This window comes from Hemibagrus wyckioides, unplaced genomic scaffold, assembly GCF_019097595.1.
Source record: "Hemibagrus wyckioides isolate EC202008001 unplaced genomic scaffold, SWU_Hwy_1.0 Contig1, whole genome shotgun sequence".
Lineage (NCBI taxonomy): Eukaryota > Metazoa > Chordata > Actinopteri > Siluriformes > Bagridae > Hemibagrus > Hemibagrus wyckioides.
Window position 1 is genome coordinate 537,429 of NW_026690769.1, and position 72,089 is coordinate 609,517.

The 72,089-nt window shown below is 39.3% G+C and overlaps 7 non-coding genes and 2 gene segments (V, D, J or C); 5 read left to right on the forward strand and 4 right to left on the reverse strand.

Moving 5' to 3' along the window:
* The first annotated feature begins 3,916 nt into the window (after positions 1-3,916).
* Positions 3,917-4,449, forward strand: LOC131349623 (T cell receptor alpha variable 14/delta variable 4-like). The segment is given in 2 exon segments: positions 3,917-3,956; positions 4,088-4,449. Coding segments are annotated over 2 exon segments (402 nt in total).
* Positions 4,450-11,232: 6,783 nt separating this feature from the next.
* trnap-cgg (transfer RNA proline (anticodon CGG)) lies at positions 11,233-11,304 on the forward strand. The gene has a single exon. It is a non-coding gene; the product is annotated as a tRNA-Pro (tRNA).
* A 3,609-nt stretch (positions 11,305-14,913) lies between these two features.
* On the reverse strand, positions 14,914-14,986 carry trnav-aac (transfer RNA valine (anticodon AAC)). The gene has a single exon. It is a non-coding gene; the product is annotated as a tRNA-Val (tRNA).
* A 254-nt stretch (positions 14,987-15,240) lies between these two features.
* trnav-uac (transfer RNA valine (anticodon UAC)) lies at positions 15,241-15,313 on the reverse strand. Its single transcript has one exon. It is a non-coding gene; the product is annotated as a tRNA-Val (tRNA).
* A 121-nt stretch (positions 15,314-15,434) lies between these two features.
* On the forward strand, positions 15,435-15,506 carry trnag-ucc (transfer RNA glycine (anticodon UCC)). Its single transcript has one exon. It is a non-coding gene; the product is annotated as a tRNA-Gly (tRNA).
* Positions 15,507-16,174: 668 nt separating this feature from the next.
* Positions 16,175-16,247, reverse strand: trnav-aac (transfer RNA valine (anticodon AAC)). The gene has a single exon. It is a non-coding gene; the product is annotated as a tRNA-Val (tRNA).
* Positions 16,248-16,501: 254 nt separating this feature from the next.
* trnav-cac (transfer RNA valine (anticodon CAC)) lies at positions 16,502-16,574 on the reverse strand. Its single transcript has one exon. It is a non-coding gene; the product is annotated as a tRNA-Val (tRNA).
* Positions 16,575-35,934: 19,360 nt separating this feature from the next.
* Positions 35,935-36,436, forward strand: LOC131349637 (T cell receptor alpha variable 38-1-like; the record flags this gene model as incomplete). The annotated part of the segment is given in 2 exon segments: positions 35,935-35,974; positions 36,141-36,436. Coding segments are annotated over 2 exon segments (336 nt in total), but the record flags the coding sequence as incomplete, so codon positions are not given.
* Positions 36,437-51,715: 15,279 nt separating this feature from the next.
* trnac-gca (transfer RNA cysteine (anticodon GCA)) lies at positions 51,716-51,787 on the forward strand. Its single transcript has one exon. It is a non-coding gene; the product is annotated as a tRNA-Cys (tRNA).
* Positions 51,788-72,089: the final 20,302 nt, after the last annotated feature.

Below are 72,089 nucleotides of genomic sequence, written 5' to 3' on the forward strand. Positions count from 1 at the left end.
CACTGCACTGGTACATACAATATCCAACATCTAACCCTGAGTTCCTTCTTTATATTGATACAAGTGGGTATAAAAGTGACCCAATCCCACCACGTCTGAACGCTCATGTTGATAAAAACATACAACGAGTGGATCTGATCATCTCCTCTGCTGCTGTATCAGACTCTGCTCTATACTACTGTGCTCTGAGGTCCACAGTGACAGGAAATCCAGCTGCACTGTACAAAAACTTTCACACAGTTTAACTACACTGAAGGCAAACATACTACTGTTTTTTCTTCTGTCGGCTGATCCTGTTAGGGTTTGCCACAGTGGATCATTGATCTGCATATTTTGATTTGATGCAGGTTTTACAGTGGATGCCCTTCTTGATGCAACCCTCTGTGGAAAATATTTTTCTGATACTATAACGCTCTATTTAATACTACTCAATTAATCCTTTGCTATTATCTGTCTCCAGCTCCACATTGACCTGACAGTTCAGTCAATCAAGGCTCTAACTAAAAAAATCCAAACTGCCCAGACTGGATGAATGCAGATACAAGGTTTATTTGCAATCAGCGCTGGTTACAAGAATTGAGCTGCTCACGAATGAACATCCCAACAACCTCCGAAATAATCATCACAAAACATAGTCTTTTAATTCTTTTCTCTTATCTTTTCATAATATTCAAACCAAACCTTCTTTGCTGAGAAAGTCACTCCTATTTACTTCCTGAAATATCAGGTTCTTTTTGGACACCATTATCTCTTACTTTTTAACTCTTTCACATTCCATTATAATCGGACTTCCGAGGTCAGTTATAAAAATAGTGGACATCTGTGCACTTATCAATAGGACTTTTCCAGCTTGTTTTCACCAAACAGTTCATTTTGACCTCCGAGGACAGCATGGGTAAGTTTCAGGGCCACTGCTCTGTCTTTGATTGCTTAGTTTTAATTCATTGCAAACAATGTTTTCTTTCACTTCTACACCTGCTGTAGTTTTAATCACAGTTTCCCTCCAATTATTCCTAGCTCTATCTCCTACTACCCTTGACTTCCTACGACGTGCTGCGCTTCTGCTCAGGAACTTGGGCACAGCTCCAACCCCAGCCATACCAAGATTGAAACTCCGTCCAAGTCTCATCTACTGTCAACAAAGTCTCGCACCCAAACTTCATAGTGGTAAACCCTTCATTGTTAAAACTGTAAATAGAGGTGACCAATAAATTAAGGTGGTGCCTGACAACCCAACCATGCTGTCCTCTGATTATTTTATACAAACACAAACAAGAATGCATTCATATACACTCTAAACACTCTAAAACATTCAAAACCACTTTAAACGCTCTAAACCACTTTAAACCATTAAAAATTACTCCCACACCTCCCAATTAATCTCAGCTTGAAAATGCACAGACTTGTGCAACCACCAGTGGCTGGGTTGGTTCTGTGCTTAGGCCACAGTGGGGAGAATGCAGGATCCTAGACATTAGTCTCTCTCTGTTTATATTACATATTCACACCAATTACCTGATGTATGCTATTGAATTGATGTTTATTGGCATCTTTTTTTATTCAACAATGGCAATGACATTCATTCATCTATCCATTTATCCATCCATTCATACATACATATACAGTAGCCATTTTGTTCTGGTTAAGGCAATAAAAACACATACAGTGATGGACATCAAGGAGAAGTTTAGAGAAGTTAGAGTCCAAATAATTTGCATGAGGAATCTAGGATAGTGTAATATATATAAAACAGAGGCTAGTGCATTTGTAGTATCAGGTGATATCAGGTTTGTGTTTACTGACTGCACATTATAAACTCTAGCTGAAGGAACAAAAATAATAAGTTAATGTCTCTGTGCTGTGTCTCCAGATTTAAACTCACACTCAGTAAAACTCTTCTTACTGGTTCCTCAATTCCCTTTTATTCGTCTACTTTAAACTAAAAATATAAATAAAACCTCCAAAATTCAAAAGAGATTCCTGTAAATGTAGCACAGACACACCACCTCAGACATTTCTCTCACACGCTTAACTTATTGTATGTTATGAACAATAATTAAATAATTTTGGTCTTTTAATTCTTACTATCAGCACCTTCAAAGTAGAATAGATATTTACTTCTCCTCCTAAACTGTGAACACACAGGTATATAAAGAGATTGTTTTGGATTTTTAGCAACTATGTCAATTTTGAGTACCAATATTTTATTACTTACCTTTGAAGAAAGGCTATATAAATTTAAAGATTAATTAATGATAGTAATTGTGAAAAAGCAATGACATGAAATTATTATTTAGATATAATTACACTAATCAGCTTTCCTATACTTACCTATTGGGCAAATGTATGTGTAAAAAGAGATTTTGTACGAATCTGGTTCTGTTGTTCTATGATCATTATTATAAAAAGTTTGCATTTATTTTTCATACAAATATCTTGATGTAGTGGCCAATGAGCCTATTTATCACATTTACAGATTAACAGCAAAATATCATAATTGTTTATAGTTTTCAAATAATGTAAACACCACAAAAACAAGTAAAGGCTTATAGTATTGTATAGATGATAAATCTTAAAATACAACACAGCTACATTAATGACTCTAGTTTTCTGTCACTGAAACTGTGTGAAGTAATAATCTGTACAAAGTTACACTACAACTGCATCACTTCCTGGGTGTGGCCTTCTAGAGACGTGTAAAGTTCAGCACATACAGCACTATTATACAGAATCCTCACAGAGCTGTGTTCAGAAATGGATCAACTATACAACTTACTGTACATAGTGAGATACATACCACTGATTCTCACTCTAGTTACAGGTCATTTATTTTTATCTGTTTATTCATTTTTGATGATATTATGATATTTAATCAGCTTTGTTAATAGTTTGCTCAACCTATTGCTGGTTATATATCGTCATATTGTGTAAGTTGAGTATGTACCTTGTTTTGTTTGTTTGTAATTGAAGCAAGAATTATTATTATTATTATTATTATTATTATTATTAATAATAATAATAATAATAATAATAATAATAACAACAACAACAACAACAATAATAATAATAATAATAATAATAATAATAATAATAATAATAATAATAATAATAATAATAATAATAATAATAATAATTGCTTTTCTCAATAAACAACAGTTTGTTGATTTGGGAAAAATATTGTTGTTTTAAAAGATACTGTATTTCCCTAGTTTACTCAGTTACATTAGATAGAAAGTTTTTCAGAAAAGTCCACAGAGCCAATTCTGAATTTAATGAAAGCAGATGAGGCTCTGTACAGAAGTTCAGAAATTACTATTTGTTGTTCTAATTTGTGAATTTTGATGAAAAAAGACTTGTTAGTTAAAGTTTTTCTCTTTTCTCCAGAAGATGGCGTAGTGAGTTATCTTATTGTGGGCCAAATACAAGGACCCTGCTCACATCCCCAAGAATGTAGACTTCTGTGATTATAAATACTTCTTTGCAAAATAATATCGACTCTATCTGTTGTTTAATCCACAATAAAGAATAATAGATAACAGAATGAAAAGAGGCTGGTTTGTTCCTCACATAATAAAATAACCCCTCATGAAAATGTAATCCTATTTAATAAACATGCTTTCAAATACCTTATTGTCCAGACACCACTTATAAAATACAAAAAATAATAAAATAAAATATTTACTCATTTTAATTATTAACATTATTTTTTCCTGCTGTCAGTTTTTGTTTGTTTATTATGTAAAGAGTTTCAGCACAGTTTCCCAAACAAGGCTTAATGTAAAGCCAGGATGTTTCACCGTCATCAACACTGGAGACACTGTCATGTGATGCTGGGGGGTGGAGCTTCCTGAACATTTATCATGGTAATATATTAGAGTACAGAAAGAGCTTTTTCATTCAGCTAAAACCAGTCATCATGTTCACTGTTATATTCATGTGTCTGTGGCTTTCACTAGGTGAGTTAACACCTTTTGTTAGTTTAGATATTATGTATTGTTTATTAATGTCTGGTGTTATAGAAAGCATGATTTCTGTGTGTAATTCTGGCTTGATTGTGTAAAACTTTATGTTCTCTTCTCTATGACAGGTGACTCCATGGCAGATTCAATAAAGCCACTTTCCACTCAGAAAGTTGTAGATGAAGGTGATGATGTTACTCTGTCCTGCGAATATGAAACAAGTGCTCCAGGATTCTCCCTGCACTGGTACAGGCAATATCCAAAATCTAAACCTGAGTTCCTTTTTTTCATTAGTCCAAGTGGATTTAAAACTGACCCTATGCCACCACGTCTGTCTGCTGAAGTTAATGATAAAACTAAACAAGTGGCTATGATCATCTCCTCTGCTGCTGTATCAGACTCTGCACTATATTACTGTGCTCTGGCGCCCACAGTGACAGGAAATCCAGCTGCACTGTACAAAAACCTTCACACAGTTTTGTTATACTGAAGGCAGTTCTGCTGGTGACAATCCTTTATTCTTGAGTGCAATTTGTAATTAAATTAGAAGTGCACTAAAGACTCCATGGCTCCACATTTATCACCTTGAACTGTATATATCATCTAACACCAATCACACAGACCAGCAACGAGGTAATGAGAAAAACCTCCAGAACTAAGGAATGAGTTTTAGGCTTCACAGGTAATAAGAATTAGACCTCACATGCTTTGTCACTTCTGCTGTGATGGAGTATATCTGAAATTTAACACTGCAATGTGTGTGATTTAAAGTTTTGTTGCTTCATTTTATGTGTGTACTTTAATCTGTTTGTGTTAAAGCATTACACAGGAAACCTGCTCTCCACATAGCATTATCTCTACAGATGGTATAACCACTACAGAACAATTCCTGGTATTTTTACACAAGTGACTAGAACTGCCTTATTTATTAGTGCATCATTAGTTTTCTGATCTTTTGCACAGTGTTCAGTGTGAGAAACATCAATTCAATTCAATCTGAACTCTGAACACTGTTCCAAACACAGAGACCACAGATTATCAGATATGCTCTTGTCATGTAATGGAGTGCAAGCAGAGACTCTGGTAAAAAGTGTGGAGTAAAGACAGAATTATCTTTTAAATGTTTTACATGGTTTAAAGTAATATAAGTTCTCAAAATAGACCTACACAAAGCAGAAAGAAAGAATAATAACATCAATAACATCAAATCCCCCAAACTGTTATTGTACAATAAAATAAAACTGAATTCTTAAAAAAGTTTTTCGTGTGCTAATGAGACGCAGAAAGTCACGTGACACTTCCGCATGTCCTAATTAGCATATCACAACAATGACGGATTCTTATAGAAGAAAAAAGTCAGTGAAAAAGAGTCTTTGTTACATGACAGTTGTCTTCAAGCTACTTTGTTTCTGCTCACTCCCAATTTAAACTCACATGACACTGCATAATTGTTCATTTACTGAAAGCTTAATGCAGGCTAATTTATTCCAAATCAGAGTAACTGGTATGCATTGCATGCTCTGGTGTCTGCAAACACGGGTAGCTGCAAACGAGACCATATCACACCAATGTTACGCTCCCTGCACTGGCTGCCAGTCTGATATCGAATTGATTACAAAATTCTGTTATTTGTCTATAAAGCTCTTAACAACTTAGCTCCAAGATATCTCTCCGATTTACTCACCACTTACAATCCTGCTCGGTCACTTAGATCCCAAGATGGTCATCTTTTGTGAATACCATGGTCTCGCCTGTAACGCAGGGGAGACAGAGCCTTCGCAGTAGCTGGTCCTAAGCTGTGGAACAGCCTGCCATCACCCATTAGAACTGCTTCCACGTTAGCTGAATTCAAATCGATGTTAAAAACGCATCTCTTTTCTTCTGCTGTTAATTGTTTGTAATGTGTATGTGTTTTCCTGCTTTCATCCTTTTTTATTTTTATTCCCTTTATTTTTGTACAGCATCTTTGGCAAACTAAGGTTGAATTGAAATGTGCTTTAGAAATAAAATTGAATTGAAAATTGAATTAAATTGATGTATACAGATGTCGGCGCTTTGGTATTTAAATGCATGTGTTGTACTTCACAGAATGTCCACCAGGTGGCACATGGTACACCTCTGGCCTGAGCACATTATACAGTATAATCACTCAAAGTTTGCTATGTAGTCTTCATACTCTTGTTAAATACGCTTGTAATTTATCAAGTTACATTAAAAAGTGTCCAGTAAATTTGTTAACTGCACATGTAATGTAGTGATTGTGAGAAAACATCCACAATAAATTCTGAAAGACATAAACACAGTTTCTAAAGTATATATTTTAATACTTTAATACATATATAATAATATTTACATTTTAAATGAATATATATAAATTTACCCGTGACTGTGTGAGTGTAAAGCTGCGAAGTATTTTATGTGCTTTGTAAATACTTAATTGCGCTGGTGTTGTCCTGCCATTTGCACATAACTTGTTTTTGTTCAACTTTAAAGATGCCTGTGCAAAGATAAAAATTAAAATGGAAAACCTCTTCAGATTAAAGTCATTATAATGCACAATTTAACTGGTAGTTATTCCAGAAAAAAAGTCAAACTAAATATAATTGTGACAAAGTAGTAATATTTCGCGAATAAAGTTAACACTATGAGAAAAACGTAAAAATCACGAGATTCGTAGCAATACGGGATTAAATTCGTGAAATTTTGAGAATAATGGCCTATTTGTGTATAGTGAAATTAAGGTATGAATAAAACGACTTATGCATATGCATAAAAGTGCTTAAAAATGAAACTTAATAATAAGGTAGGTATAACTTATCTGCTTTGAACATTACTCCAAACACGTTGATGTATATGGCCTTATAAATAAAACATTACAACTTAATCCCTACAGTATATTGCATGAGTTTAATACTGTTGCATGAAGTCAAACACATTAAATGACGTGCTTGGAAACGGAATTTCTCTCAGAAGCAGATTAAAACAAGCAACAAAGAAAGTAAACGTGTGGAATTCATATTTAACATTTTCAGCTGTGAGTTTTCAATGTCATAACTTCATGGTTAAAAAGTTTAAAAAGTTAGTATGAAAGGTTAAAGTATTGTAAGTTATTGTGTCTTTTGAGACACAGCCCTGACCTCTAACTCCAAAAGATATGTTTAAGAGGTGAAGTCAGATGCACTGATTCTCACTCTAGTTACAGGTAATTCATTTTAATCAGTTTACCAAAAGTTTTAATTCTTACAATCATATTTAATGAGTTAATTAGTTGCATTAATTAATAACCATGTTTTTTATTATTCATCCAGTCATTTCTTTATTTCTTAAGTCAATATTAATAAAACGTATAAACCAGTATAAATGAAGATTCTAAAACCACATCAAAGATCCTTCCTTTACCAACCTGTTATCAGAAAACCACAGACACAAACAATGTTTGTGGTAATTCTGTGGTATAAATCAATAAATAAAAAAAGTAGTAAAGTATATATATATATAGTTACTTAAATGGTTTGAGGAAATCGATGGCCTTAAATGGTTTGAGTTGACAGAACACAAACTGATAAAGTTAGTCTTGATTAATTTGAGTTCAGTCAACTCAAACCATTTAAGGCAATCGGTTTCCTCAAACCATTTGTGTAGCTAAAAAGTTATTTGGACTTAATTACATCTGTTACCTGAACACAAACAGATTTAAAGACTAAGCAAAATCGAACTTTCCTTGGTTCCAGGAACCAAAAAAAAAAAAGTCAGCTTCTTGGGGTAGCTGATATGAAGGGCATAAAGCAGCCCAAAAAGCAGCATCAGAGCACTGACCCAGGATTTTGAAGACATCACCACGTCATCTTCAAGGACAATCAAGACATACAAACAAAAAAACAAAGAGGCAAAACAAAATTAATACCAGTGGTTCCCATTAGAATGAACTAAACCTTATAATTACAACATAACAAGCCTCTGCAAATAGTGCAGATCATGTTCATGACTTTGGAGTATGAGCTTTACATATGACAATGATATAAACATACAGAAAACAATGCACATCAAATTTAGATATTATATTTAGATAATGTGTTTAATGTGTGTGTTGAACCATGTTAATATTTTAGTAAAGTCTAAATTAAAGTAATTTTTGAAGCTTGAAAATACAGATTGCCTTTAATTGGACAGACAAAAGGAGAGAAAAAGATTTAAACGTACCTTTAACAAAAATCTAATGGAATTACACGAGGGTGAGTAAATGAATTATATAATCATCATTTGAGTAAACCTTTCCTTTAAGATTACTGAAATGATCAACTGTACAGCTACTCTAGCTGTATTTTTTTCGATGTGAACAAAAAGATCAAAATGTTTCAGAAAGTAGTCCTGATGAGCCTTACCGTGTGTGTCTTGAAAACATCTGACGAGTCTTCCTTCAAGTAAAGCGGCAGTCCAGCCAGGACAAGAGTTCCAATGACACTGATGTCATCCTGATCCTTAAAGACAAAACAAAAAATGACCATACTTTTAATTCCCAACTAAGCAACATTTTGAATTTATTAACATGATTAATGATGAGACAACATTCTAACACTGCAAACCTAGCTACAACATGTAACAGCACTAGTTATTACCTGGCACTTTCTTACTAATCCACATAACAGGCAAATTCCTTTAGGCAATTTAATAACAGCACAAGCACATTTTAAGGATTAGTTCATCCACACACAAAAATTGTCATCATTCACTTACTTGCATGTTATTCTACACTACTTTGTGTAATTTATTTATTTTGTTTGTATAGACTACTGTTTTAGAATGCCTTCATGTTTTTGTCTTTTCTGGCAACTGAAAACATTCATCATTATTATATTTAACTGATTTTAATTATTGATAATGTTTTTAACCTGTACAGCCCTTGAGTATGTTCAATGGGAATTCCACTTACTTGTTCATGATAGTCTTTTAATATTTTAGCCATCTGGTTGCCAATGGTACCATCCTTCGATGCCTTAGCTCTGAAAAGTGTCAGGAGTTGTGGAGTGTGCTTGTCCAGGGAAATGTAAAAGGTTTGCTGCGAATTACAGGACTTGGTTACAGATGTATGTTATCTAGCTAGCGAACCTCGCTAATCATTTCATTTACACAATATCATATAGAGTGTAAAGCTTGCTGAACTCGGGTGAAGGTTTTAATAATTATTCCGTATAATATTTAGATTTCGGATGATGGACTGGGACAGGAGGTTTTTGAGACTTTAATCAGTCACCGTGTACGGTGAATTTACACAAGCTAATGCTAATGCTAGATACTGCTAACTAATGCTAATATTTGTCTGTTTATTCTCAGCTTAACTAGTTTACAAACTCATAGGTTCATTAACGTTTCGGCGTTAAAAAAGAAATTTTTGTATTTTTATGTCTCCCTTTTTTTTAAATATCCTCTATTTCTGGGTGTGGGTGAAAAAAACACTGGTTTATCTACACTGTTAGCAAGCCTGGATAATTAACTTGGTAGCATCATTAAGATAAATATCGTAATGAGTAATGCAAACCTTTTAACCCGTAAACAAACCTTTCCTTTATTTTACTCAAGCTGTTTTTACTGTAAGGAACGTGACAGAATGTTAGATGTGTTATTATGAAACTGCGATGAGAAGAAGCACTTATGATGGGGCGGCGGGAGGAAATGTACAGTACATCATCTTTTTTGGAGAACAGGACATGTTTAGGCTTACATCCTGCTTCGTGTTAAGGTGTAAATTAAGTAGCCATCTAGAACACCATAAGTGAATTACAGAGATTTTTTTGTTTTTTACGTTTTTAACAGGATGCAGTTGGCGTACAGCTGGCCTCCGTGGCTCCGATTCGGTTCCTGAGGACTCCTTCTCATCGGGACTCCATCAAAGCAGAGCTCTCTGGGTCCTATGTAAGCTTATGAATGCCTGTGTAACATGACAGCTGTTTAAATCTGAAAGACTTTGATAATAGAGAACTCCATTAGGACTCCATTATGTAAAGTTAATTTCTTTTTGTAACTTTTCTGCTCTCTGCAGGCCTACCACTACAAAAGAGTTATTGATCCAATAGAAATATATGTATATAACCATATATGAATACTTTATTTGAAGTGAATAGACAAAACATTCTAAGTGAATCCAAATACAGATAGAAAAGTTAGGTGTGTGTTTGAAGAAGCCACATGTTCACTCCCTCTGCAGTATTAAGTGCAGTTCTCATAAACAATAGTGGCAGGTTTGATGGTTTATTTACTTAATGACAGTGTAAAGATCACATGCTGGAAAATGTGGATATTGTAAACTCTTTTGACAAGCAGCTGATTTGTTTTATTTTTATTTATTTATTTGTTTGTTTGTTTGCTTGTTTGTTTGTTTATTTTACTGAGCATGAGATTTAATGTGTTCATCATGTGTGTCTTTGCAGGATCTTTAATATATTTTTGAGAATTACAGGATACCTGAAAGTATGTATAACTAAGAATAAGAACTCTGGAAAATAAAAACACAGTTTCCATCACACAATCAGGAAATAAATAAGCTCTACTGAAATAGTGCTCCATAATCAATTCTTGAGGTAGATGAGCTACAACAGCTAAAGACCACATGGGGTTTCATTCCTGTTCACCAAGAACAGAAATCTAAGACTACAGTAACAACCCTGTAAATGACATAAATCATACTAAAATATTTTTTTAAAATCCATAGCAACCACATGGGACTCCATTACAGCTTCCTAGTGTCACCCTATCGAACAGATGAGACCTTGTAACAGTTACCAAACCATACCCCACCAGCCACCTGAGTTTCTTTAGCAACCAGCTAATTCAATTTTATTACCAACTGGAATCATTTTTAAACTTACTGCAAATATCACAGAAACTACTTGAAGCCTCATAATATTCACCAAGCTATACTGGAGCAACAGTACAGTTTCCAGCAAAGAAGCTACAATCCTGTAAACTTGACCTATACTGAAACCTCCACCTGACACTAAAGCAAGCTTGTTCTACAAGAATTGATTTTGATCTTCATGTCCACCGAGATTAATGACATATTTGGCCCAATGGCAAGAGCTGCTTACTTGGTTCACACTTAGCGTCTGCATTCCAAAACGGTTCAAATCCCACAGGAGCCCTCGCTTTATTGTTAACTTGACTTTGTGTAACCGAGTTCCTTTTACTCGGACCCCAGTCCATATGAACTGGAAGGTCATACAGTTACAGAGTACAGTGAACCTCCATTGGCACACAGCAAGCTCAACAGGGACGACCTGGCTCGTTGGTCTAGGGGTATGATTCTTGCTTCGGGTGCGAGAGGTCCGGGGTTCAAATCCCGGATGAGCCCTGGTTTTACATGGAATAGAGTGGGTGGGACAAAACTAATGGAAACTTGCACTGCCGGCTTGGTTCTCGCTTGGAAGCTTGTTTCTCCAGAGGTCCAAGGAGGTTCAAATCCCACTGTAATTACCTCTGAAAATTAAAGCTCCAACCTGGAGCCTCTCTCTGGAATACAGGGAGTGGGATGTAGAATGTCACACTTTGTGGAGACATGAACCTCTGAAATATTAATATAATAGAGTACAGAAAGACCTCAGAATATTGTCATTTTACTAACACCATTCATCATGTTCACTGTTATATTCATGTGTCTGTGGCTTTCATTAGGTAAGTTAACATTGATCTTTTCAGAAAGGAGATAATAAATTAATGATTAATTAGCCTGTGTGATGTTAAGAAAAAATAGAATATGAGTTATATAACTCAAAACTAAAAAATTATTATGTTCTCTTCTCTATAACAGGTGACTCCATGGCAGATTTATTAGAACCACTTTTCACTCATAAAGTTGTAGATGAAGGTGATGATGTTACTCTGTCCTGCAGCAACAAAGACAGTGGTTCAGTAAACAGCCTACAACGGTACAAACAACATCCAAAATCTAAACCTGAGTTCCTTTTTTTCATCACTCCATGTGGAGGTAAATCCCTATGCCACCACGTCTGTCTGCTAAAGTTGATGATAAAACTAAACAAGTGGATCTGATCATCTCCTCTGCTGCTTTTAATGTTTGATAATATACAATTAGAAGGTAATTTATTCATAATCACACTCTCTGGTATCACCCAGATGAGGATGGGTTCACATTTGAGTCTTCCTCATATCGTCTCAGGGAGTTTTTTCTTGCCGCTGTTGCCTCAGAGTTGCTCATTAGGGGTAAAGTTAATTTTCAACTTTGTAATTTCTATTCTGAATTTCTGTATTTCTGTAAAGCTGCTTTGAGACAATGTCCATTGTTAAAAGTGCTGTACAAATAAAAATGAAGTGAACTGAATTGAATTGAACTGAATTTAATTACCTTTTGGTTATAGACACAGCAAATTTACTTATGAGAGATTTTGTTTAAATCTGGATCAGTTTCCTATGATTTTCCACAGCAAATTATCATAATTATTTATAAATGTACAAATAATTTAAAAACCACACAAACAGATAAAGGCTTATAGTATTGTATAGATGATGAATCTTGAAATACGACACCAGCCATAATGACTCTAGATTTCTGTCACTGACACTGTGTGAAGTGATCTGTACAAAATAACACTAAAACTGCATCACTTCCTGGGTGTGTCCTTCTAGAGACGTGTAAAGTTCAGCACATACAGCACTATTATACAGAATCCTCACAGAGCTGTGTTCAGAAATGGATCAACTATACAACTTACTGTACATAGTGAGATACATACCACTGATTCTCACTCTAGTTACAGGTAATTCATTTTCATCAGTTTATCAATAGTTTTAACTATCACAATCATATTTAATCAGTTAATTAATTACATTAATTAATAACCATGTTTTTTTTGGCGACGCTACCCATGCACTTGGAGGGTTGTGGGGCTGTGGTCAAGGGAGGCCTGCCAGGTCGGGAAAGAGAGGCACTCTGGCAGGCGGTCGCAATGGTTGTACCACGCATGCTTCCATTACCAGACGTGATTCAAAATCCAAACCCAGGAAAGGTTTGAAAGGCTTAAGCTCTTGTTGACAAGGTTTGCTGATATGAACTTGCATCCCAGTCTGTTGCAATAAATTCAATTCAATTCAATTTTATTTGTATAGCGCTTTTAACAAAGAGCATTGTCTCAAAGCAGCTTTACATGAGAAACCACATAAGAAAACAACAAACATATGAACAGACAAACAGACAAACAGTCCTAGATGTTATCCCAAGTGAGCAAGCCTGAGGTGACTGAGGCGACTGTGGCAAGGAAAACTCCCTTAGATGGTATGAGGAAGAAACCTTGAGAGGAACCAGACTCAAAAGGGAACCCATCCTCATTTGTGTGACAATTGTGTGATGTAGATACAGCATGTGTATAGTGTTATGTGAATCAATGAGGAGGTTGTTGTCCATGGCGCTGCTTGAATATCCCAATCCTCACAAGCAGAACCCGGCTGGAGCTGGTCCATCTCCGGATGCCACTGGAGCCGGCACAGTCTCTGGATGGGTAGAAGAAAGGAAACAATGGAACAGCATTAGCGTAGCTGCTGTTCATAATATTAGCAGTACTAGCTGAATGTGCATTTAATCAGATGTACTGGAGCACAAGGTTATGGGAAGTGTTAGATGTATGCCTGGCTAAAGAGATAAGTCTTTAGTCTATATTTAAACTGGGAGACTGTGTCTGAGCCCCGAACACAGTCAGGAAGACTATTCCAGAGTTTTGGAGCTAAATACGAAACGCTCTACCTCCTTTTGTGGATTTTGATATTTTGGGAACTACTAGAAGTCCAGAATTTTGTGATCTTAAAGAGCGTGGTGGATTGTAATGTGTTAGAAGACTGGATAGATAGGTGGGAGCTAAACCATTTAGAGCCTTGTATGTGAGTAGAGCTAGTTTATAGTCAATTCTAAACTTAACAGGTAGCCAGTGCAGGGATGATAATATTGGGGTTATATGATCATATTTTCTTGATCTGGTAAGAACTCTGGCGGCTGCATTCTGGACTAACTGTAGCTTGTTTATTGAAGATGCAGGACAACCACCTAGTAATGCATTACAGTAGTCCAGTCTGGAGGTCATGAATGCATGAACTAGCTTTTCTGCATCAGATACAGATAAAATGTTCCTAAGCTTGGCAATATTTCTAAGATGGAAGAAGGCTGTTTTTGTGATATTGTAAATATGGTTTTCAAAGGATAAGTTGCTGTCTAATATTACACCCAGGTCTTTCACTGTTGAGCTAGTAGTAAAAGTGCATCCTTCTAGGTGCAAGCTGAATTGTGAGAGCTTCTGTGTACTAGTTTTTGGGCCAATAAGTAATATCTCTGTTTTGTCAGAATTTAATAATAGGAAATTATCGGTCATCCAATCTCTAATATCTTTAACACACTCAGTTAATCTAGACCAATTAGATATTTCACCTGGTTTTGATGAGATATATAAAGGTGCACGATCCGGGCCGCTGTCTTCGGGACTGTGCACTGCATTGATCTGCATGGATCTCCAGTGGCGACCCGTCAGCCTTACAGCATCTGTGTCCAACCAACATGGAAATACAGCCCACGGTTGTGAAAAACATAGACCCAGGGCTAGCTTTTCTCGATCCCCTCTAGCACTCCGAAGCATTCCGCATGCAAGAGTTGTGGTAAAGAGGAGGTTTAAGGGCACACAAGCAATGAGGATGGGATTTGAACCCACACGTGCAGAGCACAATGGAATAGCAGTCCATCACCTTAACCTCTCAGCCACCTCGTCAGGCGCAAGTGTGGCACCCATGACCAAATGTCCACAGAGAGCGCTGCTTGATTTGAAGCATACGCTTGTTCATTTTCTATGCACTAAAGCGCATTTCAAACTAGGCATCTCATTGTGGAGAAACTGCTCCAGTCACCTTCAGGGTGCCGATTAGGACGAGTGGACGCATACTGAAGCAAAGCTCAAAAGCCTTGGGTTGTTTCTGCCCGGTTTCGAACCGGGGGCCTTTCGCGTGTTAGGCGAACGTGATAACCACTACACTACAGAAACTACAAAGAAGCTATTCGGGCTCTCATCTTCAAAATAAATCAATTAAACCAAAAAAGAAAACAAAAAAAAGACAATATCAAGACTTTTGTTCGCCAGTGCAAATGAGCAGACAACGTGAAAACAGTCACGCTACAGAAACTATGTGGGAGTGGGGCCGGATCTCAGTTTCAGCTTGTTCCCAAGGCACGGGTGCTACAGAGCGAAAAACTCGAGTCTTATTCGACGCAAAGCACAAGCCCCTGACCTCCAAAAGATGTTTCTGCCCGGTTTCGAACCGGGGACCTTTCGCGTGTAAGGCAAACGTGATAACCACTACACTACAGAAACAGAAGCGAAGGAAAGTGTTTCCTTTCGGCAGGGGAACCGCAAAGTAAGTAAATAAATAAATAATCGATCAACGCAAAGGCTTAAGCGTTCCTTCAACCGAGTAATGAGTGCGTGACCTCAGGTGTTGGTGGTATAGTGGTGAGCATAGCTGCCTTCCAAGCAGTTGACCCGGGTTCGATTCCCGGCCAACGCACTACATTTAAGCTGCATGTTGGAGCGTGGCAAATGTACGAGGGCCGCCCTTGAAAAGGCAAACGGAAAAGGAAAGTCCGCCAGCTGCGTTTAACAGGCTTTGGCAAGAGTGTGACGAAGGCTTCTCTGCTTGTGAGAGGTCTTTCCACAAGTGATTTCCACTTGTGTTCTAAGTGGTTGCTTGCTGCCTGAGGCCAAAAAAAAAACAGCCCTACTTGTTGCTCGACTCGAACAAGCAAACACTTGTTCATGCACTAAAGCCCATTTGAAGCTAGGCACCACATAGTGGAGAAACTGCTCTAGTCACCTTCAGGGTCCTGATTAGGACAAGTGGGCTCTTACTGGAGCAAAGCTCAAGGCTTGTTTCTGCCCGGTCTCGAAAGTCAAAACGGAACGGCAAAGTCCACCAGTTGCATTTGACAGGCTTTGGCCAGAGTTCTTTGGGGAGAGCTCTTTCCGATCTCCAATTGCGGTGTAAGTGATGGCTTGCGGCCTGCAGCAAAAGCCCCTAAGCGCTGCTTGATTTGAAGTATACACTTGTTCATTTTCTATGCTCTAAAGCGCATTTCAAACTAGGCATCACATTGTGGAGAAACTGCTCCAGTCACCTTCAGGGTGCCGATTAGGACGAGTGGATGCATACTGAAGCAAAGGTCAAAAGCCTTGGGTTGTTTCTGCCCGGTTTTGAACCGGGGGCCTTTCGCGTGTTAGGCGAACGTGATAACCACTACACTACAGAAACTACAAAGAAGCTATTCGGGCTCTCATATTCAAAATAAATCAATTAAACCAAAAAAGAAAACAAAAAAAAGACAATATCAAGACTTTTGTTCGCCAGTGCAAATGAGCAGAAAACGTGAGAACAGTCACGCTACAGACACTATGTGGGAGTGGGGCCGGATCTCAGTTTCAGCTTGTTCCCAAGGCACGGGTGCTACAGAGCGCAAAACTCGAGTCTAATTCGACGCAAAGCACAAGCCCCTGACCGCCAAAAGATGTTTCTGCCCGGTTTCGAACCGGGGACCTTTCGCGTGTGAGGCGAACGTGATAACCACTACACTACAGAAACAGAAGCGAAGGAAAGTGTTTCCTTTCGGCGGGGGAACCGCAAAGTAAGTAAATGAATAAATAATCGATCAACGCAAAGGCTTAAGCGTTCCTTCAACCGAGTAATGAGTGCGCAGCCTCAGGGGATCTTTCGCGTGTGAGGCGAACGTGATAACCACTACACTACAGAAAATATAAAGAAGCAACTTGGGCTCTCATCTTCAAAATAATTCAATTATTACAGCTGGCATTATTGATATTAGAGAAATACGCTGACCAGCTGCTGTTCAGAGCAGTTCTGTATCTAAGCAGGTGTTCAGTGTAATCTATAGAGTGTACAGATTTGCTGGGTTTCCTTTATAATTGCTAAAATGGTCACTCTGACATCTCTTGGTGGAGACATGTTTTTTAAAATGGTAAGGTTAAAGCTAGGTAGAACCTAGGGAAAGTTTAGTAGACTCAAGAATATAAAAAGCATAAATAGAGGAAAAGAAAGATATGTTTCTTGATGAACACAAGATGGCGAACTTGGTTATCTTATGGTCTGACAAGTACAAGAGGACCTTCTGTAATATAGGCTCTGCCTGTTCTTCTATCATTCATACTGCACAAATATTTAACCCTTGCCATTGTTAATCTCAGGAGCTAAACTAATTTCAGACATATAAAACAACTGTTCACTTTAGACTAAAGTGTTTTTTTTGATTCAACATTAAAGTCCATGGAGAAAAAAGGGGGATTTGTTCATCTCCTCTGCAACTGTATCAGACTCTGCACTATGCTACTCTGCTCTAACCCTAACCCACAGTGACAGGAAATCCAGCTGCACTGTACAAAAATTTTGACAGTTCTGTTATATTGAAAGTTTTACTGAATTGAAGATACATGTTTTAAGGTTTTTCTTCTTGATAAAAAACCTGAACAGGCTGTGCTGGTTCAGCACCATCACTGTTTTGGATAGCAGAGGAGCACATGGCTGCGGTGTGGAGCGAGTGAAGCATGGCAAAGCTGTTGGAGACCGAAGAAGACATCCCTAAGCCATTGCACTCGTCACTGCTCCACCGTACCTGGACCCCTTTCAGCCCCTTTCAGCCATCAACCAAGGCTGTGTAACCATGTTTTCCCTATTTTGCTCCTTTTTCTATTTTCACTGAATTTTGTACTCAAAGATTCTTTTTTTCCCTATGTGCACCAAATAAATACACTGTGAATTTTAACCTTCGCTGTCTCATGTATGTCTGTTAAGCCCTCACTGCCTGAGTAGTGTGGGAGATAATTTTGTAAATGAGGATATATGTATGCGGTGTGTGTTTGATGTAGTGTGAAATAATCGGGGGACAGCAGGAGTGAGTTCTCAGGTAAGGTTTACTCGTTAGGTCGTTTGAGCTTAAGAACAATATAAGGTTTAACACGGCATGTTGGCCTGTCACGGGCCTTGCACACAGGCTGCAAGGGCTTTGAAGAACAAATAGTTGTATGAATGATGTCAGTCTGGCAGGCCTTCTCTGCGGTACCAGGCTTTCCAAACTTGGACCAATCAATGGCAGAGATGCACCCTAGATTATTATGGTCAATCTTCGCTCCGCTGGTACCTGGAGCGGCAGTGATCTCATCATGAAGTAAACGCAGCGCGTGCTGGATGGCAATGGTGGTACCAGGCGAAATATCTAGAGTACATACGTAGAAGACAGTGGATAAATCAGAAAAGCCGTGAAGTGTAGAGTGTAATAAAAGAAGGGTGTTGGCCCCTGAAGGACTGAGAACTTACCCATGCTGTCTCCTGAAGAAGAATGAGGTGTTGGCAAGAGTGAGGCCGAAGACAATCCCACTGGTGGGGGCGGAAACACCCAATTTTTAATATAATGATGTAGGGAAGTTTTAATTATAATGGTATTTGAAAAGTTGTAAGTTCAAAGATAATGGTGTAAAAAAGAGTCTAAATAGTCTAAAAAAGAAAGATGGGTGGGATTGTCTAGGCAAAGAACCAGTGACGTGTTGCATTGGGAAGATAAGGGAAATGTATATAAAGGCTGTAGTTGGAGTTTCCCGAAGAGAGGTTGTTGGGACGTTCATGCGTGAGCATCTCAATTCTTGTGTCAGCGCTGATTACAAAATAAAATCTCTTATCTGCATTCATCTAGTCTGCTTGATTGGCTTATTTAGTTTTGAGGCCTTACTAACTATGAGTCTCACTTAGACTGAGCTGTCAGGTCAGTGTGGAGCTGGAGTCAGATTTTAGTAGTGAGTACAGTAGAATTTTTATTCCACATTGTTTTGGTGACCCCGACGTGATTTCAAAGAAAACGAGAGAACAGCAGAGCCCCAGACCTGGGACCTGAGGCTGCGGCCGCCGCCCACAGACCAGACACGGGATCCAACTAGGACAGAGGTAAGGCAGAAGCCTGTTTAACCGAATTTCTGCATTAGTTGTGTGTGGTCTGGGGAGGCGGAGGCGCTCGGCCCAGGGTCGGATCAGCTCTGCTCCAACCTATTGAGGCAGAGAGGCAGAGTGAGTGTAAGTTAAAACCACATAGAGTGACATGATAAATTGCATGTTTTGTATTGAAAAGACTAGATGATGTCAAATATGTGAATGTGTAAAGGCCTGTATGATCGAAAGTCCTGGTGGGTTCCAGGTGGTATGAGAGAAATTCCCGTGAAAAAGACCTTATTTGGACACAAACGGGGCTTTTAGTAGCAGAATAGTAAGTTCTGTGAATGTGAACACCGTCACTGGAAAAAGAAAAATAAGTGTCAAGTAGCAGGTGATAAAAGAGAAGAGTAAAATTCCTGGATCCGGGTGGTAGTGAAAGGAAAATAAGAGAAGAAAAGAGAAATATAGTGAAAAATCCCGGATCTAGGTGTAAGAGAAATAAGAGATAAAGAGAATATAAAGAGAAAAAGCGCTGAATAGAAAAGTCCTGGATCCAGGTGGTAGAAAATAAAGAAAAGATTAAGAAATAAGGACGGGCCTGCTGTTGGCCTTTGTCTGTTGTCTGTCCTGATTGTATTGCATGCAGTGTGTGGGTGTGTTGAGTGCGAGGGGCTGTGTGAGTGTGAGTGCATGAGGAAAATAAATGGTGATTGGATGTGCGCACTGTAAATAGCACTGTATTAACCTTTTGTCTACTAACACTATTACTGTGAGAGTATAGGAAAACCAGTGTGTACATGCACGCACATTGATATGGACTGTGATATATGAAACAGGTGGGGATGATAGGGCTGAAGTTGAAAAGGAACTGCAACAGAGTGGGAAAATAAGCCAGAAGTCTTTGTGAGAGTAAAGGAATCACCGTGCATGGATGTAATCATACTAAGGTTTGATATATATGTTTTAGAGGTACATTACATGAGAAGTGAAGGGAAAGTAAGGGTAGTGATGGTGTGGACCAGAATAGCCTTTAGAATAAATCTTATAGTGAAGCGGGCGTCCACATACCGTAAGTGAGGACCTAGTGCCAAGTGTGAGCTGATGTTTCATCTCAATTTGTTGTGCACTCATTGAATTGGATGAATACGTGTATCTGTCGCTCGTATAATTGTTCCACCCTCTACTGACGTGAAAGTGTGGTTTGACATCCATGGGGTCCATGTGAAGATGTAGCACATCGAAGGACACTATTGATCCTGAATGGTGGAAGTGTTTGTATCCGCCTACACGGGACGACACCGTGTGAGTGCTTACTTTACCGTTCTGGAGGAACTAAGTGAGGAAGTTCCCAATATCATCACAGAAAGAGCAAAAACTCGCGGATTAGAGCTAAGTCTTAGCAGTCCACTACCATTCAAGCGAATTGGCTATAGGTTTCCAAATAGGTTTGAAAGGGAGTTCGCGGAGGCAGCACTAGAGTTGTTGAGAAAGGAAGCTGGGAAACTCATGGTTAGGGTCAATTTAATGTGGCCTATGACCCCAAGAGGTCCTCAATACACGGAAGTTTGGATTAGCATGTGGAAGTTGGGGCAGGATCGTACGTTGTGGAAGTGTTTCATTGCAGGAAGTTTAACAGTAGACCCTCAGGTGATGATGAGGAATTAAAAAGAGCAAGGGTGTGTGTGTGTGTGGAAAAAGATTGAGTGCTTTCTGGAGTGGTGGAGAGGTGTGTGTGTGTGTGCGGGGGCATTGTGCCAAGAAAGAGTGAGTAAGAGCGGAGACATCCCCCTAGAAGGAGGAATTTCATACAGAATAAGTGAGGGAAAAGAGTTGTACATATGAATAGGCTGAGGAGTTCAACGGCTAGAGACACGGTTTGTGGACCTGGGACGAAATCAAAAGTGGCTGAAAGCAGGCTTAGCGAGGGAGGGATATTGTGCAATCAGCAGAAGAGAATACTCAGGAAAAATCCACCTAAAACTTGGGTCTGCATTCTATTGGGCCACTCAGTGAATTGTAAAAAGTGTGACCCAGATAATACAACATTACCCTTATTGAAGTATTGAGCTATTATATTGACACCATATACTGCATGCGCACTACTGTTTTCTTCAGCTGTATGGCCTTTCACCAAGACTTGGAGATAGAAACAAGGGGAATACGCACACACTTTTGGGATGAGCAGACATATAAAGATAGAGAAGGAGTAGAGCACTGGCAGCCAGAAGATTTGATTAGAGATAAATTGTGGGCCCTGACAAAGTTTGACGGACTGTACACCTTACAAAGAACGTTCCCTGACTTAGACTGGTACGAAGCCTTGAGGAAGATTTGGCGCCCCAAGTTGTTGAGTCCTATATTGAGAGCACTAGTTGACGCTCCTGAGCCCAGCAGTGTAGCCATCCCAATATTTGATTTCATCAGTGACCCATATAAGGAGGACGACGAACCCCTGGCAGAGTTATTCCAGCCCAGACCAGGCTAGTACAACTATTGTTCGGGATTGACAGCAACTGTGACAGTAGAACCGCGACTTGTACATTGGGAAAGAGGTTTTGCAACGTCAGTGCTGATTGATAAGATCAATGCGCTCGGTGAGAAGATAAGAAAGAATCCAGTAAGGCCGAGCTTGACAGTGAAACGAATCAGCGTCGCACTGACGTGGTCAGAAGGCAACAGGAATCCAGGAGAGAGAAGTAGCGCATACAGGGCACAACAGGGGTGCATCATGAGTGAAGGGAGAAGACAGCCTACACCAGTTGACATTATAATAGCGCAACACAAACCTGACAAGAAGTATGTCAGGAAGTGTATGAGAAAATGGCATGACAGGACTCAGGGGACATGGCAGTGGCCGGTGGAAGGAACATTTGATGAAAAGGCCTGCTCAGAAGTGAGAGAAATGCTGAGACACTGGAAGCCAAGCAAAGATGATGATAAATGCAGAGGAAAGAAGTATAGGCAATTAGAGATTCTGGAATGGTTCATGAGAGAAGGAAAGAAGGTCAGAGAAGTGGAAGAAGCGGTGAAGCGAGCGATAAAGAAGGAAGAAGAGCGGAGTAGAGAGGAGAAAGAAATAGAAAGACCACCGCCAATCTACTGTCCACCACCTAACTACAACGAGCCAATGGTGGGCAGGGAACAAGTGGGAGTGTATCCAACCCTAACGGACTGCTATGCCGACTGGACAGGATGGGAAGACATGGAGATATCAGTTGAAAACCCAATTAAAGGAAAAATTAGAAGGAGCAAAGAAACAGGGGGAAATCACAGTGAAAATGAGGAAGAAGGGGAGGCAGAGGAGATACTGCAAAGAGCAAAGAAAGAGAGTGAAGAGTATTTGCAAAAGGGAAAAGAGTTCACACACTCAACACCAGTGGGGGACAGTGCTGAGAGATATATCTCAACGTGTGCGAGTGGGCCTACAGCGCCCCCCACGCTCCCGGAAGAATGGGAAAGAGATGAACCAATGAGTGAGGAACAGGGTGCGTATAATCAATCCCGAACAGAAAAGACAACAGGGCCACCGGAAAAACAACCATGTGCTGAATACTGGCGAGAAGATCCAGAGAGACAGGTTAGAGGAGTGCTGTACATAGAGCCAAGGGAAGATGCAATAAAGAGACAGAGGGACACCAGAGAGCAGAAGGTGAGGGATAGTGTTCGTAATTTCGCGCAGCAGCTGGAAGATTTAGAAGAGCGCTTACAAAATTCAGTTACAGCGTTGGAGGAGCAGCTGGAACGGGAGCGCACGCGACCAAGAACCTTAAGGGACAAGAAGTCATTAAAAGCACCACAGAGATATGGGTTTGATGACGAGGAAGAGGTTCGAATGAATCCCCTGGTGACAAAAGGAAGAGATGTGCAATATGTTCCATGGACATTTATGGATATGGTAGGATTAAGCTCACAGCTACCGGAGATGTGTAATGGAGGGCAGAGGTGGATTACAAAGTTTGAAGAAAAGACAGCAGGACATACCTTGTCGATAGGAGATGTGAAAGCCATATTAGCCCAAACAATAGGGAAAGCAAAGACAGCTGAAATACTGGATGAAGCTGGACTAAAAGGAGCAATGGATCTACCAGGCTGGGATGCTATAGCACTGGGGACATGGAGAAATAGGTTGTGGAATGAAATAAGGAAAACCTACCCCACGAAAATGGACCCAGGACAACTGAAACACATGATTCTGAAGGAAGAAGAAAATGTAGTAAAATTCATTCATGATTATCAGAATAAATGGAAGGAAGAGACAGGTGGAACATGGGACGAGACAGACACAAGTAAAGGACTGTTTAAATTAATGCTGAAGAAATGTCTACCAGAACCAGTCCAAATCTCGTTGGATGAGGTGGTCGGTCTAAACTCCATGCCTTGGGATACCTACAAAGCACATGTGATACATTATGTGGAACAATACAGAAAGAAACAAAAGGACGAGAAAACAGCCTCAGAGGCCCTACTGACACAGCTATATAAAACACAGCTTGGCGAGTTGACAAGAGCTAGACAGAAAGAAAAGGAGAGAGAAAAAGCAGGAAAAATACAAGCCGCAGTGGTTATCCCAGCAGGCCAAGAACCAGTACAGAATAACCAAATGCTGCCGCAACAAGGACAAACACCGCAGCAACCGCAAATGATGCCACAACCGCAGGTGGCAGCACCAAATTCACAGCATCCACAAAATAGCCAGGTGTACCCAATGACTCAACCCATTAATGTCCACATTGGCGGTGCACAAGGAAGATTTAGAGGACGCCCAATGAGAGGTCGGTGGCAAGGGAGAAGGCAGCCGTGGGAACGATTTGGATCACCACCGCAGGGATATGCGCCGCAGAGCCCTGTAGGGCCCCAAGGACTGAGTTATGCGCAGGCACCCCCCAATCCTCAGTACCAACAGCCTCAACAACCACTAGAGTGCTGGGGCTGCGGAGGGACTGGACACATGAGAAGAGACTGCCCACATATGTATCAGCCCCAGATAGGCCCGGGACTGGGGCCCGCACCAAATTGGAGTTGAAACGGCCCTGAGAAGCCAGAGGGGGAGAATATGCAGTATGCCACTACACTGCATCCGCAACAGGAACCAACTGTCATGGTAACACTCAATAATGAGCGTCCTTTTCCATTCATGATCGAAATGGGTGCCACATATTCATGTATAGGGCGCGAAGGCTCGAATCTCCCTCTAGCTCGGAAGACCATCAAAACAACAGGCTTCTCAGGGATCTCACAGATCTTACATTTCACAGAGCCTCAGATACTAACATTAGAAGACACCACCATTGTGGCACCACTTTTGTATTCACCCTCCACACCAGTCAATTTATTGGGACGAGATCTTTTGTGTAAATTTAAGGCTAGAATTCAGTGCAGCCCTACAGGCCTCTGGGTAACATTCCCAGACAGAACCACAGCAGAACAATATCTCATGGCTGGGACGCAGGCAGACACAGAGTGTAGCACAGTGTATTGGCTACAGAACGACAATCCCTCATTATCAGAGTTGCAGGCCAGCTATTTACAGTGGAAGCCATGGATACAGGCTATGCGGCCGGATTACACCGAACCTAAGAGCCCGTTGCACTGTACTATGTGTTTTGACCCTGACAGCACCAATGAAGAATATGCAACACTATGGTCAGACATGTTGGAAGGAAAACTGTTTGATGTGGTGACAACAGACATCTTCGTGGGCCCTCAAGGAGTGGCAGCGGCAGTTCAGTTACCCAATAACTTAAAGAGCTGGTACCAGATTACAAACTCAATACCACACATCACACTGATGGTAGCAGGGGGATATGAATCGAAAGACCTGGGACCAATGCTCAAAGAAACTAGCCAGGTGCTGGAATGGAAGCCAACCATCAATCAGTACATGCACACCTCACCGGATGGAAAATTTATGCGCATTTCTCAAAAAGGCACAGACACTTTAAGAGCCACACAAACCTTGATAGAAAAGAAAATGTCGCCTATCTATCAGTTACCACTTTCAGACGACAAAGACATCGCACCAGATAAACAATCGGATACAGAAACTGAAGGGCTGTTAGCCACCATCCCAAGTGTGCTCTGGACTCAGCACTCTACGGACGTAGGACTCATAAAGTCAGCAGGACAGGTTTTGATAAAACTTAAACCTAATGTCAGGTACCCGTATCAGAAACAATATCCACTAACACCACAGGCTCAGGCAGGGATAGGGCCTACACTCGAGGGGTTATTGGAGGCAGGGGTTTTAATACCAACACATAGCCGCTGCAACACTCCAATATTCCCAGTTAGAAAACCAAACTCAGATAAGTGGCGACTTGTGCATGATTTACGTGCCATTAACCATATAGTTGAGGCAGAAGCGCCCATAGTCCCAGATCCACATACGTTACTCTCCAACATCCCAGGCAATACTAAATGGTACACGGTTATTGATTTGTGTTCAGCATTTTTCAGTATTCCACTGCATCCAGATTCACAACATTTGTTTGCGTTCACGTATAACGGCCAACAGTACACATACACGAGATTGCCCCAGGGCTATTGTGAAAGCCCATCAATTTTCAATCGCATTGTGGCTAGGGATCTAGCTTCATTGGATATTGATAGTCTTCTCCTGACATATGTTGATGACATCTTGATTTGTAGCCCAACTAAAGAACAGTGCCAGGCAGACTCCCTAAAAGTATTGAGACTCTTAGCAGAAAACGGACACAAGGTGAGCAAGGAAAAGTTACAGTTCTGCAAACAGGAAGTAGAGTATCTAGGAAGAGTTTTGCATGGCACTAGTCGTAAGCTGTCGCCTACGCATCTAGAGGCGGTCCGTAAAGCCCCGAAACCGCAAACGGTTGGGCAGATGTTGTCTTTCTTGGGTATGGTGGGTTATAGCAGACAGTGGATAGTAGATTTTGCATTGAAGGTAGCTCCACTACGTGCGTTGATAAAAGCAGCTGATCAAAAGAAAGCTGCATTGGTTTGGACGACGGAGGCCATTGCAGCTTTCGAAATGCTGAAGGAGGATCTTTGTACAGCACCAGCGCTAGCGAGTCCTGATTACGGTAAGCCATTCTTCCTGTATGTATCAGAGAAACGAGGCTTCGCTAATGCCGTGTTAACTCAGCAACAGGGACCAGGCAAGCAGCCTGTTGCTTACTTTAGCTGCAGGCTAGACAACATTGAGAGTGGTATGCCGCCATGTTATCGTGGATTAGCAGCAGCAGCCTTTGCGTATCAAAAGGCGTCAACCATTACAATGGGCCATCCTACTATATTGTACACTACACATGCGTTACATGCCCTGCTTACCAGTCCGACATTTGTGATAACTCATGCGCGGAAGACGGGTTACGACGTAATTCTCTCTTCACCAGAATTGACTATTCAAAGATGCCAGACAGTTAATCCAGCTGATAGAATGATGACCCCATTGGATGGTGAACCGCACGATTGTCAGCAAGTTTCAGCCACATACTCTAAAGCGCGTCAAGACCTTGAAAATCAACCTTTGCCACATTCGGATGTAACCTTTTTTGTTGACGGCTCGTGCTTTAGAGGCCTAGACGGGAACTTGGCGGGTTACGCCATAGTAGCGCCCAGTAATGATTTGACTAGCTTTGTTACTGTTCAGTCTATGGCTGTTTCTCAACCATGTTCCGCACAATTGGCTGAGTTTAAAGCGCTTGCCGCAGCTTGTAAGCTAGCTGCAGGGAAATCTTGTACTATTTTCACGGATTCTCAGTATGCTTATGGTGTGTGTCATTACTTCGGCCCTACATGGGCCCAGAGAGGGTTATTGAGAGCAGATGGCTCTCCTGTGACGCATGGAATGGCCATAACTGATTTGTTACATGCTATTACTCTGCCAGCTAAACTAGCCATCGTCAAATGTTTAGCGCATAAAACAGATGGCTCTTTTGTTACCAGTGGAAACACTACAGCAGATGAGGCAGCAAAATCAGCAGCTTTAGGACATACCAACATTATGCTTGTGACCGACTCTGAAGGCGATGACTACCCAGAAACGGACTTAACCTCCTTAGCCGCAGCGCAAAACTCGGCCTCAGTGTATGAGATATCTAAGTGGATAAAAAGGGGGGCGGTTAAGAATGCACGGACAAGCGTATGGCGGGGTCCTCAGGGACATTTTGTGGCTCCTCTCTCAGTTCTCACATCGTTGATTAATGATGCGCATGGCTTGAGCCATTGCGCAAGGGGGGAAGTGATCAAACGGATTCAAAGAGCATGGTGGTCTCCGTATTTAGCTCAGATGGTTGATCACAGGTTAGCACATTGTGAAATATGCGCAGAATACAACAACAGGAAAAGTTTTACTGCCCCAATAGGTCACATACCAGAGCCAGACGGACCATTCAGGCATCTGATCATTGACTTCATGGATATGGCTGAGGTGAAGGAGAAGAAAAGGTATGTTTTGGTGGTGGAGGATAGGTTTAGTAGATGGGTGGAGGCGCACCCAACAGCTAAAGCAGATGCAGATTCAGTGGCTAAATTTTTGTGTCGTGAGGTGATTCCAAGGTTTGGTATTCCTGATAAGATCAGCTCAGACAGCGGTACTCACTTTGTGAACAATGTGATTCGAAGAGTGTTCCAGTATTTAAGAATACGACACAGATTGGGCTGTGTCTATCACCCACAGTCGCAGGGAATGGTGGAAAGGGCCAATGGAACATTAAAAGCGAAGCTGGCAAAAATTTGTGAAGCTGGAAAAATGAATTGGGTGCAAGCTTTGCCATTAGCACTGATGAGCATGAGAATGCAAACTAACCGAATGACGCATCTAACCCCGCATGAAATGCTTACAGGACGACCTATGCCTGTGCCTTATCTACGAGGGCCCTATAAGGGCCCTTCGCTGGAGCAGCTTGAAAGTGAGCTTGGCAATTATGTGAAGCACTTGACTGAAATACACCGAGCTATATTCCAACAGGTGAAAGGTGCTACGGAGGGAAGGACGAGCGAAATTGACGAGGAGCTGAGGACTGTGAAACCAGGAGACTGGGTGTATGTCAAGGTCTTCAAGAGAAGATGGAATGAGCCCAGACGAGTTGTACCACTAAAAGTTGTCTTAGCTACTCCAACAGCCGTAAAGGTCGAAGGTAAGACTGCTTGGTTTCATCTAAATCACTGTTGCAGAGCACCAGATCCAGGGGCTGGAGCGAGACGTGAAAGAGCGCAGGAGCAGGATCCACTGATAAGGGAATTCGAGACGCGAAGGCGTGATCCAGCTGTTCCCGCCTCACAACCCCCTTCGGTACAAGCGTCCCACCCGCAGAGCCAGGAGTATCAACCGTGGGAGAGTCCAGCAGAACAAGAAGAAGAAGACCCAAGGGAAGGGCCTTCACAACACAATGTGGGAGATACAGGACCTGCCTATAGAACTAGAGCCCGTGCACTGCGAGAACACTGAAAGAGAAGGGAGAGAGAGGAACGATGAGCAAGAAATAAATGAAGAGGAGGGAAACGGTGATCGAATCAACAGAACGGACTGGGGCTTATTGGTACTTGTAATAATAGCACTGCTGTGTATAGGACTATGGACATACACACTTATGCGAGTCTTTGGTGATGATGAACAAATGAATGATGAAACTAGGGGAATATATTATATTGAGCAATCACCAACAACACTGCCCAGAGTACGCAGAGACACTGCACAGTCAATGAGCCTTATGAGTAGATTAGATCAGGAGTTGTGGACAAACAACTTGTTTTACCAATGGCTAAGTTACACAGCACACGAAGCAGGAAACACCTCGTGCATAGTGTGCCATGACAGGACATCGCGAGCTCCCAGGGTTTTTCCAACGAGAGGACCAGAAGGTTGTAACAGCACCAAGCACAACCTACGCCACCTATGCCCATTCATTTGTCTTATGCATTCTATCTCATGTGCTTACGGCCCAACCAGGTTGAAGAAGTTGAATAGCACCTGTGAGTATGAGGAGATCGGGACTGAGGGACATCCGCCCATCAGAGTGAGTGAGCGTCAGGGACAGAGATACCCATTCTGTGTATGTTCAAACGGATCACAGGTGTTCGTCGGCAACATTTCTAAAGACTGTGACATGACGGCAGATACAAAAGGATTGAAGATTAACGTGTGGAGACAGTGGAAAAAGGACTATATTGATCTGAACCAGCCTGACCTATCTAATGGGACTAGGCCGCTGGCTGATGTATTCTGGTATTGTGGATATAGTGTTGCTAGGCAGACCCTGCCACCCGGATGGGGAGGATGCTGTGCAACAGTGGTGCTGACAGGAAAACTAACTGTGCTGCAAGAAAAGAAGATTAATGCATCAGGTCGACGAATTAAGCTCGACCTGGGACGATTTGACAGGAGCAGTGGGGTTTATGTGGATTGGAGAGGGGTTCCGGTGGGAGTCCCTGATGAACATGCTGCCATTGGTCGACCAGGAGCAGGAGCACTGACCTTTTTCTTGCCATGGGCACAGATTGGTAAAAACGTGAGATGGATTAACTACATTTGGTACAATCAACAAAGGTTCATGAACTACACAATACAAGCATTGGATTTGATTCAAGAACAACTACATGCAACATCTACCATGGCCTTACAGAACAGGCTTATCCTGGACACCATGAGAGCCCCGGAAGAAGGAGTGTGTACCATTTTTGGAGACCAATGTTGTACTTACATTCCAATGCACACTGGTCCAGAGGGTTACCTGAGTAAAATATTGAGGCAGATGAAAGATCTTAGAGATGAGCACATAGAAAACACATATAAACCAACAAATGATTGGCTGGCATGGTTGTTCTCCTCAAATTGGAGAGCCGTCATACTTAGGATAGGAACAGTTGTGGGTGTGGTTTTGGTGATACTTGCAGTTCTGTTGTGTTGTGTAGTTCCACTACTGCGTTCCATGATTACACAGATGACGCACACAATGTTTGGCCAATATGTTCAGATGACACATGAGATTGAGTCTCCGTCTAAACCCAGCAATGGCAGTGATGAATTGGACTTAATAAAGATGATTGCATAATGGAGGGGGATTGGAGGCATATATGGAGGTATTTATGGGGTAGGTTGTTGAAAAACGATTTGGGGGAGTGGGAGCCAAATGTAGGATTACTAGAGTACCCTTTTATAGACAGACGTACATCGGTGAGGGAGATTTACGCAGACAGGATATACATCACAGAGATACAAACATTCGCATACACTCCGAGGCAGACAGCGCAGTTACCTATTGTGGGAGAACATGCACATTATAGTGTAGAACGGTTACTTAATCTAGCGTACAGGAGGAAGAGAAGGTTCGGAATATGGATAGGCGTTCCTCTTAGAAAGAGAATAGAGGTCATTACAGTCAAGTTAGGAGAAGATGTATTGTGGACCAATGTTCCTAGATGAATGATGGAGCTGCTGAGATCCTTGCCGTTCCAATCATCGGGCGGGGGCTAAGTGATGTGCTAGTAACCTCTCCTTAGCCCCCCAATGGCCCCTCTACGTGGCACAAAGTCACATGGGCAGAAGAACAGGGGACATCATGAAAGGATGTGGGATGTGTTATGTTGGCGTGTCATATTATATTGTGTTTTAAGTCACTAATGTTTATGCATGCAACACTATTATCATTTACGTGTGTTTTGAAATACTACTGATGAAAAAGCGTAATCAGCTTCTTATATGCATCTATCCGTATGCCGAGTGTCAAATGTGCCGGGATCACTGGAGAAGTCTTATAATGACTACTGAATGATTGAATGTTACTCATTTATGCATCTTAATGACAACTGCTGATTTATGGTTAAAGGGAATAATGATTCAGGCTTATTGGTCGTGTGGGAATGAGTGGTAGACATTACTGAATGTGTTATAAACATAGAGTTAGTTGATACTTAATGTTTGCACACTTGAAGCTCTCTGCAGGTACAGTGGCTGGGTAGGTAAGGTGATGAGATCTCGAGAGTGACTGAGGACAGAGTGACTGAGGTTCCAATCTGGCTCATGGTACAGATCCCAATAATGCCCTACTGAAGAATCAAGAGAAGACAGACCAGCAACACAAAAGCCGCACCAGAGTCAGAGGTGTTGGGCAACGGGAAAGCTGCTACCCAAAAAAAACAGGGGGCAGCCGGTGACCAGAGAAGAAGGCCAGTTAGCCAAAGACGGGTAAGGTCTCACTGGGTGGGACAACCTAAGGCAGGCACGGTCGTGCTGCTGGTCACCGGGCGTGAAACCGAAACAACGGAGATTGCGTGTAACCAGGGGAATACCTGGTGAGTAGGGTTGGGATCCAGGTAGGTATGAAATTGACTGGCAAATGTGAGAGAACGGGTGAGGTGGGCGATAGCAAGACTGAGAAGAACTACATGCAGTGGTACCTGCACAGAGCTTGGAGTACTTATTACATTCCTTAACGAGTATATAATTAAAATGCAATTGTTTACTAGCACCATGATAGTAGTGAAACACTGAAAACGAATCATACGAGTATATAATCCTTGTGCTGATTTATGTACGTGTATAAGGCATGTATGCATAGCGTCTGAACAAGTTGAGTGTGTTGTGACTTGAGTCACAAAAGGGGGGAATGTGGGAGATAATTTTGTAAATGAGGATATATGTATGCGGTGTGTGATTGATGTAGTGTGAAATAATCGGGGGACAGCAGGAGTGAGTTCTCAGGTAAGGTTTATTCGTTAGGTCGTTTGAGCTTAAGAACAATATAAGGTTTAACACGGCATGTTGGCCTGTCACGGGCCTTGCACACAGGCTGCAAGGGCTTTGAAGAACAAATAGTTGTATGAATGATGTCAGTCTGGCAGGCCTTCTCTGCGGTACCAGGCTTTCCAAACTTGGACCAATCAATGGCAGAGATGCACCCTAGATTATTATGGTCAATCTTCGCTCCGCTGGTACCTAGAGCGGCAGTGATCTCATCATGAAGTAAACGCAGCGCGTGCTGGATGGCAATGGTGGTACCAGGCGAAATATCTAGAGTACATATGTAGAAGACAGTGGATAAATCAGAAAAGCCGTGAAGTGTAGAGTGTAATAAAAGAAAGGGTGTTGGCCCCTGAAGGACTGAGAACTTACCCATGCTGTCTCCTGAAGAAGAATGAGGTGTTGGCAAGAGTGAGGCCGAAGACAATCCCACTGGTGGGGGCGGAAACGCCCAATTTGTTAATATAATGATGTAGGGAAGTTTTAATTATAATGGTATTTGAAAAGTTGTAAATTCAAAGATAATGGTGTAAAAAAGAGTCTAAAAGGTCTAAAAAAGAAAGATGGGTGGGATTGTCTAGGCAAAGAACCAGTGACGTGTTGCATTGGGAAGATAAGGGAAATGTATATAAAGGCTGTAGTTGGAGTTCCCCGAAGAGAGGTTGTTGGGACATTCATGCGTGAGCATCTCAATTCTTGTGTCAGCGCTGATTACAAAATAAAATCTCTTATCTGCATTCATCTAGTCTGCTTGATTGGCTTATTTAGTTATAAATACAAAACAAGTCACTCAAACCTAAAATCCAATCACTAAAAAATCGCCTGATGCAGTAATAGTAAAATCATTGCTATGATGTGATTTTTTCCCCCATGGTAAACCATTCCTGAGTTGAGCTAGCACTTATGATGGGGCGGCGGGAGGAAATGTACAGTACATCATCTTTTTTGGAGAACAGGACATGTTTAGGCTTACATCCTGCTTCGTGTTAAGGTGTAAATTAAGTAGCCATCTAGAACACCATAAGTGCGCAAGATCCTATCTGGTTCTGTGCGGGGAAACTTGCTCGTCACGTGACAGCCTCATAGACTTCGGCTCTGCAGTCAGTACCGTCTTCGGGTCTGATTCGTTCGTTCGTTCATCACGTGACCACTTTTGGCTCAGTATCTGACAGTCAATATTACTAATGTAATGTTGAATGATATTTAGGAATGATCATAAAATTATCAAAACTTCCGCGGATTTCTGCAGGACTTGAAGAGCTGGACACTGGGTGAGATCGCCTGTGCTGTGGGTCTGTCAGTGTGTGTGTGTGTGTGTGTGTGTGTGTGTCTATATAGTGCCCTTTGCACTTACCCATTTGTTTTGGGTTTTCTGTTTGTTAATGTATTAGTTATCACAGTATGCATTTTGGGCTGCTATTTTATTTTATTTTATTTTTAAATGGACGGGTTTTAAGCTGTAGCTTGGCTGGAAATCTTAGGTCCAATCCGGAAATCACTGGTTACTATGGTTACCGCGTCCTGCGGTCTTCACTGGTGTCCTCAACCGTTTAATAGCAAAGTAAAATAGAAATTAGGCTAGAGTATTTCACACCTCACAAGGAATAGTCAATTTTATTACAGTCTGCCTTGAAAATGCATGTGTAAGGATGTCTGCCACCAAATCGATTTCTTCTCCTCTGTCAGTCATTGTGAGTTAAAATAATTTTATTTAGTTTGTGTGGTTCTCTGCCTCTGACTACTCCAGTTGTCCAATCAACGGACGGGAAATTGCTGACGTAATCGTAAGCCTGCTAGATGGCGCCAATGACGCCAACTCGAAATCTGATTGGTTAATGTAACAATTTTAATTGCCACTTATAATAAGGTACGGGCGCCTGCACTATTCATTCTGAAGGCCTTAAGACAGATTTCTTTCACTCTGGCAACACATGATGTCAGCCACTGGCTGAAATATGATTAGATAAACATTCTTATCATTACTGGAAGCAGCGCAACCAAGAGCAAAGCTAGGAAATGTAGAGAATAGACTACTGGGAATAATTTAATACACACGCATGGAAAAATATATTAAAATGCAAATCAGTGATTCAGATCACTGCTGTTTAGGCCAGCAGAGAAGGCCTTGCTGGCACTGATGGCCCACCACTGGTTTAGATACTTTAGAAACTATTTTGGATTGGAATATTCCAGATGTAGATGCAGACACCACTGATTACTTTTTAACATTTTATTTCTGTACCACTTATCTGATCTATTCTCAGGTCAAAGGGAGCCTGTGCCTATCTCAGGCATCATCGGGCATCAAGGCAGGATACACCCTGGACAGAGTGCCAATTCATCGCAGGGTGCACACACACACTCATTTACACACTACAGAACTCCAATCAGCCTAGAAGCATGTCTTTGGGAGGAAACTGTAGCACCCGCAGGAAACCCACCAAGCAACATGCAAACTCTACACAAACACACAGTGAGCAGGAGCAAGACTTGAACCCAGGACACATGGAGATGGACGCGTGGAAGTGTGAGGCGAACGTGCTAACCACTAAGCCGCCTGATTGTAAACATATAATGTGTAATTAATTTAAAACTTGTTTAATTTTTATATTATGGCTTAACAATTGTATAATTATCATTAGAATAATTACATTTGTTTAATTATATTGTTGCTATTATCTGTATATTACAAATAGTTCCTGCTTTGGGTTTGCTTAAAATATATATAGGTCCTTTAACTACAGTTGAATGTAAATCCTGGATTTATCTGTAAGAATCAACAATCTGTCAGCAACATTGGTGACACTGTCATGTGATGCTGTGGGTGGAGCTTCATAAAATGAACATATTAGAGTACAGAAAGAATATTTCCATTCAGCTAAGACCATTCATGGTATAAAAAAAGCTAATAAACTAAGGTGCACAAAATCACAGAAAATAATGAACTGCTGAAGTGCGTCTGATGTAAAGTTTTGTTATTTATTTTATATGGTGTTTATTTTAAATCCTAAACTTTTACACATGCACCCACCAACTGGCCTGCACTTCACCTAGCATTATCCTGTCATCATGCATTATCAGTGTCATCAGATTTTATAAACACTACAGTTGACTAGAACTGGATCATTCATTACTGCATTGGTTTGTTTTTGTATTCAGTGTGAGAACATTTGAAGAAAAGACTAAGAATCATTTCATAAAAGTATGTTGGTTTAAAATATTATGTTGAGATTCATAACCAAGCATCTAAGTAAATTTATCTAAAGGCAGTTGTGTGTGTTTAATCCCCTGATAGGACAGAAAGTATATCATGTGAATATAAAGCATTTCTCAGTGGCCAATTTAGTTTAGTTGTTGAGTTTTACAACCGTGTTCAACATCTGTTTCCTTTTAGTTTTCCCTCATTATTTATTTTTTCTGCTTTGTATTAAGTAACGTAAAGAAAATATAAAAAACAAAGATACAGTGACAAACCCAGCAGTATTTAAGAGAGAAATGGATGACACCCCAAACTGTAAATACAATTTAAATATAAGGTCTAATAAAAATTAAAAATCCAATATATGTGTGGCTGTATGACCTTTTTGCAGGGCTTTATTTATTAGTGTGTTAAGGTTTTTCTCTTCAGTGAACACAAGATGGCGCAGTCACTTATCTTATTGTGGGTCTAGAACTAAAGCACCACACAACCTGCTCACATTCTCTGAGATGATGGAAGCTACTTTTCACAGTAAAACCTTTGTGACATAGAGTATACTTGTTCTTCTATCATACATACTGCTGATATAATATCCTAACCCCTGCCCTGGTTACTCTTAGTGCCTAAGCTAATTTCAGAGATACCATTCTGATTAAACAACACAACTGTCCACTTAACACTAAACTGTCATAAGAATAAATACTCATCTAATGTCATTTCTGTGACAAACAAAAGCACCTGCTGTGTCAGAAACACTGAAAACTGGAAACTTGTCCGTAAATCGGCCTTTACTCTTCTTTCTCTTCTTCTGATGCTATCACGAGTACAGGAAAGTTTTATTTTTCAGATTTACAACAAAACTTGATTTCCTCCTTTCAGTATGTGTTTACTTAAATGTGCTCTGGACAGGTTCCCCATATGAGGCTGAATGTAAAGCCAGGATGTTTCAGTAAGAATCAACAATCTGACAACAACATTGGTGACACTGTCATGTGATGCTGTGGGGTGGAGCAATTTTGAAGCTTTATGGTGTTAACATATTAGATTACAGAAAGATCTCCACTATTTTCACTGAGCTAAGACCAGTCATCATGTTCACTGTTATATTCATGTATCTGTGCCTTTCACTAGGTGAGTTAACATTGACTTTTTGTTATTACAGAAATATTAACTATATTATATTAAATATTAGTCTGTGTGGTGATGCAGTGTGAAAATGCAGAGTGTGTGTCTGACTTAAGTATTTCCTGTTGATTATTTAAAGGTTAAAAACTTTATGTTCTCTTCTCTATGACAGGTGACTCCATGGCAGATTCAATAGAGCCAGATTTCCCTCATAAACCTGTAGATGAAGGTGATGATGTTACTCTGTCCTGCAAATACAAAACAAGTGGTACATCAGACTACCTGTACTGGTACAGACAATATCCAAAATCTAAACCTGAGTTCCTTCTTAATATTATTCAAAGTGGAAATGTAAAATCCAACACTCCCCCAAGAATGTCTGTTAAAGTTGATGATAAAACTAAACAAGTGGATCTGATCATCTCCTCTGCTGCTGTATCAGACTCTGCTCTATACTACTGTGCTCTGCAGCCCACAGTGACAGGAAATCCAGCTGCACTGTACAAAGACTTTCACACAGTTTTGTTATATTGAATACAATTCTACTGGTAAATTAGAATATTTTACATATGCATTTTGGAGGACTCTTTCTTTTTCTCTCAGAATTTAAAAGAAGTTTATATTACTAGTACATGTATTATTTTTAATAAATGTATTATTTAGAGACAGCTCAGTTCTTGATGGGATTCCAGTCTTTTACAGTGCATCATGCACACACACATTTACTCATTCACTCCAAAAAATTTGTAATTCAATTAGAAAAGAAAAGAACAGAATTATCTCTTAAACGTTTTGAATGGTTTGTAATATATGTAATATATGTTCTCAAAATAGACCTGCACAAGCAGAAAGAAAGCATAATAACATCAATAACATCAAATCCCCCAAACTGTTATTGTACAATAAAATAAAACCAAGCTCATAAAAACTTTCGAGCTTTCACGTGACACTTCTGCATGTCCTAAATAGCATATAACAACAACGATGGATTCTCATATTAAGTTGAAACGTAAGAAAAAAGTCACAGATTTAGTGAAAAAGAGGTGTGCAGCTGCTTATCAAACCTACTACAATCAAAGTAGAATACACATACAGTGAGGGAAAAAATTATTTGATCCCCTGCTGATTTTGATCATTGCCCACTGACAAAGAAATGATCAGTCTGTAATTTTAATGGTAGGTTTATCTGAACAGTGAGAGACAGAATAACAACAAAATCCAGAAAAACACATTTTAAAAAAGTTCTACATTGATTTGCATTTTATTGAGTGAAATAAGTATTTGACCCCTTTGCAAAACATGACTTAGTACTTGGTGGCAAACCCTTGTTGGCAATCACAGACGTCAGACATTTCTTGTAGTTGGCCACCAGGTTTGCACACATCTCACATCTCAAGGAATTTGGGCCCACTCCTCTTTGCAGATCCTCTCCAAGTCATTAAGGTTTTGTGGCTGACCCTTCAGCTCCCTCCACAGATTTTCTATGGGATTAAGGTCTGGAGACTGGCTAGGCCACTACAGGGCCTTAATGTGCTTCTTTTTGAACCACTCCTTTGTTGCCTTGGCCGTGTGTTTTGGGTCATTGTCAGGCTGGAATATCCATCCACGACCCATTTTCAATGCCCTGGCTGAGGGAAGGAGGTTCTCATCCAAGATTTAATGGTACATGGCCCCGTCCATCGTCCCTTTGATGCGGTGCAGTTGTCCTGTCACCTGGGGATGGTGTACTTGGGGTCATAGGCAGCATTCCTCCTCCTCCAAACACGGCGAGTTGAGTTGATGCCAAAGAGCTGGATTTTGGTCTCATTTGACCACAACACTTTCACCCAGTTCTCCTCTGAATCATTCAGATGTTCACTGGCAAACTTCAGATGGTCCTGTACATGTGCTTTCTTTAGCATCGGGACATTGCGGGCGCTACTGGATTTCAGTCTTTCATGGCGTAGTGTGTTACCAATTGTTATCTTGGTGACTGTGGTCCCAGCTGCCTTGAGATCATTGACAAAATCCTCCAGTGTAATTCTGGACTGATTCCTCGCCGTTCTCATGATCATTGAAACTCCATGAGGTGAGATCTTGCATGGAGCCCCAGACCAAGGAAGATTGACAGTCCTTTTGTGTTTCTTCCATTTGGGAATAATCGCACCAACTGTTGTCACCTTCTCACCAAGCTGCTTGGAGATGGTCTTGTAGCTCATTCCAGCCTTGTGTAGGTCTACAGTCTTGTCCCTGACATCCATGGACAGCTCTTTGGTCTTGGCCATGATGGAGAGTTTGGAATCTTATTGATTGCTTCCTTCTGTGGAAAGGTGTCTTTCATACAGTTAACGAGCTGAGATTAAGAGCAGTCCCCGAGAGTGCTCCTACTGTAATCTCAGCTCCTTACCTGTATAAAAGACATCTGGGATTGATAGGGGATCAAATACTTATTTCACTCATTAAAATGCAAATCAATGTAGAACTTTTTTTAGATTTTTTTTGTTGTTATTCTGCCTCTCACTGTTCAAATACATTAAAATACCATTAAAATTACAGACTGGTCATTTCTTTGTCAGTGGGCAAATGTACAAAATCAGCAGGGGATCAAATCATTTTTTCCCTCACTGTAGGTACAGAAATTACAAGGTGGAAGGAAGTAAAATGCAAACTGCAGGTGAAATCGGATAAAAACCTGGCGTCTTTGTTACTTGACAGTTGTCTTCAAGCTATTTTGTTTCTGCTCACTTCCAATTTATACTCACATGACACTGCATAATATTTTCATTTTCTGAAAGCTGAAAGCAGGCTAATTTATTACAAATCAGAGTAACTGCTATTCAATACACGCTCTGGTGTATATTGTTCTAATGCAATAAATACAGTTTAAAATAATAAAGTTTGTGCATCGAGCCACTAGCTTTGTTTGTTTATTGATTTAATGTTTTCAACTATCTAACTGAGTATTAAACTTTTACTCATCGTGTTTGTGCTTTCTTGGGAAATGTCCATCATGTTTGGACATGTGCTTTTACAGTCATGTGACCTGAATATATTTGCTAACTTGAGTCACCATTGTCAAAGGATTCCTTCCAACATGCAATGACAGACTTCTGTACAGGATCACAACACAAAGGAAAGAAGATCATAATGTCAGAAGTGAGATTCAAACCCACACTTCCAGAGGAGACGACAACCTGAACACAGCGCCTCAGACTGCTCAGCCATCCTGACGGATTAGAAGGGCACAGATTATCAGGTTAAGTAGCTGAACTAATATTAATTAACTAATATCTAATCAGATTGACAGGTCCTCTGTTGAAGTGCAGGATTCTGTGTAGGTTTTGTAGAACCACAGAAACTAAACTACACTATTCCAATACTCAACTGTTTTATTTGTTAATACTGATAAATCAAGTGTTGTAGTCATTCTAGATAACATTCAGATATTAGATGGTAGGATTAAATTGGACTGCTAATCTTTGATAGTCAGTAAACTGGTCAATAAACAATAATCATCAGCATGAAATGGAATTTCCACCTGTTTTGATGTATCCATGTTCAGTATTTAATTTCTTTGTCAGGTTACACTCCATGGTTAATGTCTCATATGTAAATAGCCACACTGTGCTTTGTAGTTTTTGATTTTAATTTAAAGTGTAGTGTTTCATCAGTGGGCAGCACGGTGGCTTAGTGGAGCTATATGTGGAGACGTAAGAGACACATTTCAAATACACAACACTGGCAATTATTTCTAAAGCTAGAGACCTGAACTAAACACTCAGGATAACAATGTTACTCCTCTTCTTGCTTTTCTTTACTGTTGCTGCCCAACCACACTGTACAAAAAGCACTACACATGACTGGAGCAGAGCCATGCTTTTCTCACAAGATGGAGCTATTTACATGTTTACATTCACTTCTGAAATGCCTGACTGTGAGGACAGTTAGAAGCTGAAGCAAGCTCAAGTTAAGCAGCTGAAGCTCCACAAATTCAGGAGTTCAGGAGAATAAAGTAATGTTCTCAAACTGCTATTCGTTTTTATGCTTTGTAAAGAAAAAAAAAGACTGCTCATTGTGGTTGTTGTGAGTAGCCTAGTCTTTTTTTGTGGTTTGTGTTGCACTTTAAGCGGCAGTGCTTCAGTAAGAATCAACAATCTGTCAGTAACATTGGTGTCATGTGATGCTGTGGGGTGGAGCTTCATGAACATTTATGATCATATCAGAGTACATAAAGACCTCAGAATATTTACATTCAGCTAAAACCGTTCATCATGTTTACTTTTATATTCGTGTCTCTGTGGCTTTCACTAGGTGAGTAAATTGCCTTGTTTATTGCATAAATATTAAATGTTAAATTAATGATTAAATAGTTTGTGTGGTGATGTAAAAAAGCAGAATTTACATAACACTGCCTTGATCCACAGGATCACAGGTTACTGACATTATGTTCTTTCCTCTATGACAGGTGACTCCATGGCAGATTCAGTAGAGCCACTTACAACTCATAATGTTGTACATGAAGGTGAAAATGTTAATCTGTCCTGCAGCTATAAAACAAGTTATGCAGGAAACGACTACCTGCACTGGTACAGGCAATATCCAACATCTAATCCTGAGTTCCTTCTTTATATTGATACAACTGGGTATAAAAGTGACCCAATCCCACCACGTCTGAACGCTGATGTTGATAAAAACATGCAACGAGTGGATCTGATCATCTCCTCTGTTGCTGTATCAGACTCTGCTCTATACTACTGTGCTCTGAGGTCCACAGTGACAGGAAATCCAGCTGCACTGTACAAAAACTTTCACACAGTTTAACTACACTGAAGGCAAACATACTACTGTTTTTTCTTCTTTTGGTTGATCCTATTAGGGATTGCCACAGTGGATCATTGATCTGCATATTTTGATTTGATGCAGGTTTTACATTAGATGCCCTGCCTGACACAAACCCTCCATTTAATCTCAGCTTGAAAATGCACTGACTTGTGTAACCTCCAGTGGCTGGGTTGGTTCTGTGCTCAGGCCACAGTGGGGAGAATGCAGGATCTTAGACACTGGACTCTCTCTGTGTATATTATATATCCCCAGCAAATTACTGATGTATTCTATTGACTTGATCTTCATGTTTACTGGCATCTTTTTGGATTAAACAATGGCAGCAACAGAAAAAAACACATCACCCTTTAGTGCTAAATATTTTTTTTTAATCTATCCATTAATACATTCATTCATACATACATTTTCAGTAGCCATTTTCTTCTGGTTATGACAATAAACACACATACAGTGTTGGACATCAAGGGCCGTTTTAGAGTAGTTAGAGCACATCTAACTGGGTGATATCCGATTTGTGCTTACTGACTACACATTATAAACTCTAGCTGAAGGAACAAAAATACAAAGTTAATGCCTCTGTGCTGTGTCTCCAACTAGAGATTTAAACTCACACTCAATAAAACTCTTCTTACTGGTTCCTCAGTTCCTTTTAGTAGCCTTCTTCAAAAATATAAATAAAACTTTCAAAATTCTAAAGAGATTCCTGTAAATGTAGCACAGACACACCACCTCAGACGTTTCTCTCACATGCTTAACTTATTGAATATGAACACTTTACAATGCCAAAGCTATGAAACACAATTAAATAATTTTGGTCTTTAATTCTTACTACCAGTGCCTTCAAAGTAGCATAGACATTCACTTCTCATCCTAAACTGTGAACACACAGGTTTATGAAGGAACATGAAATTGTTATTTAGATATAATTACACTAATTAGCTTTCTAGTACTTACCTTTTATTCATAGACATGGCAAATGTATGTGTAAAGAGTGAAATCTGGTTTTGTTGTTCTAGCATGATCTCTATAGAAAATCTGCATTCAGGTTTCATACAAATAGCTTGATGTAGTGGCCAGTGAGCCTACATTTGCAGTTACACAGCGAAATATCTTACTTTATAAATGTACAAATAATGTAAACACCACACAAACAGGTAGAGGCTTATAGTATTGTATAGATGATACATCTTAAAATACAACACAGCCATATTAATGACTCTACACTACAGCAGCATCACTTCCTGGGTGTGTCCTTCTAGAGACGTGTAAAGTTCAGCACATACAGCACTATTATACAGAATCCTCATAGAGCTGTGTTCAGAAATGGATCAACTATACAACTTACTGTACATAGTGAGATACATACCACTGATTCTCACTCTAGTTACAGGTCATTCATTTTCATCAGTTAATTCACTGTATTAACTAATAGTTATGCTTTTAAAGTATATAGCAATTTCCTAATTTATCAAGGGAATATTTGGTTTTCAAAAATTCTTCTTAATGTTCTTTACAACAGGCAGTTTTGCAGATAAAATTGGACCAGCAGATGAAGATGCCAACATTGTGGGGAAAGAAACAGACAATGTTATTCTGAAATGTTCATATGAGTCAGGCAGTGATGACATCTATCTTTACTGGTACAAACAATATCCTAACAGCGCACCACAGTTTTTATTGTATAAAGGTGCAAGGTCAAACAGTTATGCAAGCACTCCTACTGACACTCGATTGGAGACTCAAACAAGCAGAGACTCTACTGAACTTACTATCAGAGGACTAAAGCTCTCAGATTCTGCACTCTATCATTGTGCTCTAAGAGTAACAGCACAGTGATACAGAGTCACTGAAAGGCTTTACAAAAATGTATAAACCAGTATAAATGAAGATTCTAAAACCACATCAAAGATCCTTCCGTTACCAACCTGTTATCAGATAACCACAGACACAAACAATGTTTGTGGTAATTCTGTGGTATAAACGAATAAATAAAAAAGTAAGCAAGCAAGCAAACTAATAAATAAAAATAAAATGTGTTTAAAAACCACATAAGCCGCACATTCATCACATTAAAGTCACAAATCTACATTGTTATGAACAAACAGTATTTTATAGACACAGATCCATTGTTTTGGATGTTTGGGTGCATATGACATGAAATTAAGTTTATTGATCTTTCCTTGCCAGTTTTGTCCATGATTCACTGTAATTAATAGTCATTTAAAACAAACAAACAAATAAATAAAATGGTACATTAATTTATTCCTTCAGTCTTGTGTGTTTTATGTTTGTACAGATCACTGTTACTTTGTTGGATGTGAGCTAGAGCAATGACCTTTTACAAACCCCTCAGAACAGATGTGAGTTTGATTGTAGAACAATGAGATTCATTGTACAGATACAGTTGTACAAATGAAATGGATAAATAAAGAAACTCCTATAGAGAATAGAAAGTTCAGTAGAAAGTTCATTGTCACATTAACTGCATGTACATTTGATTAATAAAGCTTAATGTGTCTTTTACTGTATATATACTAAAACATGACTGTGGGATTATGGATGTCTCTGACATTTGAGTTAACTCTATTTTGTTCCCACTAGAACTGTGACATTCAGGATTTCCTGAACAGATTCTTATCAGCCAGTATTTATGTTGCAGCTGCAGGACACTAAGCACCTGTTTATGATGTTTAGAAGGTAAAGTGGGTTTATATGTGATTATATAATATGTTTATGTAGTTTTATTAATGTCAGAGACACACTGATAGAAATTAAGCTACACATCTAATATGTTTAAGATAAAATAACTTACTTTTGAGGAAATACTTGACACAATTATGTACATTTGTCAATTTCCAACAAACAGTACCACTAATTGACCTCTTATAGCCAGCAATGAATAAAGTCTTATGGTTTAACAGAAGTCAGACAATAGTATGATGTTAAGGGTGACTTTATGAAACAGCTGAAAGGACAGTGTTCTGTACTGATAGATTGTGGCTCTGGTGTAGTGGGATATCTGTATTGCTCTGGTAACTGCATCCATTCAAAGTTGAAACTATGTTATTGCTCAGTACATGTTGAATTGTATTCATCAAGAAAAACTATTTTCCATTATGTGCGACAGAATGAATAGAAAATGATGATATGGACACCCATAATTTAATATCATACACCTATAATCAATTCCAGTCCTTCTTTTCTCCTGAGTGAACAAAGTTATCTTGTCCACCATGTAATCCTTTGGACACAGTGGTTTAAAGTGATATTTTGAGTTTAAAGTGAAATAAAAATATTTGTAAAAATATGCTTCAAGTGTCCTGTATTTATCATTTATTTTTCATATAAAACCTCAGATGGAGTGGTGAGTGAGCCTGTCGGTCACATTAGGTGTTTTCAGGGTAAAATAATGAACAAAGCCTGCTACTGCTTTCAGGTCAGCTGTGTTGAGTAAAGCTATCACCCCACTCAAAATACCAGTGACTGCCTTGTCACACTCAGTGGACTTGGGGCCGTCAAATTTATAAATGATAAAACCCACCCCATTTTTCTTTGTGTTTAGAAAATGCTTAAGACTGGTTGTGTGGTGCAGTAATTACAGTTAATAAACCCTGGTGTCCCTCTGCCCCCTGGTGACACATATTCTGATCAACAGTGTCAGCTGCAGGAAGTGTGGAGCTCCACAGACTATGACAGTAAACTCCTTCAGCTTTATCTTTCAGCAGATTACCATCTCTATCATGCTGCTCTTTAATCTTATTCTGTTAATACTTCTACTAGGTATGTTCGTTTTAATAGAATAATTACATTTTTTAATATTTCATTCAGTTTTTACATTTTTCTTTTCTCTTTTTTCCACAGGGAGCACATCAATGTAAATGACTGAGCATCTTATAGCATAAGAGCATGTCTTGGAAGATAATTATGTCATTCTGTCCTCCAATTTCACTGCTACTGCAGGTGATTATATACCAGAGTTTTGTGTCTCCATCCATGTATTTGATTCTGGAAAGCAGTCAAAGCTGAGAGATTGTGATTTTTTTTTGACATTGATATTTTTTAAATAAATAACGTACTTGTAAACATATTCTGTATTTTAATTTTGTTATTCAGTGTAAAGAATGTAAACTCACTTTTATGCCGATGTATGCCAGGCAGCTGTGGAATTGTGTAAATAATACCTTACTTTGGATAAAATTAAAGGAAAGTTGAATGAAAGAAAACTGCAGTTTACCAATGCATGAGTTATGGTGTAGTATATGTACTACATGTGTAGCTTCTGAGAAAATCCATCAGATATTACTGTGAATAAACTCTGGAAAACACTCAAACATTATGAAAAAGATTGTGCTTGATAAAGACCCATATTAACAAATCTAGCAGTAAATGCAGTCAGTCTGCCTAAAGATGTCTAAAACCTGGTTAGTTATGCTGCATTTCTTCAGTAAAGACTTTATCCTGATCAGGGTCACGGTGGCTCCAGAATCTATCATGGACACACTAGGCACAAGGAGGAAACACACCATATCACAGGAGTGGAAAAAGTACTGAGAATCAAGCACATGGACACTAACACACATCATGAAGCCTTGTACATTGTTACTCTTTGTGTACGCCTATTTTTTATGCTGGCTACTGGAACCAGTGCTAGTCTATAGCATTAATGATGAAAAGAAACTTTTTTCAGTTATTTGTTAGCTGAATTTGTACATATTGTAAGACTTTTTCAAATTTAGATGGTATTCATACCTTCTGAGACAAATGGGACTCATTTAGTCAAGTATTTGTTTACTCCAGCATAGTGAAACATTTTATTTAGGGAGTGCTTTATCAAGGGGAGGCTCATAGCATTAATTACATTGTGTAGCATGTAGCACTACAGAATAACTTAAATTAATTTAAATATATGGTTGAATGCAGTTATTAAACTACAGACACAATATGAGATTAATAAAGGGTGTCTTATTCTAGTGAACTGCTTAAAATTATCATTAAATTTAGCAAAAATCAGCCTTAACAGATTTAAACATGACGTAAAATATATTATGAACATTCATTGCTTGTTTCAGTCAATTAACTTAAACAATAGATTTATCACATATGATACCAGAACTGACATGACTATGAGTAAAAGTGGGTGGAGCTAGATGTGGTAAGATACAGTTTAGAAAGTTTCACAGAGATCCTGCCATTTATACCTACTGCAAGAGAGACACAACAGTCATGTTACTCTTCTTTATTTTCATAGTTGTTAAAAACATTGGTAAGTCATTTATATTATACACAAACTTTAGGTGAATGCTGGAAATTTGACCTGATACCTAAACATGATTAATTAACTTACACAATGAAAGTAGAAATGTTTATGTTGTTGTAATGTTTTACAGCAGGTGCTGTTGACAGCAGCATTACACCAGAACAAACCATCATATCTTCAAGTGAAGGCAGCAACATCACACTGACCTGCACATATGATGACTCAGCTAACTATCTCTACTGGTATCGACAAAAACCTCAATCAGAACCAGAATATCTCCTGCAGATTCATAAATCCTCAGATGGTGTCACTAAATCTGAACATGACCCACGACTATCCACCAAAGTTCATAAAAAGGACAAGAAAGTAGATCTGGAGATCTTTCCTGCTGCAGTATCAGACTCTGCACTGTACTACTGCACCATGGAGCCCACAGTGACACAAAACTCAAACAGACTGTACAAAAAGTCAAGCTGCATTTGTTTTTTTCTCAGCAGGGGGAGATGTTTACCTGTTTCATTCAAATACACTTTTCTTTCTTAATTCTCAGACTTTGACGTTCATTTGCTTGAATATCAACAATGATCGTCTTGGATATGTTGCTAATGCTTATTAATAACCAGAGAAGAATAACCAGAGAAGAATAGATCCGTTAAAAATAAATGTTAATATTTAATAAAAAAAATATTTTTGCTAATGCTCATGGTGTTATTTTGTTATTCTCCTGATGTAATAAAATATAACACAAGGTTTAATAACAATATGTATTTAAGTATTTTAAGGTGCTGATTTTTAATGTAACACTAGTGAACTGAAGACTTCACTCTTCATTATTTGGCAGATTATAAAATAGCACTTGAAATCACAAGTTCTACTTGAAATGGAAATGGTTGCTCCACTCCAGACTCTCACTGTGCTGCCACATGTTCACTCAGTCTCCACAGCACTAAGTGCAGTTCTCATAGTCAGTGGTGGCAGCTTTATTAATATTAATTCTAAAATATGAATTCTTTGATGAACAGTTATTTCTGTGTTTATTGTGCTTGAGATCTGACGTGTTCAACATATGTTTCTGTGCAGGTTTACTTTGGTCTTGAGTCTTGAATAATAAGAATGTCCACTAGTTTGATTTCCCAGTGTGTTTTTGACACTGATTGAAATACTTCAGCACTTAATTGTTGTGGGTTTTGGGAATATGTCTGTTACCCTCTGAGACCCTGCATCTGCAGAACTTGTAAAAAAAAAAACCTGTCTGTTTAGGAAACTCAGTCAGATTTTTGTTTCAGGCCCCAAGTCACAGATGATCTTAATTATATTTGATAATAAATCTGTACTACTGTTAATAATTAGGGGTGAATCAATACTTTTCTGTGAACTGCAAAGTGCAGCTGCTGTGCCTGGATCCATCAGCTAAACTAATTTTTTCACAGTGGCTTTATTAAGCAGATGTCTATATCAATTACATTAAAATCAAAGTCAGATCAGAGTCAAATGACATTCTTAATGGCCAATTCAGTGGAGTTGAGTTTTATAGCTGCTTTCAAACATGAAAATGACAAATTCAGCAGTATTTAAAGAGAAATATATGGGGGTTATGAAGACATACTTTTGTGTGAATATTTCTTCTGTATTCTCAAATAAACCTTATTCTTTTAATGGTTCTAACAATAAGCCACCTTCTGCTGTACAAATGACACACAGAGGAAGGTAAATACACAAAACAGATTTCTACACACAAAACCAATAAATACCACTGCTAAGTACATTTAATCCAGTAAAACTGTCTTAGATAGAATTTCACAGAACAATTAGGCAATAGAACAATCTGTAAAATTACTAATGGAAAGTAGCACTATGCAAAACACTGTGATAACCGTGTGACCCAGTGATGGGTTTAGTTTACACACCAACAAAACCAGTGTCACACAGTGCAATCACAAACACCAACTACTAAAGAAAGGACTTTACTGAATGTCCATCTCATTTTATTAATGAGAGAGAGAGAGGGAGAGAGAGGGAGAGAGAGAGAGAGATCCAAAAACAAGTGATGTAACTAACAATGTCAAAATATCACAGGAAAATTGAGTAAATGGTATGAGTGAATCCATGGCTTAGGACCTTAATACAAAAACATTTGTACAGATTTATATGAACAGTATACAGTATAGAACAGTTATCATGAATATGCATAAATACAAGTAGGTGGAGCTAGAGGTGGAGATGTACATCAAATAGTAACACTGACATTCATTTCTAAAGCTAGAGGTTTGAACTAAACACTCAGGAAAACAATGTTGTTCCTCTTCGTGGTGTTTTTCACTCTTGCTGATGTTGGTAAGTCATATACACTGCACACAAAATATTATTTTTTCTAAATAAGAAGACACAATTTTTCATGTGAAATGTGTCATTTATGATTAAAATAATCAAAATATTGTTGTAATGTTTTTATAGCAGAGGCTGCTGACAATAACATTAAACCAGAACAAACCAATGTATTTTCAATGGAAGGCAGCAACATCTCACTGTCCTGCACATATACTGGATCAGTTGACAGACTCCACTGGTATCGACAAAAACCTGGATCAAGACCCGAGTTTCTGCTGCTGATTGATGAAAGCAGTGAATATGTCACTGAGGCTCAACCACCTCATCCACGATTGTCCATAAAACTTAACAAAGAGCAAGATAAAACGAATAAGAAAGTGGATCTGATCATCTCCTCTGCTGCTGTATCAGACTCTGCTCTATACTACTGTGCTCTGCAGCCCACAGTGACAGGAAATCCAGCTGCACTGTACAAAAACTCTGACACAGTTTTGTTATACTGAAAGAAGTTCTCCCAATGCTTTAGAGAAAGTTACATGCCCTTTTGGGGGATTCTGTCATGGTCATGGTTGATATGGTATGAACTTTGTTCACATGAGGTAGGAAAACACCCTTTGGAGAGCTCCATATACAAACCATATACTTACCCTTTCACACACTCATTCATACAAAAGCATTATTTCTCCTAGAAAAATGTCCTACTGTCATGTTTTTGGAGATGATGTAAAACTGCACACAAACTGACAGTAACCTGAACTCCTGCTTTCAGTATGAGTTTACTTAAATGTGCTCTGGACAGGTTTCCCATATGAGGCTGAATGTAAAGCCAGGATGTTTCAGTACGAATCAACAATCTGACAACAACATTGGTGACACTGTCATGTGATGCTGTGGGGTGGAGCAATTTTGAAGCTTTATGGTGTTAACATATTAGATTACAGAAAGATCTCCACTATTTTCACTGAGCTAAGACCAGTCATCATGTTCACTGTTATATTCATGTATCTGTGGATTTCACTAGGTGAGTTAACATTGACTTTTTGTTATTACAGAAATATTAACTATATTATATTAAATATTAGTCTGTGTGGTGATGCAGTGTGAAAATGCAGAGTGTGGGTCTGACTTAAGTATTTCCTGTTGATTATTTCAAGGTTAAATGCTTTATGTTCTCTTCTCTATGACAGGTGACTCCATGGCAGATTCAATAGAACCACGTTTCACTCCTGAAGCTGTAGATGAAGGTGATGATGTTACTCTGTCCTGCACACACAAACCCAGCACAAGTTCAGCAAACAACTACCTCCACTGGTACAGGCAATATTCAAAATCTAAACCTGAGTTCCTTCTGTATATTCACCAAAGAGGAACACCAATCAGTCCCAACAATCCATCAAGAATGTCTGTTAAAGTTGATGATAAACAAGTGGATCTGATCATCTCCTCTGCTGCTGTATCAGACTCTGCTCTATACTACTGTGCTCTGAGGGCCACAGTGACAGGAAATCCAGCTGAACTGTACAAAAACACTGACACAGTTTTGTTATATTGAAAGTAGATCTACTAATAATTTTGCATTACCATGGCATTTTGAGAAATTACTCCTCTGCTGGTCTGAGGTATGGGGGTGCAAATCACCTAGGATCTTTTCTGGGCCAGAAAATCCCAAAAGCGATTCAATTTCCTGCAGAGACAGAACAACAGACATCTCCCTCAGTCTCTGAGTCCCAGAGTCTCAGAGCACAAGTACCTACAGCAGAACAAAAAAACACTAGAAACATCAGGGTCTCTCTGACGTTTAAGATAAATATCGTAATGAGTAATGCAAACCTTTTAACCGGTAAACAAACCTTTCCTTTATTTTACTCAAGCTGTTTTTACTGTAAGGAACGTGACAGAATGTTAGATGTGTTATTATGAAACTGCGATGAGAAGAAGCACTTATGATGGGGCAGCGGGAGGAAACGTACAGTACATCATCTTTTTTGGAGAACAGGACATGTTTAGGCTTACATCCTGCTTCGTGTTAAGGTGTAAATTAAGTAGCCATCTAGAACACCATAAGTGAATTACAGAGATTTTTTTTGTTTTCTTTACGTTTTAACAAGATGCGGTTGGCGTACAGCTGGCCTCCGTGGCTCCGATTCGGTTCCTTGAAAGATTCGTTCATTTTGAATGAATCCGTTAATATGACTCGGGAGAGATTCATTTTTTATTGACCGCGCATGCGCAAGATCCTATCTGGTTCTGTGCGGGGAAACTTGCTCGTCACGTGACAGCCTCATAGACTTCGGCTCTGCAGTCAGTAACGTCTTCGGGTCTGATTCGTTCGTTCGTTCATCATGTGACCACTTCCTGACTCAGTATCTGACAGTCAATATTACTAATGTAATGTTGTATGATATTTAGGAATGATCATAAAATTATCAAAACTTCCGCGGATTTCTGCAGCACTTGAAGAGCTGGACACTGGGTGAGATCGCCTGTGCTGCGGGTCTGTCAGTGTGTGTGTGTGTGTGTGTGTGTGTCTAAATAGTGCCCTTTGCACTAACCCATTTGTTTTGGGTTTTCTGTTTGTTAATGTATTAGTTATCACAGTATGCATTTGGGGCTGCTATTTTATTTTATTTCATTTTTAATTGGACGGGTTTTAAGCTGTAGCTGGGCTGGAAATCTTAGGTCCAATCCGGAAATCACTGGTTACTATGGTTACCGCGCCCTGCGGGGAGAAAGAGCTCCTTCTGACAACACTCAGCCCCTCACCTCAACATGGTGAATTTACAAAGATGGGTAAATTGTGTCCTTGAAGGGATGCTCTTGGATAGCAAAGATGCTCAAATAGGCTTTGGATTTCAAGGGGCAATTGATTTGTGTTAAGGTGCCTAGAGTCTGCTATGAACAAATTCCACACACTCTGCACCAACAAGGACTGTCTTCGCAATATATTGCCCTGATCATTATGCCACGTCTACCAGCAGGGACTGTTTTCATTGTAACAAATAATTCCCACACCAGTAGACCACCTAGACCAGTTGACACTCTTTTCATTGGGACCAAGCAGAGTGCATGTTATAGAATTTTATTGCGGATCAGAAGGCCCCCTGGATGAATCCGTGTACCCCTGCCTGACTCCGCTGATTCAGGTATCCTTAACTGGTTAACAGTTTACAACATTAAAAGTCGTCTGGAAATGACCAAGTCTACAAATGATATCATGTGTAGATAATCCCATGGCAGTAGGAAACTGCCATGGGAAACTTTTAATCTATGAATCCTTGGTCCAATATTAAAATGACATCCATTTAGAACACACCTGTTGTCAGTTGCTAGCTCTTACTTGTGGCGGTATAGCTCAGTGGTAGAGCATTTGACTGCAGATCAAGAGGTCCCTGGTTCAAATCCGGGTGCCCCCTGTTGGGCTTGCTTTGCAGTACCTTTAACCCTCTGGGGTTTGAGGCCTTTTTGAAGACCTGCAGTGAATCTGGGCTCTTCTTAAATTTGTGTAAATTTCAAATCTTTACCAATGTAGTATCTAATACATTTCAACTTTACATAGAGCACAAACTGGGCTTTCATAATATGGCGGATGTAAGTATGTTAGATTCATATGTGACTTTTAAGCTTATGTCAAATTACATATACACGAAAATAGAATTTTGAACTCTAGCAGAAAAAAACAGTGAAAATTGAGAATAAACAAACCTTGCAGATTGTTTTGAACACAGGACTGAGTTCATGAAAGTCTTGGGTGTGGGCCCATAGAAAAACAGCTAAATTATAACACTCAGAAAGACCTTTTATTTGGAGTAAAGTGACTGATGTGCCTAACTTTTTTCAACAGAGCCTCTGTTTCACTGAATAATCAATGACTATTTATGAATATGTAACGGCTATTGACACCTGGCTCAGGTGACACCAGGTTTCCCCAGGACTCCTATTGATGTCTCAGCTGTTTGCACCTATACATTCAGATTCCTCCTACAAAAACAGGGTACACTGAGGCCAGGTTTTGTTGAGAGAAACAAAAAATAAAGCATGGTTTCTGAAATTTTCATTGAAATGCAATTCTTTTAGAACATTTGCTAAAAGGCATATTCACAACCACATTGAGGCCATTCACAGGTAACTATGTTGTTTTTCTGGGATACTATTATATTATTTGTTTTACATTTTGTCTGCTTAGCAAAAGTTTCCACTGTTTATGACAGAAATAAAGCTGTTCATATCGTGCTATTTTTTTGGGTGATCTGAGTATATGATGACTGGAATACAGCTGCTCACATCGGCGCATGCTTTCACTTTTATTTAGCATTTATTTAGCAAGTATATATTTGTGCTATGTTGTTTTTCTGTGGTACTATTATTGATTTTACATTTCGTCTGCTTAGCAAAAGTTGACTGAAATAAAGCTGTTCACATCGGTGCACGCTTTCTGACTTTCTGACAGCTTTATTTCAGTCATTATATACTCAGATCACAAAGAGTGGAAACTTTTGCAAAGCAGACGAAATGTAACATCATAATAAAATCATGGTAGGGGAGAGCAGGGACGGTTGCAACATGGGGCAGTTGCAACAAGGCTTATTTCTCCAATCAGGAATGAGCTAGAGTGACAATACTCATACTGCACATGCTCAGTGAGCCCCTCCCCCCATCTGCAAGAAATCAGCCAACTGTGACCATTCCTTCTAGAAAAAGCAAAATTCAAGGTAAAAAAGTATTTTTTTTTAATGCTCAGAATTTTTCTCATACTGTCTAAACTGTTTTTGTGAAGCATTATTCATTCATATAATTTAAATCAGTGTTTTCTTAGCTTCTAATAGGCATAGCTAGGAAGTGTCAAAGTTGTTGTGTCTAGCTAGAATAGCAAGTTTTATCATGGCTGTCAGAGTAGGGACAGTTGCAACAAGGTGTTGCAACCGTCCCAGCTTGCTGTTGCAACCAATTTCATGCAAAAGATGTGTGGAACATGGATGAAACAGGAGTAACAACTGTACAAAACCCAGAAAATATTGTTGCCAGGCATGGCGGTAGACAGTTTGGGTCATCCACATCAGCAGAAAGAGGGACACTTGTGACCCTTGCTTGCACTGGGGAATATGATCCCACCTCACTTTGTATTCCCTCGTGTCCATTTCAAAGAACATTTTATCCGTGATGGCCCACCTGGGTGGATGCTGGAAGAAGACTTTTTTCATGTTTCTGAAGCATTTCCAACACCACACTAAGTCCTCAGTGGATGCTAAAGTCCTGCTTATACTGGACAACCACTCATCCCATTTGTCTCTGACAGGAATAAATTACTGTAGAGACAATGGAATTGTCTTGCTTTCCTTTCCACCTCACTGCTCTCACAAACTACAGCCACTGGATCGTACTGCTTATGGTCCTCTAAAATGAGCTGTGAACTCCTTCTGTGACTCATGGATGAAGAGCCACCCAGGGCTGACAATGTCAATTTATGACATTAATGGGATTGTTAGGTTGGCCCTCCCTTTGGCAGCAACACCAGCAAATGTGCAGTCAGGTTTTAGGTGCACTGGCATTTGGCCATTTAATCGGGAGGTCTTCCAAGATGTTGACTTTGCACCATCTTTGGTGACAGACCATCCTCCTCCACCCACTGCAGCTACACCAGTTCCATCTGCCCTGCCTACACCTCCTGCAGATCCTGTCTCCAGCTGCTGTTGCTCAACCACTGCCACCTGCTGGAACTGCCCAAGAGACACCTTCCCGTATCGATTTCTCACCTGAGACCCTATGACCTCAACCTATGACCTCTGTTATTTTATTACTCTTTGTCTTTATCAGTTTAACCAATTTAACCCTGTCTGTTCACAAATAAAATAAAGAAATTGCAGTATGATGTTATATAATGTATTTTTAATTACATTTTAATGAATGTTGCAACTGTCCCTGTGGACTGTTGCAACCGTCCCCTGTTAGGGGGTCAGTTGCAAAATTTCACTTTGTCTGTTAAAGTTTATATTGTTCATATATTATTACACGTACGGATGTTACAACAATGTGGGTGAGTATCTGACAGATTTAAGTGTAATATATTAAAATTTTGGCTTTCTACTAAAAACGGTCACTGAGAAACTGAAGAAAATACAAAAAGTGTTTCAACGGTCCCCGCTCTCCCCTACTCTAGAAAAACAACATAGCACAAATACATACTCGCTATATAAACTCTGCCTTTTGCAAAGTGAAAGCATGCACCGATGTGAGCAGCTTTATTTCAGTCATAAATTCACAACCACATTCCAGATATTCACGGACAAATAATTATTCGATGCTGGACACAAACAACGATATGGAAGATTTTTTTTTGGTTTGTTTCTTCATTCAAGCCCTTTTTTTCTGTTAGACATGGGCATGCATTAGCACATCACTCCCCCCAAACAACACAGCAATTAGCATTTACTTCCATCTGAATAGAATCGTTTACATAAATCCTGCATGTGAATGGAGCGCTAAGTGCGGGGGCGGGGCTCCGGTGAGTGTGGAGACGAGAATTTGACATACCTTTGCTTTTTATTTTTAACATTAATTTAATAACAAACATTTATTTGGCAATAACCTTTTTGGAAAGACAACCGTCTACCGTTTGTGTGCATATTTTTTCTGGGTTGCTACAATATAATTTCATTTACAAAAACACTTTCAAAGAGAAAAAAAGTGATTGGCATCGTCTTCAATGCCGTCGACCCCAGAGGGTTAAATCGCTCGACCTGTCCATCTGACTGAGGTCAGAAAGGTGTTTTGTCAATGTCTAGCAACTCAAACATGCTCTGGAAGACCTCTGATTCAAAATTGGTGCCTTGGTCACTATGGAGTGTAAGTGGTGCCCCATAATGGCAGACCCATGTGCATGTGCGACACCAAAGTGAAACATCTTCTTGCATTTGGTACCAACAATACCTGGTCCACAACCGAGACAGTGTTCGCTCCACACCGAAATGTCCACCCACTGGCTCCTCGTGCATCTGGCGCATTACATCTTCCCAGAAAACTCGCGGCAGGATTATCTGGGGATAAAACTCAGGGCCCTCATTCAGGTACAGTCTTTGCCATTGGTTTCAGTAAGCTTTTGTTGCTGGGCCATAGGGGGACACATTCTCCCAGGAAGGTCATTCATTGCCTTCCTCCATCCACCTCCTGATGGGAGTAATTTCTGGATTGGCTGTCTGAGCAGAACGCAGTTCGTCGGTAGTCCACCCAGAGAATGGAAGGGTACTGGCAGTAATGGCAGGTTGTACTACCCCCACTGGACAAGACTCCGGGGTAATGGCTGCAGGTTCATCATGTATAGGTTTGCCATCAAGGTCACACTGGACCGCTTGGTGACAGAGCTGAGGGCTACTCAAGGTGGGATTCTTAAGGTTACATGGGCAAGTTGAACAGCATGGCCTCAGAGAAAGCACATCAGCATTTTTGTGACAGTGCCCCGGGTGATGAACAACTTTGAAGTCATACTACCCAAGCTTCTCGAGCCAGAAGCCTCTCTGGCCAAATGTCCCTCTGGTTCTCTCATCCTCAGGAGCCAGTGTAAGGTACTATGGTCTGTGTGTACAGTGAAGGATCTGCCCAGCAGGTACTGATGAAAATGTGCTGTGAACTCCACCACAGCTAAAAGTTCTCTACGTGTGGTGTAGTAATTCTGCTCAGTTGGCGTCAGACTCCGACTCCCATATGCTAGTACATGTTCTTCCCCTTGCTGTAATTGAGAAAGCACAGTTCTGATTCCGAAATTGCTAGCATCTGTGTCCAGAACAAGATCACCACTGTCCATAGGGTAGCCAAGGATGGGAGTGGTAGTGAGCAGCTTCTTTAACTCATCAAATGCCTGTTGGCTCTCAGGGGTCCAGTGAAATCGGGCATGTTTCCTCAACAGGTTGTGAAGTTGCTTTGCAACTGCAGAAAAATCTTTGACAAACCGCCTGTAGTAGGATGCGAGACCCACAAACTGTGGCCATTCTCGAATTTTCTGCACCTTCTCTGGGTCGGCGGCTATACCATGCTCTGAGACGACGTGGCCAAGGTAGACTACCTGGCGGCAGAAGAGACAAAATTTGGCGGGTTTCAGCTTCAGGTTCGCTTGGCACAGCCTTTTGAAGACCTGTGCCAGCCGCTGGAGCATTTCCTTTACATTCCTGCCCAGGACGATGATGTCGTCTACGTATACCAGGCAGCTTTCCCACTGCATTCCAGCCAAGACACGGTCCATTAATCACTGGAACGTCGCAGGAGCATTGCAAAGGCCAAACGGCGTGATGTTCCACTCAAACAGTTCCTTCCTGCTGTAGAACGCTGCCTGTCTCACCTGTGGGGTCAACTCCACTTGCCAGTACCCGGAAGCAAGGTCCAATGTGCTAAACCATTTTGCCGTGGACAGTGTGTCTAGTGTGTCTTGGATTCTTGGGAGCGGATAGACGTCTTTTAGAGTGCGCTCGTTTAGTGCCCTGTAGTCTACACATAGTCGGTACGTTTGATCTTTCTTTCGTACCATTACAATGGGTGAAGCCCAGCGGCTATTACTTTGGGAGGCTAAACCAGCATCTAGACTCTGTTGTATCTGCTCATCTGCACTTTGCTGTTTTTCAAATGCCATTCAATGCGGTTGCTGTTTCACAAGCGAACCAGGCTGGATTTTAATGTCATGTTGGTACATGCCATCTTCAGTATATATTGCAATAAAAAGACTACTGATGGCTCAGTAACAATGAGGAAATCTCCAGAACTAAGGACTGAGTTTTAGGCTTTGCAGGATATAAGAATTAGACTCACATGCTTTGTCACTTCTGTTGTGATGGAGTATATCTGTGTAATTTAACACTGCATTGTTTTGTCGCTTCATTTTATATGCCATGTATACTTTCATTTGTTTGTATTAAAGCTTTACACAGGAAACCTGCTCTCCACATAACATTATCTCTACAGATGGTATAACCACTACAGACCAGTCACTAGAACTGCCTTATTTATCAGTGCATCATTTGTTTTCTGCTCTTGTGCACAGTGTTCAGTGGGAGAAAGTTCAATTCAATTCAGTTTTCTTCATTTAATCCCCTGATATGACAGAAAGTATATCATGTGAATTGATAGATTTTTTAAATCCAATACAGTTTAAATGTTGAGATTTATGGCTGTTTTCAACAATTGTTTCCTGTTTGGTTTTACTTTTTTTACAGTTACTATTGAATAAATTATTGCTTTTCATTTAGAAATGTTATTGTTTATATATAAAAAATACAAAAACAACTGTGCAGCATTTCAGATAGAAATACATTGGGAATTATAAATCCATCACACACTACTGTAAATATTAGATCTAATATAAAACAATTAATACAGAACATCTGTGTGGATGTCTAGAAAATAATGAACCATGTCAAGTGTATATACATGTATACATATGAATATCTATAGGGATGTAGTTTCTTTACAGTTTATATGATTTATTGTAACAAATGTTTATTTATCTATTTAGACAGTCATTATGCATGTAAACACAACTGCATGTTACTTTGCTGCATGTGAGCTAAGACAATGTCCTTTTACAAAACACTGAGTCATGATTGAGTATGATTGTATAAACAGATGAAATGGATGAAAAAGAAAACTCTCAGTGGAATTTGCTTTCCGTTTGTTTTATGATCATATCTGACCTGATTATAATACTAGTACTCGTGCTTTATTGACAACATATTTTCATCAGCCAACATTTTTTAGGCTGCAGTTGGAGGACACTAAGCAGCTTCTTATATTGTTTATGGGGTAGAGAGGGTTTGTATGTACTTATACATGATTATACATACATAGCTATAACTGATGTTAGTAGGTCATTTATATTATTCATTACTTTATTTTCATATTAAATTAAATGTTTCTTTGCAACAGTGAATGTAGATATAAATCTGTCATTTATATAAGAGAGCTCTGAACTGACAAAACAATGCTACTTATCCACCCTGTTATAACAGCTGTTATTAATATCAATAAGTCCATATTAACATGACATACTAATTTCCATTTGAATGTTTTTAAGTGATTCATATCGTATGTGTATATTCATGTGTAAACAAGATACAGACCAATACATCTGAAATGTATTTATGTGTTTAAACAGTTTAATAAGAGAAGCTCTGAGGAAGCATACTACAGAATATATGAGCACAAGGAATTGTGTGTAATAGAGAAAATGTATTCAGTCATGGCTGTTGTGTACATTCACATTGTATTATCTGACTGCAAATGAGTGAGAAAAGAACAAAAATAACTGTGATTATTCAGCTATAGTGGAATAATGTTGTATTGTGTTGGTGACTGAGTTCACCAGTGTTGTGATGATCTGTATAAAGTTATGCTCCAACAGCATCACTTCCTGGGTGTGTCCTTCTAGAGACGTGTAAAGTTCAGCACATACAGCACTATTATACAGAATCCTCACAGAGCTGTGTTCAGAAATGGCTCAACTATACAACTTACTGTACATAGTGAGATACATACCACTGATTCTCACTCTAGTTACAGGTAATTTTCATCAATTTACTATTGGAATTAACTAAATTCATGATCTATAGAATTAATGTAATTTAATGTTTTACATTATTTTTGGGGTATGTTGGGTATTACACAAAAATATTTTAGAATGTTTTGATATCTGTATTATATCTTTATTAATATTCTCCTGTATAACAGGCAGTTTTGCAGATAAAATTTGGCCGAAAGATGAAGATGCCAACATTGTAATGAAGGAAACAGACACTGTTACTCTGAACTGTTCATATCAATCAAGCAGTGATGACATTTGGCTTTACTGGTACAGACAATATCCCAACAGCGCACCACAGTTTTTACTGTATAAAGGCACGAGGTCAAGAGATGATGATGATTACAACCCCTCTGGCTCTCGATTCAATTCAGTAACATCCCCAGACTCTACTGAACTTACTATCAAAGATCTGCAGATCTCAGATTCTGCACTCTATCACTGTGCTTTTCTAGTAGCAGCACAGTGATACAGAGTCACTGAGAGACTGTACAAAAACCTATGAAATAATTCATTTGAAGTTCAACGTTAAATATCAAAGATACTTCCTTTACCAACTTATCAGTTAACCACAGACACAAAAGACATTTGTGGTAACATATGCAGCTGAAGAAAGAGAAAATAATAAAGAGGCACTGGGTCACTTGTTGCTGGTGTGAACTGTTTTATATTCATTGTACTTTGCTGGCCAGTTTTTCCCATGATTCATTTAAATTATATATATATTATATTCATTTACATGTATAAAAACAAACTAAGATTTGTCGTCAACAATTCACAATATTCAGAAGTGTCTAAATCAAGAGGTGTAGTATAATCTAGTGAAGAAGAATATTTTCTAAGCTATCATAAAATAACATTTTGTCAATCGCTCAGTGTGATGCAGTAATTACAACTAAAACATTACATCTAATAAACCCTGGCATCACTCTGCCCCCTGGTGAGACATATTCTGATCAACAGTGTCAGCTGCAGGAAGTGTGGAGCTCCACAGGCTATGACAGTAAACTCCTTCAGCTTTATCTTTCAGCAAATTACCATCTCTATCATGCTGATCTTTAATCTTTTACTGTTAATGCTTCTTCTAGGTATGTTCATCTTAATATTAGTTCTTATGACCAAGTTGGGACATGAAGTGTGAGAAATAGCACAGGGTTATATATATATAGGAGGTAGAACAGAACATGTATGTGATGCCCCAGAGTTAACAGGAATGAGTCACAACACAGCAGTGAGTTAAGGTGATATATTGTGATGTAGTGATATGTACAGCACAGTGAACTGGGAAGACTTCAGGGTGGACCAAGACCAAAAATAACAAAAGAAAAACAAACTATTAGCTATCTGACCTAAACAAAAAAAAAGAAATGAACATCTCCAACAAAAATGGCAGTCATAGCCCTCGTGCCAGTGAATACATACAATGTCTCAATATTTACATGTGCAAAGAAAGATTATATACACAAGGCAGCAACGATTAACAAGAAGCAGATCAAACTTGTAGTAAAGGCAGGCAAAGGTCAAAATCAGAACAGTAAAACACAACACTGAATCTCTACACACACACAAGCACAACACACCAAGTGAGCATTGAAGTTGGGGTTACTGGCTTCCATCCCAGCCTTGGCAGAAGTGTTAACTGCTGGAGCTGAAGCAGTAAGGAGGGCTAGAGTACAGAGGGGACCAACCTGAAGGACTAAACACATATAAGACAGAATATACAACACAACCTCACAGGATGTAACACTTCATATTAGTTCCAAGATGTTTTCATATTTCATTTACTTATTAAAAAAATCTTTTCTCTTTTTAGCACAGGGAGCACATCAATTCAAATGACTGAGCATCTTATATGCATTTTGGTGAGAGGCTTCATGTGGATTAGAGCTGACCTATTGACCTATTTAGATGATGGGACATTTAACCAACAGAACATAAGTCCCAGGCTGTGACACAGATATGTTAATATGACGAATTACAATTTGCATTAATATGTGTATCATTACATAACTAAAATCCACAAAGAGTTCATTCATTAATCTTCAGTAAACACCTGACCAGGATCAAGGTGATGGTGATAGGGTCAGTGTCACTATATTTAGTAAAAATCAGCCTTAAAAGATGTAAACAACATTCAATAAATTCTATTTGTCATTGCTTGTTTCGATCAGTATGATACCAGAACTGACATGACTATGAGTAAGTAAAAGTGGGTGGAGCTAGATGTGGTAAGATACAGTTTAGAAAGTTTCACAGAGATCCTGCCATTTATACCTACTGCAAGAGAGACACAACAGTCATGTTACTCTTCTTTATTTTCATAGTTGTTAAAAACATTGGTAAGTCATTTATATTATACACAAACTTTAGGTGAATGCTGGAAATTTGACCTGATACCTAAACATAATTCAGCTTAAAGAAATTAACACCCTTAAGTAATGAAAGTAGAAATGTTTATGTTGTTGTAATGTTTTACAGCAGGTGCTGTTGACAGCAGCATTACACCAGACCAAACCATCATATCTTCAAGTGAAGGCAGCAACATCACACTGACCTGCACATATGATGATTCAGCTAACTCTCTCCACTGGTATCGACAAAAACCTCAATCAGAACCAGAGTTTCTTCTGCTGACTTCTAAATACTCAGATGGTGTCACTAAAGCTGCACACGACCCACGAATATCCACCAAAGTTCTTAAAACGGAGAACAAAGTAGATCTGGAGATCTTTCCTGCTGCAGTATCAGACTCTGCACTGTACTACTGCACCATGGAGCCCACAGTGACACAAAACTCAAACAGACTGTACAAAAAGTCAAGCTGCATGTTTTTCCTCAGCAGGGGGAGATGTTTACCTGTTTCATTCAAATACACTTTTCTGTCTTAGTTCTAATTCAAAAATAAATGTTAATCTTTAATCAAAAAGAATTATTTCTGCTAAGGTTCATGCTGTTATTCCCCTGATGTAATAATAAGAAGGTAACCCAAAGTTAAATAACAATACATATTTAAATAATTTAAGATACTGAGTTTTAATGTAACACTAGTGACCTGAAGACTTCACTCTTCATTATTTAGCAGTTTATAAAACAGCACTTGATCCAGCACTGATATTAGCCAGTCAGCTTTCTCAGGCAGCTGTGTGCTCCTTCTGTCTGTTAGTGTTGGTGTTACATGTTATTTGTGATCAGTCAAGAGCTGACAGCAAGCTCAATAAATCACAAGGCCTTGCTGAACAGATAAGACTTCTCGAATAATAAGAATGTCCCCTAGTGTGATTTCCCAGTGTGCTTTTGACATTGATTAAAATACTTCAGCACTTAATTGCTGTGGGTATTGGGAATGTGTCTATTACCCTTTGAGACACTGCATCTGCAGAAACTGTATAAAGTCTGTTTAGGAAATTTATTTTTTAGTTTAGTGAGATTTTTGTTTTTACCCCATGAAACAGATGATCCTAATTATATCTGATAATAAATCTGCACTACTGTTAATAATAAGGGGTTCACCAATGCTGCTCTGTGAACAGAAAAGTGTTGCTGATGAATTTCTGTGGACGATTCGGCAAGCCTCAGGCTGTACCTGGATCCGTCAGGTAAACTAATGTTTTCATAGTGGCTTTATTAAGCAGATGGCTATATTAATTATATTAAAAAAAACAATTGAGTCAAATCACAAAGAAAAATCCATGTATCACCTCAGTGATACTGTCTTATTTATGGCAGGTATATATTTAGCTATTTACTGTCCAATTTATAATAGGTTGATTGTTTTTATTATTGAAAATGACATGCTGTCAGTATTTGTTTACTATGTGCTTAGGACAGGTTCCTCATTCAAGGTTGACTAGAACTCATTCATTAGTGTACTGCTTTTTTCTACTGTTTTACATAGTGTTCAGTTTGGGAAAGATAAAAAAAGACTAAGAAAAATTGTATTATAGTATTTTGGTTTCAAATATTATCTTGATCTAGCCATGGGGTCAAAGTCCAGTGACTTATGTGCTAGTCCCAAGCCCGGATGAATAGAGAGGGTTGCATCAGGAAGGGCATGTAAGAGTGTAGGACTGAGAATAGGAGCTCTGAATGTTGGTACTATGACAGGGAAAGGTAGAGAGCTGGCTGATATGATGGAGAGAAGGAAGGTGGATATACTGTGTGTACAGGAGACCAGGTGGAAGGGTAGCAAGGCTCGTAGTATAGGAGCAGGATTCAAGCTGTTTTATTATGGTGTGGATAGTAAGAGAAATGGGGTAGGTGTGGTCCTGAAGGAGTTTGTGAGGAATGTTCTGGAGGTGAAGAGAGTGTCAGACAGGGTGAGAGAGTGGTTAGCAAGTTAGAGTTATTAAGGACAGAGATGGAAAGGTGCTCGCAAGTGAGGAGAGTGTACAAAGGAGATGGAAGGAGTACTTTGAAGAGCTTTGAATAAGGAAAATGAGAGGGAAAATAGAGTAGAAAAGGTGAACTCTGTGGAACAGAAAGTAGATAAGATTAGAAAAGATGAAGTCAGGAAGGCTTTGAAATGGATGAAAAGTGGGAAGGCAGTTGGTCCTGACGACATCCCGGTGGAGGTCTGGAAGTGTCTAGGAGAGGCAGCAGTGGAATTTTTATCTAGTTTGTTTAACAGGGTTTTAGAGAGTGAGAAGATGCTTGAGGAATGGGGAAGAAGTGTATTAGTGCCGATCTTTAAGAATAAGAGTGATGTGCAGAGTTGCAGCGACTATAGGGGGATAAAGTTGATGAGCCATACAATGAAGCTATGGGAAAGAGTAGTGGAAGCTAGGTTAAGGAAGGTAGTGGAAATATGTGAGCAGCAGTATGGCTTCATGCCCAGAAAGAGCACAACAGATGCAATTTTTGCTCTGAGAATGTTGATGGAGAAGTATAGGGATGGTCAGACAGAGTTGCCCTGTGTGTTTGTAGACTTGGAGAAAGCGTATGACAGGGTGCCAAGAGAAGAGCTGTGGTACTGTATGAGGAAGTCAGGAGTAGCAGAGAAGTATGTCAGAGTGGTGCAGGACATGTATGAGAGGAGCAGGACAGTGGTGAGGTGTGCTGTAGGTCAGACAGAGGAGTTCAAAGTGGGACTGCATCAGGGATCGGCTCTGAGCCCCTTCCTGTTTGCTATGGTGATGGACCAGTTGTCAAAGGAGGTCAGACAGGAGTCTCCTTGGACAATGATGTTTGCAGATGACACTGTGATCTGTAGTGAGAGCAGGGAGCAGGTGGAGGAAAACCTGGAGAGGTGGAGGTTTGCGCTGGAGAGAAGAGGAATGAAAGTCAGTCATAGTAAGACTGAGTACATGTGTGTGAATGACAGGGAGGGAAGTGGAACAGTAAGATTACAGGGTGAAGACGTGAAGAAGGTACAGGAGTTTAAACACTTGGGGTCAACAGTCCAGAGTAATGGAGAGTGTGGGAAAGAGGTAAAGAAGCGAGAGCAGGCAGGTTGGAATGGGTGGAGAAAGGTGTTGAGAGTTCTGTGTAATAGAAAAATATCACAGCAAGAATCAAGGGGAAGATGTACAGGACATTGGTGAGACCGGCCATGGTGTATGTTTTGGAGACAGTGTCACTGAGGAAGAGACAGGAGTCAGAGCTGGAGGTAGCAGAGCTGAAGATGTTGAGGTTCTCTTTGGGAGTGACACGGTTGGACAGGATCAGGAACGAGTACATCAGAGGGACAGCTCATGTTGAACATTTGGGGGACAAAGTTAGGGAGGCCAGATTAAGATGGTTTGGACATGTCCAGAGGAGGGACAGTGAGTATATTGGTAGGAGAATGTTGGACATGGAGCTGTCAGGAAGGAGGCAAAGAGGAAGACCAAAGAGGAGGTATATGGATGTAATAAATGAGTATATGAAGCTAGTGGGTGTAAGTGTTGAGGATGCAGAAGATAGGGATAGGTGGAGAGAGATGATTTGCTGTGGAGACCCCTGAAGGGAAAAGCTGAAAGAAGAAGAAGAATGAGGGATTAACACAACTACACTTTAATTCACAAATCTACATGTTTTAGTTGCTACTGGTGCATGCAATGTGTAATTAAATTAATAAACAACCAATAACACACTGTAATCAATTTTTATTTGTTTATTAATTTATTAACTCTTTCATTTGTACATGTGTTTATTATGCATGTAGGTATAGGTTCATACAAACAGATGTGAGTTTGATCATACAGATAAAAAATGTTTATGTTTCATGACAAGATTTGACTGCACACAGCTTTGATATATAAGGGTCATGTCTATAATCTAAACCATAGTTATGTGATCAAGGGTTTATGAGCAATTTTTTTTTATTAGAATTGTCATTTAAACTTTCAAACATATATTTAGGTGGACTGGTGACACAAGTCTGAATGAGTGTGTGAATGTGTCTTTGCTTAGTGTCCTGTGTTGGACTGGTGTCCCATCCAGGGTGTATTCCTGCTTTATGACTAGTGTTGCTGGGAGAAGCTCCAGATCCACTGCAACCCTGACCAGGATAAAGCAGTTACTGAAGATGAATGAATGTAGGTGTATATAGACAGTTGTGGAAGTGTGACCAGGATAAAGCAGTTACTGAAGATGAATGAATGTAGGTGTATATAGACAGTTGTGGAAGTGTGACCAGGATAAAGCAGTTACTGAAGATGAATGAATGTAGGTGTATATAGACAGTTGTGGAAGTGTGACCAGGATAAAGCAGTTACTGAAGATGAATGAATGTAGGTGTATATAGACAGTTGTGGAAGTGTGACCAGGATAAAGCAGTTACTGAAGATGAATGAATGTAGGTGTATATAGACAGTTGTGGACATGTGACCAGGATAAAGCAGTTACTGAAGATGAATGAATGTAGGTGTATATAGACAGTTGTGGACATGTGACCAGGATAAAGCAGTTACTGAAGATGAATGAATGTAGGTGTATATAGACAGTTGTGGACATGTGACCAGGATAAAGCAGTTACTGAAGATGAATGAATGTAGGTGAATATAGACAGTTGTGGAAGTGTGACCAGGATAAAGCAGTTACTGAAGATGAATGAATGTAGGTGTATATAGACAGTTGTGGAAGTGTGACCAGGATAAAGCAGTTACTGAAGATGAATGAATGTAGGTGTATATAGACAGTTGTGGAAGTGTGACCAGGATAAAGTGGTTAATAAAAATAAATTCTGAGTGAATGAGTATTTATTAGGCTGCAGCTACAGTTCAGGGTTGAGTGTGTTTGTATGTGATCATATAATGTCTCATAGATAGATAGACAGACAGACAGACAGACAGACAGACAAATAGATAGATAGATAGATAGATAGATAGATAGATAGATAGATAGATAGATAGATAGATAGATAGATAGATAGATAGATAGATAGATAGATAGATAGATACTTTATTCATCCCAGTGGGAAATTTACAGCTTCCAGCAGTATCCATAACCACAGGTAATGAGGTAATAAATAAAATAAGCTACAAATATAACAAAAATACGAAATACCCGAATTTAAGGGTACAGAATATATCAAAAAATATAAGAAACATACAACAAAATATAAGAAACATATAACAAAATATAAAAAAACCTATAAAAATATAACACAAAATACTTAATACAAAGATTTAAAGGTATATGAGATAAGTAATGTGGAAAAACATGATTCTGAAAGTACAGACATAATGAGGTAATGTACAAAAACTGGGTATGTGCGAAAACAGCATCTTTTTGCAGATGTTAAAGGATGCCAGCCTTCTAAGGAAGTCCAGGCGGCTCTGTCCTCTCCTGCACAGAGTGTCTGTGTTGGCAGTCCAGTCCATTTGATCATCCAGCTGTACTCCAAGGTATTTGTAGGTCTTGACAAACTCCACACAGTCACCGTTGATGGTCACAGGCTCCAGTTGAGGCCTGGGCCTCCTGAAGTCCACCACCATCTCCATGGTCTTTGTTGTGTTGAGGTGCAGATGGTTACAGTCACACCATGCAATGAAGTCCTGTATCAGTTTTCTGTCCTCCTCCTCCTCATAGCAAGGTTGGGGATTTTTCAGGGTGGATCTGGGGCTTGGTTCCACAAGGTTTAAAGCTGTAGTTTTTTTCATACTAGGCTGTGCTAATGGTGTAGTAGATGAGTGAAATATTACATTGCAGTATGTAGTAAATATGAATAAATATGAGTGGGCAGAGCTACATTTGGAGACATCTGAGACAGAAAATCAAATATTATTATGGTTAATGTAACTGTATGTTGTGAAATATTGGAGCTGAAATTAATGAATGGATTAAAGTGCAGACTTTCAGTTTACTCTCACTTTACTAAACACACTCTATGTGAAAACCAATGCACTAGAGATGTGCAATGAGAATGAATTTCTGCATGAGTGATTGATTTAGGCAATGTTACTTTATTAAAAATGAATATTAAAAAAGAGACACACGTTTTTTTCTGTCTCTTGTCAGTGGTAAAGTCCACAGAAATTCTGAATTTAATTAAAGCAGCTGAAGTTCAGAAGTTGAATAAAGTAATTGTCTGCAAATTATTATTTGTTGTTATGATTTGTGAATAAAAATAGACTTGTTTGTTAATGTCTTTCTCTTTTCTCCAGAAGATGGTGTAGTGAGTTATCTTATTGTGGGCCAAATACTAGAACCCTGCTCACATCCCCCAAAAATGTAGACCTTTGTGATTATACATAATTCTTTGCAAAATAATATAGACTCTATCTGTTGTTCAATCCTACATACAGAGTGCTAGACTTATATGTAGAATTTGCAGTTATTACATACAATATCATTAAAAATGTTTGTCTTATATTTGTAATATATTTGTCTCCAGCAAGGACAAGCACATTACAGCTGCATTGAATAAAATGGGCTCTGGACAGATTCTCTTATCATAGGATAAGAAAATTTACCCTTTCTTTATAAACACAGTTTCATGTTTAAATGACCAATCAGCAGATATGAGATCAAGTCAACTAGTTTTACACAGCGGTTTTATTAAGCAATGAGTTAAATGATAATAAAGAATAATAGATAACAATGAAAAGAGCCTGGTTTGTTCCTCACCTAATAAAATACCACCTCATGAAAATGTAATCCTATTTAATAAACATGCTTTCAAATACCTTATTGTCCAGACACCACTTATAAAATATAAACAATAATAAAAAAAAATATTTACTCATTTTAATTATTAGTAATTTTTTCCTGCTGTCGGTTTTTTTACAATGTAAAGAGTTTCAGTACAGTTTCCCAAACAAGGCTTAATGTAAAGCCAGGATGTTTCACTGTCATCAACACTGGAGACACTGTCATGTGATGCTGGGGGGTGGAGCTTCCTGAACATTTATCATGTTAATATATTAGAGTACAGAAAGAGCTTTTTCATTCAGCTAAAACCAGTCATCATGTTCACTGTTATATTCATGTGTCTGTGGCTTTCACTAGGTGAGTTAACACCTTTTGTTAGTTTAGATATTATGTATTGTTTATTAATTTTCTGATGTTATAGAAAGCAGGATTTCTGTGTGTAATTCTGGCTTGATTGTGTTAAACTTTATGTTCTCTTCTCTATAACAGGTGACTCCATGGCATATTCAATAAAGCCACTTTTCACCCATAAAGTTGTAGATGAAGGTGATGATGTTACTCTGTCCTGCGAATATGAAACAAGTTCTACAGGATTCTACCTGCACTGGTACAGACAATATCCAAAATCTAAACCTGAGTTCCTTCTTTATATTTACCAAACTGGAGCTCTAAGTGATAACCGTCCCCCAAGAATGTCTGTTAAACTTAAAGATAAAAAAGTGGATCTGATCATCTCCTCTGCTGCTGTATCAGATTCTGCACTATATTACTGTGCTCTTAGAGTAGTAGCACAGTGATACAGAGTCACTGAGAGACTGTACAAAAACCTATGAAATAATTCATTTGAAGTTCAACGTTTAATATCAAAGATACTTCCTTTAGCAACTTATCAGTTAACCACAGACACAAAAGACATTTGTGGTAACATATGCAGCTGAAGAAAGAGAATAAAATAAAGAGGCACTGTGTCACTTGTTGGTGGTGTGTACTGTTTAAAATTTAATTCATTGTACTTTGCTGCAGTTTTTCCCATGATTAATTCGAATGAATTTTCATTCATGTATATGTACAAACACAAATTAGGATTTGTCATGTATTCTAAGAGGCACAATATTGTACAACTTGTTTGGGGATTCACAACATTCAGAAGTGTCTAATTTAAGAGGTGTAGTATAATCTAGGGAAGGAGAATAATATTTTCAAAGGTTTCCCAAAGTAACATTGTCAACCTTGCAGAAAATATCCCAATGGCATTTTCCCCCATTGTTCTCTTAAAGGTTTTGTGGAGGACAGGGGAGTCAGGGAATCAAACCTGAGGTAAATGTTATGCAATGTGCTTGATGATGATGATACTTATGTATTTTGATTAAAAAAAAGCACCTGTCTGGTGCCTCCATTGTCTTGGACTTCCAAATGTCATCAAAATGCAGACAAAAGCCATAAATATCATTAAAATAAGTTCAGGTGCTCTAACTGGCAGACTGTTACAGATTTGCAGTTGCAGGTCACCATGTCAACATGACAGATGAAGAATATCAATATTGTATTTATACTACACACTTATACTGATCAATGCGTACTGTATCAGTGGCCGAGCAGAAGATACTGAATCAGAAGCAGTAGGTACTGATAAAGTCATTGAAAAGTAAGGAACAGGTGTGCAGCGGTGGGGCGGTAGGGTGCATACAACGTTAACAAAAACACATGGGAACATAATTAAACCCTGCCAGACCGCCCTCTGGTGTCCTGACAGGGAACTGTCCAGCAGTCCATGACAGTAAATGCAGTCAGTCTGCCTAAAGATGTCTAAAACCTGGTTAGTTATGCTGCATTTCTCATTCTATAAATGTCAGTTTGTTCAGTTTAATTATGTCTGTGATGGACCTGTACTGCCAGAGAGAAGAGCTTACACACTCTGTACAGAGGGCAGTAGATAAAGTTATAAAATGTTTTACTGACCTAAACAGAATACGGGAAATTTTGCATACAATATGTATTTACATGTGTATCATTACATAACTGAATTCCACAATGTGTTCATTCATTAATCTTCCTAATCAGGGTCACGGTGGCTCCAGAATCTATCATGGACACACTAGGCATAAGGAGGGAATACACCAGTGGTGGGCCGTCAGTGCCAGCAAGGCCTTCTCTGCTGGCCTAAACAGCCGTGATCTGAATCACTGACTTGCATTTTAATATATTTAATATATTTTTCCATGAAAGTGTACTAAATTATTCCCAATTGTCTATTCTCTACATTTCATAGCTTTTCTCTTGGTTGCGCTGCTTCCAGTAGTGTATATTTATGATAAGAGTATTTATCCAATCATATTTCAGCCAGTGACATCATGTGTTGCCAGGGTGAAAGAAATCTGCCTTAAGGCCTTCAGAATCAATAGTGCAGGCGCCCATAGCTTAAAATAAATGGCAATGAAATGGTTAAATTAACCAATCAGATTTCGAGTTGGCGTCATTGGGGCCATCTAGCAGGCATGCGATTACGTCAGCAATTTCCCGTCCTTTAATTGGATAATCAGAGAATATATACTTTGCTATTTAAAGGTTGATTAGTATCTATTGCCGTGGCGTCATAATGATGGTATAGAGGTGGAGTAATTCAGGAAGGACACCAGTGAAGGCCTAGGTGTGAAATTCACAGCCCACCACTGGAATATACCATATCACAGGTGTGGAAAAAGTACTGAGAATGTACATGTACATGAAGCTTTGCACATTGTCACTATTTGTGTAAGTATTTTCATCTCTACTGAAACCAGTGCTACTTAATGAAAAGAAACCAATTTGTATTTAGTTAATGTTGATTGTTTGCATGAAATGAACCAAGGTCCTGCCACTTAATATTGGCTTCCTTTCATTCCTTTCTGTTCTTTGGGCACATCCCCAAGAACACTGCTTGTTGATGTCTCCTTTCCAACAGAATGGAGTTAGTGAAATTATTACAATAGTCGTCAACTGAAAAGTTTAGCATGAGCCCATAGAACAGGAAGATGTACATTTGCAGGGTACAATGAAATTGCATCAGTGCACAACTTCCCTATCCAGGGAAATCTGGCTCATTGGTCTAGAGTTTGATTCTCGCTTTGGGTGTGAGAGATCCCAGATGAGCCCTTCCTATATTGTTAACATGTTACATGGAATAGACTGAGTGGGACAAAACTAATGGAAACTTGGAGTGCCGGCTGCTTGGTTCTCATTTGGAAGCTTGTTTCTCGAGAGGTCCAAGGAGGTGCAAATCCCATGGTGTATTTCACCAAATAACCTCTGAAAATCCAAGCTCCAACCGTGAGCCTATCCCAGGAATGCTGGGAGTAGGGTGGGTCCTTGGATTGAAGCCTCTTATAGGACACCATGCTAAAACACTCATTCACACCTAGGGGCAATCTAGATATATCAGCTATTGGCATGTCTTGTGGCCGTGGAGAGAGCATCCAAAACTCCACATAGTGAGTAATCTGTGGCTCAGAATCAAAGCAGGGATGCTGAAGATATGTCAAGGTGCTACTTATCTACTTGACTAACTAGCTGCTGTAGCTCACTAGTGTGTATTATTTTATGCAAATTTTAACAAAATATATATGATTCAGGACTTAGCCAACTGCTTGCTATTGGGTTGTAGACGTAATCTGGTGACTTCACACGACTTCATGTCACAGCTAAACAACACAGCAGGACCTTCATCAAACTGGACAAAAGAGACATGCTTTTAATTGGACCAAAGTCTGCAGTGAATTGTCGTATTGCATCCCTCTAAAATGTGCACATAATAAAAAATACCAGCATAAATGTATGGCAAAAATGATTCACTGTAAAAAAAAATGATTCACTGTAAAAATTAGAACGTGTAGCAGGTAAGCAAAGGTTCACTAGTGATAGAGATTAAGGAGCACCTTAATGCTAGTCTGTTTATCACAGAGGATGTAAGACTTGTTCAAATTTAGATGGTGTTCATACCTTCAGAAACAAATGGGACTCATTTTGTCAAGTATTTGTTTACACCAGCATAGTGAATCATTTTATATGGGTGTGTTAGGGAGGCTCATTCAGGGTAGAAACTGACGTCTGGC